The following is a 58,761-nucleotide window of genomic DNA, read 5'->3' as shown; positions in this document are numbered from 1 at the left end:
AAATGTTGTTCCCATTTAGAGGAAAATAAAAGATAAATCATGGCACTTATGAGTGGAGGCTTCAGAATGAGAGATTGTTTTGCAACCCTGAGTTCGACGTCCATTTTTATTTGCAGTCTTGCCAACAAACTGTACTGTGACAGTCCTGACAACTGTGTCCACACTTTGTAAATGTAATTGCGTCGAGTGTGTGTGTTTGTTTTCCTGAATGTGTACGTTTGTGTGTGTGTGTGTTGTGTGTGCCATGCCCTTCTAGTTCTCAACATCCAAAAGCCTCTGGTTTAAATTCTCACTCACAGTCAGTCAAGTTACAAGGCCCGGCGAACGCGGCGCCGTGCATTTCCCTCCGCGGCCCGCACACAAATGGTATGCAAAGGCCGCGCGCGCCCTTTTAGTTTTTCCATGCGTCGGGGGCCTTCACTGCCACCACACAGGCAAATGGCGACTTGCTCTCAGGGTTCATCGGGTCCTTTTTCAATCCCATAAAGAGCAAAGTCGCCAGGTTTGTATGTAAATTCAAGTGCCTTCTGCCCCATGCCACTTTGAATTTGGATTTGCATGATGTGGATCCTCTGGGTCTTTCGGATGCGGGACGCTCCAGCACAAAAACAAGACTTTTTTTGGGGAGGGGGGGGGGGTTGTTCATATTGTCATAGGTCAAATATCTTTAGATACAGATCATATTTATGTTCAGTTATCGGTCCATATGATCAGAATCATTAGATCGTGAAACTAGGAGAGCTTACTACTCTTTGCGCGGTGGCCATTTTGACAGGTCACAGTCGAAGTGTAAATGTTTCAATGAACGACGGCCGAGTTTCGCCTCCTCAGCTTCAGGCTGGGGACTCGTTCACACGCCGTCCGTGAACCGAGCACAACCCGTAATTCAGCAGCACTTCAGTCAAACGTGTCAAAATGGCCACTGAGCAATTCTGTCACGTTTCAGATTCTCACTTTAAGAACGAAAAACAAGATTAATGTGAACATTATGGTAAAAATATTTATCAGGCGTGTAACTGATGTACTCGTTTCATTTTTTTTTTTCTAATAACAAATCACTATTTAAATAAAGTTCCTGTACTCTCAAAAGAAACTGCTCATGTGCATTTTTGTCAGGTGTTATCTCTTTGACCTTGATGCGACATGCAGGTGATTTCTTTTCTTTTGTTTGTTTTTGTTTTGCTGTGGAAGCAAAACACGCTCAGGTGTTTCCACTCAGTGTGCTTCATTAACTGCAGCTGCAGAGCAACGTTAGCCTCCATGTGGAGACGTTTGTATGTAAGTCCATTTTCACTCTTTTAGCCGTGCTTTTATCAATTTCTAGGCACTTTAGCCGCTTTAGTAAAATCTCTACTGTGCAGAGGCCAAATCAGCTGACCTTCATTATAGATCATTAATGTAACGCCTCCTATTTCACATATCACAGTATGACTCAGTATGTTTGCACACACACTTTTCATAACTCTCACACAAAGAAAGAACAATAAACACACAATATAGAGCTTGTTTAATGAGAATGTACATGAATTAGGGCTGGATGATGAATAGTTTTCATTTAAAATCACTATTTGAGACAGTGCAGTTAGCAAATTGCAATTTATTGTTCTATGAGCTTTTCAACTAAAATTTAAAAAAAAATCTATTGCGTACACACTGGACTTTTTTAATTAATTATTTTTTTTCATCAAATTGCCTAGGAAAAAAAGGACATAAGCCACTATATTGCATATTCTTATACCCTCATACTGTATGTTTAAACATAGTAATGGAAAAAAGCAGCCAAAATGATCTGTGTTCTAAGGGTTAATGCACTTTTTGATGTACTTTTTAAATTTGTCCTCACCTGCTGCTTACAGGCTGCTGTTTGAAAATGTGGCACATATGAGTTTGTAATTAAATAGTCCTGTCCTAGACCTTTAAAATTATAAAAAAAAAAACACAGACACAAAGTCAATTCATCACCATTTTAATAGTGTTTTAAAGTTGTTAATCACTAGAGTCAGGTCCTCCCTATTGAACATTCAATGCACTAATACAGCTCACGCCAACATGTCTTCCATTTCCTGTTCAACTGTGTATTAAAAGTGAGGTGAAGTCAAAGGCTACAGTACAGCGTGTGGTGGAACGGTACAGTCCGCAAGCCATAGGACCAAAAACAAACAAACAAAAATAAAAATGAGCCTAAAAAACAGCAAATGATGTCGAAGGTCTTCTCATCTTTCAACACGTTACAGTATAAAACATTTATAAAAGAGCAAACTCTGAGCTAAGTCACAATTAGTAAAGCAGAGACACGGACACGCTCAGCTGACGTCGTTGAACATCTACAAGGAAAAAAAAACCCGCAGCCTTATCTGTTTCCTACTTGTGTCGTTTTCATCCTTTCTGGCCGATGTTAAGATTCCAAATGTCACTGTCATCAAAAGAACCAGAGAAACAGATAATATAATAGCTTACTCGGATGTTCTTTGTTCCCAGGTTGTTGTTGTTGTTGTTGTTGTTGTTGTTGTTGTTGTTGTTTTTTTAAGTTTCATGCCACACTTATATCTGGGTCATGTCGGTGAGCTCCAGCTCCAGCTCTCTCACGTACTGGCTGCAGTTGGGGTCGCCTCGCACAGTGGGGGCTGCAGGGATGGGTCGGCCGGTGTGGGGGTTCACGCACCAGCACTCGCCTCTCTGACCGTGCAGAGACATTTTGCACTGAAACACAAATAGTTATTTGTTTTTGTCAGAAAATAAAGCTCAAAAATATTTTTTCTCCCCCTCATTTCTTTGTTTAAACTAGTGGTTGTGACATTTTACCCACCTTTTAACCTTTTAACCACATGAGACACATTATGCCACCCACTTCCCCCATGCATCACCTGTTTGAGGTTATACTGCCCCCTCTTGTCACAGTTGGGGATGTGCAGGGCGTACAGGTCTTCCAGAGGACCTCGGTTATCTCTGAAGGGCATCTTAGATATCCGCTCCAGCACCTGGTCTAGCTCCTGCTGACACTGAGTCTTTAAGAAAAAGGAAGGCAATCATGTTTACAGTCATATCATGTGTGTGTGTGTGTGTGTGTGTGTGTGTGTGTGTGTGTGTGTGTGTGTGTGTGTGTGTGTGTGTGTGTGTGTGTGTCGAAGCAGCAAATTGCTGTCAATCTTGTCATTTAAGAACTTTTTACTAAAGTTCCACCATAAAATACAGGAAGTATATGCCATGAAATAAGAAATTATGAAAAAATCTGAATAAAATGGGACATTTCATCAGCACATATTACACTCTCATTGTTAACCCTTTAACACCAAGAACATAAAAGAGTCCTGTAAGTGCTTTTAATTAGTTGTTCTATGTGTTATTTGTTTGATTTTTGTCTGTTTTTGTGACTTATAGATTCATTTTGCATCATAAACACGTTTATATTGTGAACTATATATCAGTCCTTCCCCCATGCTGTGAAATGTCATCATGCAATATCATTAGGGAATATTATGATATAATTTTAAGACTAAATGTGTGGGGGTTTTTGCCTCCCCAAACTGTCCCATTGTTAATAGCCTTAAAATAATGATTTGGTCTTTACTGCATTGGAGCCTAGATTCATTTAAAGGGCACTGCTATGCTGTATGTGCCAGCACATTTTATTCAAATAGGGAAACAAAAGAAATGGGCAAACAGCTGCTGCACCAGAGGGAGGCGACACTGCACCTTTTAAAAGAAGCTGCCCAGTACATACCTGCACTGCTTTCATAGCCATGACATTTCTTTAAGTCATTTTTTTGTTTTTTTTTTAAAGTGCAAGAATCAATCAGTTTACAGACAAACTAACAAGTAATCAGCAAAATAGTGTGCAGTCTGTTATGAGAGCTAAAATGTTAAGTTCCATTACAAATGTGGATGAGTTGTTATATTTGCACTTTATCTGACAAATGATTTTCTTACATACATTTTTTTAAATTCTCCTTTAGACGATTCATTGATATTTGACCATCTTATTTTGATAGTTCTTTTTAATACTTTATCAACCGCTCTACAAATTAAAGTATTATTTTCATGATGGTTGTTGTAATGACATTCAACTCCTTGTTTATTGCTCCAGTGTGTAAAATGGAGGTGAGATTATTATTTGAAAATAAAATAATTATAATAATGTTTTTATAAATAAATAATTGTTATTTATCACTACATAAAGAGTTTTTTTATATATTTATATCAAGAGTTGGATCAGCTATGGAGGCTGCTATTTTTAACCACCATGTTTTTATAGTAATCCATATTGGACAAACTAAATATCTTTTGAGTTTTAATGCTAACTGAAGGCTTCATAGATTGTCTAGCACACAGCTGCAATACGCAACTTCACCTTAAATTGTGTGATAACTGATTATGGAAGAAAAAGGAGCAATAACACATATTTCCCTGTTGAAATTGAGCTCCACTCATGCCTCACCTGCTTTGGTCGAGTCGGTTTTACCTCCTCCACCTTGTTGGTCTTCATCTTGGTCTTCATCTCCTGCCTATGTTGGCGTACAGCGCTCTCCTTGGGTCCCAGCCACGCCGCCTCTTTGCTCGGCTTGCGAACGACCGGGATTTCGCTCACCCCCTGCTCAGGCAGCGGCTCCACAGCCTCACCTGCACAGAGAGAAGATCCCACATTTTTACCACATATATACGACTAAGTTCTCCATAGAAGCTGGATTTTTGGCAGGAGAGGACTTCTGTTCTTGTTCAAGGACACTTCAGCTTTTGAAAGCACTTAACCTGTGACTTTCAGGGGGCCTCTCTCAGCACTGAGCCTCCGCTGCCCTGCTGCCGTCACTTTGGTAATGGATTGGGCTTTTTAGAGGCTGGAAGTGGAGCGAGATAAGCGCTGATCATTTTTCAGAGTGACAGACACATTGTACCGCTGGGCTAAAAGGAGGTTTGAGGAAAAGTACAGGGGTGAACTTGGACCGTGAAGGTGCAGGAGAATTTTTTTTGATAAACTACACAGATAATAAGTAAATAGAGAATGATTCATAGCCTAAATACCAGCTTTGCTTTTCTGATTAGAGGCAGGTGAATTACTCAATCAAGCCAAGTATTATTCATGCAAATGTACACATTTTTTGTTCTCAGAAACTTGATAAATGTTGCTAAGCAGAGCCGTTGCAATGGCGTAGGCAAACAAGACGATAGCCTCGGGCCCTGACTTTGAACTTTTGTCCATTGGGGCCCCAAATGGACAGCTAATAGATCCACAAAAGCGACACCAGTATCATCGGGATACCACGTAAAGTTGACCCCCACTAGCTTCTTGTCCGAGTCAAGAGTCTGTGCTACATGGCATATCTCTTGCTATTATTTGCTATTACTTTACTGATAACTGAGTGTTGGTTGTGTGGTATTGTTCTGCATAACATTTATGTTTTATTTCTGTTGATATATGTAAATATATAAATTTATTAGGGGGGGTTCAGAGAGGGCGCCCAGAGACCCAAGACACAGTTGTGCTGCTAAGTCACTGATTGTATTTTTATTTCATCCAAAAGTTGATTTGTTTTATTTTTACATTGTTTTGTGCTCAGTTATTTGTATAAAAAACTTAAAATGATTTGATCAAAAACGCACTAATTGACCATCGGCTGCTCTGATTTCTAAACAAGGAAAAACTTAAAGTCCATGTTGTAACTGTTTAGCAACTTTCTGTTCATGAAATAATGCTTTAACTAAACTTAGCACAAAAAAGTAAGGACATTGATTATTTCTTTGTTGTAATAATGCTTCTTGGCAATACAACTCATACCGTTCGAAAGCTTGTTTATTTCCCTTTCTAATGGTGCCACATTTGTAAGGAACCTGCATATGTGGCTTGAGCAGCAGAGTTGAGTCTGTGGGTTGAGCATTGTTTCAACAAAGAAATAATCAACCAAACACAAATTTCACACTTAACTAATTTTGTAGGCGATAGACATGTGGAAAAAATATTTTAATTCATTACAATCCATGATTATATTCACCTGAACAAAAACTATCGTTGTTGCCAAAGCATTTCACAGTTACATTTTGATACTAATGATTATTTTCATTATCGAGTAATCTGCTTATTATTTCTAGGAAATGATGAGTTGTGTTGGCCGTAAAAGTCAGAAATGTTGTAAAGTGTTGCTCAAACTTTCATAAAAACAACATATATTCACATTTAAGTAGCTGAAATGTTACACAGCTGGTTTTTATGTTGTAAAAGTAACCACTTAAACCGAATAATCCACTACCAAAGTACTCTATAGTTAAGTTTGTTATCAATTATTTCAGCCCTGATTTAAAAAAAAATGTCATTTTGATTTGAAAACAAATGAACTGAACTTACATTGATATGCCTTTATTTTAATCCAGCTCACTTTTTGTGTGAGTACAATACTTGGTTCACTATGGTGAGAGTGGAGTGAGCTATGATGTGTCCAGACCAGCACTGAGGTGAGTCACTTTTTCATACAGTGAAGAAACCACATGCTTGTGGTCTGAGGGAAAAGTTGGAACTTTCGTCACAGGCAGGTTTCCACGGCTGCCTTTTGCCCCCAATTACGTGATTCAAGTGGCATTAAAAAGTGTTAATAAATGAACACAGCAGTTGATATCAACTTTGCAACTATTAGTCTTGGTCTTTCTAATGTATTTTCATGGGATTTTTAGTTATATACTGTAGGGTTTATGTTAGCTCTTGTTTTATTTTCTGCATCTAATCCATCGTACTTCCTGTTTTACTTTGTGGCATTTCCTTTCCTTTTTTTGTTCTCCCTAATTAGCCACACCCGTTCCTGATTGTTTTCACCTGTGTCTCGTTATCTCACATCCAGCTCCTCTTCTCCGTTAACTGACAAGGCCATTTTGACAAGTTTTAGCAGAGGAGGCGCAGGAATTACTGATCACTGAACAAAGGCTTAGTTCAGTTCATGTTAGTCAGGACAGCAAGTGTGCCAGTGAAGCGGCATGCACCCGTAACCTAAGGCTTGCTAAATGGAACTCAGCCATCAGTAATTTGATTGTTTTAACCCTGCAGTTTTCCTAATGTGATGTGACCTATCAAAATGGCTGCAGAGAGCGCATTGGTAAGTGTGGCAGCATCATATTTCTCTGTGTACAACTCCACTTTTTTTATTACCTTATAAACATTTGCCTTCACTTTCTACACTTCTGTTCAAAGAAGCTGTTTTAGACCAAAAACAAACCTTGTCTCTTAGCAAACAGTCCACGACATTTTGGATTTCTATAGTTAAAGGTGCAGTAGATAACATTTAATTTTTTGTTGTTTGGGGGGTGGGGTTAGCCTTTGCTACTTTTCCATGAGCCGCTTTTTGCTTTTTGAAGCTTACAACCAATTCAATGGTATGTGGCTTTGCTAAACCTGATGCATTCATCAAAAAGAGAAATGAGAAAATGGCAAAAAGAGTGAATAGATTTGTGAAAGTGTATTTACCGCCTTTCTGGTATTCACAGGCCACCGTAGGTACCTCACACGCTTGGGAAAGAATGGGTGAGGAGGGGTCCTCTCTTAATCGCAATGTGCAGTTTTGCCATTAGATGTCACTAAATCTTACACACTGACCGGGGTACCTACTATATTTTTTATGGCTCAATTTTGTCCATAATAACCTTTCAGCATAATATGATCTGATGTACAACCATAGACTTCAGCACCTCCTCTAAACTCCCACTACTACAACTACATCGAGACACAACCACCAACAATTAAGAATGCCTTTCATTAGTTAAAAATGTATGGAATAAACAATAAGAAATTCAGATTTCTTATCAGTGGCAAAAAAAAAATCCATCATCTCTTCTCATAAAACAAAAAAAAACAAAAAAACTAAAGATAGACTGAAGCCATCTGTGTTGTTTCTGACAACAGAACATAGTCTGGAGTTCACGGAGGAGTGGAAGAGGAGTGTCACGCCAAACCAACATGACTTAAGGTGAAAAAACACAAATCAAAATGATGTAAAATTCCATAAAAAACAACGGGACCACATCTCGCCTCAGTTGAGCGGCTGAGAATATCGTTTCAGACGTGCTGAAAGGCCTTTTTTTTATTGACACAAAGTTTTTTCCGCAGGAAAGTTTGTGTTTCACCTATGCACGGCTTCACTTGACACCTGAAGGAAAAGAAGGGGAAACAAGCAGAGACAGTAGAGAAGGTCGGACAGTGGGTAGTTCACAGTTATGCAACGGTCAAGCTGTAATGTGCAGACTTGTGGAAAGGCATTTGTAATCCAGAGAATGAAAGCAAGAGTGTGTGTGTTAGAGGAGAGGGATTGTCTGCGCTCTGCAAGAGGTCAATTTGACACCCGCTTATAGAATATGATTACAAAAGGCCTAAGAGAGAGAACGGGAGAAGGGAAATTCCAAAAAAAGAAGCAAAAACAAGGAGCTGGTGCCTTCTGCCATCAGATGGATGAGGTGTTGTTGGACTTGAGTTCCCACCTGCTCCAACCGTGTTCTCTCCGTTTCTGCCTTTGATGACTGAGATTCTCCAAAAAAAAGGGGGGCAAAAGTCAACTGAAATCAGTTGTGTGCGTGTGTGTGTGTGTGTGCGTGCGCCCGCTCGTGCAAGTTGTGTAGATAAACACATACAGGACTATTGGCAGCAGGGGTGACTTTTGTTTTGTTGGATTACATAATCCGTGCAAGCCATCACACTCTCTCTGAAGGAACCTGAGACGATCGCTCCAGAGTCAGAGCTGCGCGATTAATCACAAAAGAATTCAAATTGCCATACAACCAAGTGCAATATTTAAGAAGCTTAAAAAACGATTAATAGTACCAACTATGAGCCATATCACAGACACGTAACATCTTGCAAAATGATTGCAGTGTGATTATTTAAACATATTGTGCAGGTCAAGTTGTTTCCATTAACTGTTAAGTCTACTAATTCTATGCCATTTGTTTTTGTTACTTTTATTTATTAAAGACTCTTATCTTCATTTTTTTAAACTGCATTTGGATCAACTGAACTTTTTATCGATTATTTTGTCGAATAATTGAGTAATTGGTCCATAAAATGGGTGGATAAGTGTTAGTGATGTGTAATGATGAGAATCAGAGTGCAACAGAAAGTCAGCGGGGAGCACAACTCGGTTATATTAGCCAAGATGTGCAAGTTAGGTGGTCAGACTTGGAGTCAAGGATAAGACGTAACAACATAAGAATACACTAGTCAGCAGAGGGCACTGTGCGTATAACTGTAGGTCAACAATGGCAGACGCCAGTCACAGGTGGAGTGAGACATCGCAGCAGAAGAACAGTGATATAGTGCGACACAGATGCAGAGGACTGACATTAGTGTTTTCTAATACTGTTAACGCAGGGACGATACTTGGGAGTCATAAACAGAGTTAAATATAAATGTAGCACACAGCAATTACTTCTATTGTGTGATGTAGAACGTTTCAAAAGCTTTAAGGCCGTTTGAATTTCAAAATAAGAGCACAAAAAAGGGAAGATATTATTATTAAATGTTTCCATTGTTTTGGTGAACACTGATCAAGACATCGTCGGTTAGGTTATAAAGAGGTGAATGTGAGAATAAATATAGATTATAAAGAAGTGATTGTAGATAAATACTTCCGGTTGAAAAAGTGTTGATTACATGATAACATTATTTTAAGTTGAATGTTTTTGATTGATTTTGAAATGGCAAGGAGATGAGTAGACTGAACTGAAGCAGTGTGATTACATCTCCATGTGTGTTATAGGTGTATGCAATAAAGGCAAAGTTTAAAAAAATATATGAAGCAAAGAGAGAGTAAATATTTACTTTTAAGAAGCAGAAAAATCAGCCCACTTTAGACCGTTCAAACTTGTGCAAGCCAATTTAAGCTGTTTCAAAGACATCATTTTCCAAAACTGTAACAAATATTCCTCTCCCACAAAGAAGAAATAAACAGCCCACAAAATGACTCGGCTAAAATGCTGTTGCAGATTTTTTTTTTTTGGCATTTCCACAGTCTGTACATAGCTATCTGTCCAATATCCGATCCTTTAAGGGGGCACTAGGCTCCTGCAGTACAAGCCATCCCACAGCGGTGGGCTGTGGATCAGCAGAATCAACAGAGCAGCAGGCCGACTGTCCAGTCTACTGCTCGAATTAATCCCCACACAATGGCCCCCGAGAGCCTTTCTTTCTATTTCTGATCCACGCTGAATTCCCAGATGGCACGTAAGCCAAGAGTGTCATGTCTGATCGTCTGAATTCTGGTCAGCTGAGCAAACGGCAGACTTCAGCCAAGTCGTGAAGAATGCACGCCATGGGCTGAAAAAGTTCCATCATGTTTCCGCGGATTGTTTGGCTGTCAGGCAAAACTCGTTGGTGTGATGTCTTTCTTATAGTTTTACAGCTGGTTGGACTTTCAGTCATTTTCTTAGCTTTAAATGTGTGGTTTATGATGAGCTTTGAATGGTGGAGTTGACCACACATATATATTTAATTTTGGCGAAAGTGGAAACAGCAACCAAATGAATGTAAATTGCCGTTTGTGGTGGTCTCTCTTTCTTTTTTTTTCTAGTTGAACAGTTTAAATGTAAATTGCATTTGAGATCGTAGAGCCTTTTAAGCATCAAGCAACACTTCAATAACTTTCGTCGCCTTAAAGACCTTAAAAAGAGCTTGATACGGTATTTATGATCATATCGTGATTATGTGAACTCAAGTTTAGCAGTTTCACACAGGCTGGAAATGTACTAGTGTAGGTGTAGCGGAAAAACAAGTGATCAACGATTGGAACCAAAGATTGGAACCAAAGATTCACAACCTCAACAGATGTAAAACTGACACCTACTGTCAAAGGCCACAGAAATATGAATTTCAGATAAACAACTCATCACAAACGGCATCAGAGGCTGGTGGTTCCGGCTATTTGGACCCAGTTCAGGCTCCGGTTCTCAATTCTGTTCCCTGAGTGCACACAATAACAACATCGAAAAAGACTTTTCTGGATTTCTTGGACTCTTGGTAAATAAGAGGAGAAGTCAGCCAAACCCAAACTATGCCTCTTCACTTTTTCCCCATTTTGTACACACACACACACACACACACACACACAAACACACACAGACAAATGAAAACCCTAGGCTGGCGTATCAAAAGCACACAACCTCACTGCTAAACCCTGAGCACAGTTCCATTTTTCTCCCAGATATTAGTCTCAATCTCTAAATACAAAGTGCATTCAACTGGAAATGACCTTGAGAACAAACAGTCATCCTTTTATCCAACTCTAATCAAGAGTTGAAAAGAGCCTTCAAATGACTTTGAAAACATTTCTTTCACCTTTTTCAATTATAAATAAGTTATTTTTGCACACACACCAATATTAGTCACAGTGAATTTGACCTCCCGTCCTTATCACGCACCAGTAGTGAACACATGCACAAGCCCGTGGACAGTGGTCAGCACTTATCTCTGGGGGGATTGGGTGTCTTGCTCAGCTCAGGGACAACCCAGCCCTTGACCCATTTTAGGATTTTAACTGGCGACCCTCCGGTTACAAGCCCTATTCCATGCCTCTTGGCCATGAGCTGCCCATAAACCTTATACTTCACTAAAACAAGAAAATAACTCACATTTAAATATCTACCATAACTTCATGAAGCCAAAACTTGGTTCTTCATGTTTTGAATTGGATCATATCAATGTTTATTGTTGATTTATTGGAGGGGGATCACTTTTGTGAAAAGAGAACTTGAGCCGTGTTTCACTTTGTAAGAGAATTGTGGATCTTTTCTGTAAAAAACAAAAAGTGAACGTGTTGAGGGTTTGGAGAAATGGAGCCACGGTTTCTGGAAATGTGTTCAAAACGTTTGGAGGGAAAAACTGTAACTGCAGGAATGTAGTAATAGGTAAAAATGAAAGGGAGAAAAGCACATCTCTCCAACATAACACGCTTCAGAAACTGTGAAACAGGTCAACTGCCACTTAAGAAATGTTCTTAAAAGGCACTCCGCCGAATAGCTGCAGTCCATCATCCATTACAAGGCCTTGTGGGACTGTTTTCCTAGAAACACAAATTCGGCAGAGTGCAGATGTGTTTACCTTCCAGGCTTTCTGGCTCACAGGAGTCATCTACAAGCGCTGCTTTGGACAGGCTCTGGCACGTATATGCACACACATACTGTGACATCCAAGACCGAACAACTCGCTCACTACCGGCACCACTGGGTGAACTCTGGGGCGACTGTTCCAGACCTGAACTAGGACATGAGCCGAGGCATGCTGGGACACATTGGACGTGTGGGGCATTGCACGCAGCTATGCTGAAAATTAGTCTGAAAAGAAACATTCAGACTCCCCTCTGCGTAACAACTCTTCAGCTCAATTTATTGTCTCATTAATAACAAAATAGATATTTCTATCCCCGTCACCATGACGTATAGAAATAAATATACAATAAATATACATAAACATAATTGCAATAACATAAATAATTGCATTATCATGTTAAATAACACTGTCAGTGTGATGGAATTGCAAATTAGTATCTGATTACAAATTGTTAGTATCGATTTGTATCTGAGAGAATCAATTAAATAAAACATACATGCATAAGAGTAGACATACACTAACAAGATTATATTTGTATTCTTTTCTACATTTAATTAAGGTGTATAAAATATTGTGATTCATGTATCAAACATATATTATATCTAATGACAGGTTAACCTATTCAAAATAACATTACGTGGCAATAAAACATTATATAATGGAAAATTTGCTAGTGCTTTATATTGTAAATTGGGGCACAGTGGTGTGGCATCATTTGTATCATCATGTAAAAAAAGCTTTGGGAAACACTGCTCTGTACCTGCTGAAGACAAAAGTGGCATTTAACTAAGTATAGTATAATTGGCACACAGTTTACCATGTTTCCTTCGAGACGGATAAAATAAATCTCGATGAATCTTGCCCGTCTCTTGACAAAATTCCCTTCATCCGCGTCCCCTCTACTCTCACTTCAGACAGTGTTTGTATTCTCTTCATTCACCCTTGACCATAGAGGAAGGCAGGAAGTTATTCTGGGTCCAGATAGGCACGAGGTGGTTCTTGGCACAGCTACATATGAAGTTGACGTCTGGGGGGGGGGAAGATGGCACAAATGTCCCTGTTTTTGGAAAAGCCTTGGGCGGGTCAGTGTGGGGATTATCTCCGAGCTATTTCAGTCCTGCGGGCTCCGTCTGGACAGACACCCCCGCAGGTACACAGGAATGCCCCTTCTTAGCTAATAATGTTATATCAGCAGCCAGATGGCATGAGAGGATTTTTTTAACCCCTCCTTGTACTTTCCACCTCATTTTTCCTTTTATAACAGTTACCGAGGCAACAAACATTATTATTGTGAACATACAAACCTCCCTTTGGAATGGGTTCAGTTTATGTACTGCAGATTTTTCTAAACTCAGGTTGGAGTCTAGCTACCAAATATGCAATCTGGACTTTGATAGTCAAAACACTTAAAGGTCCAGTTTGTCACATTCATACACAGTTGTATTCATAAAAAACATATGCTACCTTTATGTATGTTTGCATAAATGTATAATCACTTAAAAACATAAATGCACAAATGTTACTACAGCCTTGAGATACCCAAATGTGACGCAGTTGGGATGAAGATCAGCACTTCCAAATCATAATTCAGGCCATAATTCTCAGCCGGAAAAGTGTGAATTACCCACCACTTGGTCATGAGCTTTGGGTAATTTCCGAAACAACAAGATTGTGAATCCACGTGGCCAAAATGAGTTTCCCCCACAGAGTGGCAGGGCTCGGTCTTATATACTACTATACCCTCAAACCGGCACCCAACACCCCGACTCCGCTGCCTAACGGACTTTTCAGCTGTCCGAGGGAGATGAAGCATCGTTCTATTCTATTCTTTGGTCGGAATGCGCCCTATGCCCTGCGTTCAGACTTGTAAGTCACCCGATGGTGATGTGGGGATACTACAGGACACTGACGAGCGAGTATACCAGGGTACGCGACGACATCCTGGAAGGATTATATGTCTCTGGACTTGGGTGGGTGAATAAACTCTGTAAAATAATTACCAATCACCAACATGCTGCAATTCGGTGCCTCCAAAACCATACCAAGTCAAAATGAAGCCACAAAAGAGCCAGTGCATTCTATCCAATCACCACACATACAAAAAGCTCAGTGGGTTCATTTCCCCCCATTTCAATAACACAACACTGTTTGCTTAGTTTAACTTTGATTTCCCTGTATTATTATTACACACGTTTTGAGCACAATCGTATGATTGGGGTTCAAATTCGAACAATAAAATGTGTGTCCACCTCACATTTTGTGATTCACTCGTCAACATACTTTGCTGTAACCTCTTATCTCTCAGTCTCTTGTATAATTGTTCCAGGGTTCAAAGGAATAGTGGCGCTAACCTTTGACCCTTCAGACATTAGTAGACGAAAGATTGCAGTGAGTGCAGCTCAGGATGATCCGGATCAAATCAATTTTTCTTCTGTAAACATTGGCTAATGTATGTGACATTTCTTTGGTGTGTATTGGGCTGTAAAAAAACCACTCCGTCAGACAGGTCTGATAGTATTGCTTGACAGAGCCTGTTCCATCGTTTCTGTTCACAAAGGCCGAACAGAGACACAAAAAGAAACGCACTGCGGCTTTAAAAGTCACTGACACTCCATCCATTAATTCTACCTCTTCATTAAATGGTAGTCCCCTCTAATTTAAAGATTTATTTCAGGAGGAAAGGAGATGTCGCGACAGTAGGATCTCAATCCTTCAGATTATCCTGTTAGTCTTTTTTTCCCTGCTGTGTATCTAAGAAGAATTTATTGCAGGGAATCAAATCAGTGGATTCTCAACCTCGGCCAAACAAAAGCAGGAGCCTGACAAGAGCCTGTTATGTTCCACCAGCAGTCACTTTATCATGTTTTTTTTTCAAGCAAAGAAGAGTATAAACAGTGATGAATTGTGAAGGTGATAAATGCAGTGAATTATGAACAAGGTTCTGCGCCTTCTCAGCCTCACTTTGATTTCCTGTCTTTTTTTTTTCCTCGTGTCCCTGAGAAAGCAGTGTACTCCCTGTCTTTGTCAGAAATCACTCTTCCTTCTGCGGTAGCGAGGCTTTTATCCAAAACTACTCCGCAGTCAGAGCCCATTTCTAAGCTTTCACTGTTTTTTGGGGAGGGGGGGGGTTTGGACGCACGTCGCTGCATCTCAAACCTTTCAGCTTGCAAAAGCCTGGCCCACACCCGAGGGGGTAAAAGAAAAAAGAAAAATCAACCTTCAAATTTCCTCCTTGCAGGCAAACCTTTACATGATGCATACACAAACGTGCCTCTCTTGTTTTGCTCTTACGTAACAATCCATGTCTGTTTGATTACTTGTCTGTTATTGTTTGCGGAAGGCTGGAGAGACAGACTCGAGGTTGCGTAAAAAGTGGAAGTAAGTCATGATCGTGGGCTGATTATTGAATCATTCATGTGTCTTGAGGCGTTCTCTGACCTTTTGTCAGCACGCTGCGAGAACAGAACGGCTCTGAACGCCGTCTCCGGTAGTTTCTATGTTCCAGGGCTTCGGTGCCAAAATAAACACGTGTCAGTCTGGAGGTAAACTTTGACAAAGCGTGGATTTGGGACTGAGTAAGAAATCAACACTGTTCGTGACTAGTGCTGCTCGACTTTCTCACTGACTGGAGTGTGTTTGAAAACCGGCCAGTTAATGAGGCTGTGTGCTTCGCTGCTCCACTGTCACCTTTCTTTGTTTTAAAACCAAAACCACATCCTTCCACGTCCAACTAATTTTCCAGACAGTCACTCACTGTCAACAATTACTCCCGGTCAAAGCCTAAAGTCCACCTTTTCCAATCAATGTGACATTCTTGCTGCTGCTGTCTCTCTCTCTCTGTCCGTCTGTCTCACGCAGCCCCCTGTGGAAATGTCAACATCAATACTGTGATGTTTTTCTGTATCCATCGCAGAGAATCAGTGCAACTTCTGGGAATTTTGCAGGACACTACCTTGGCTTTCTGTTATACTGCGTGTTTCGAGAGAGGCCGATTCTGTTTTTGGAGGAGGGTGGAAAGAGTGGGAAAGACTGTAGGGGCCAGATGTGTTCAGATCATAGCTGAGGTTAACTTGTTCCTTTTGTTTTCTCACATCCACCCCCTTGTGCACACCAGGATGCCTCGCAACACTTTGAAACAGGTCTGTGCAGCACAGAGTTTGACAGGAGTGTAAGAATGCATCACGCTTGGGAAAAGTGCTGACTGCACAAACTTCTACAGCGTTGAAGGATTGTGATTTTTGTCACATATATAACCTTTTTAAGTCAGGCTTCACTTCCATGTTTGCTGTGTCATTCATTTAAAACGAGATGAAGTGGTGCCACGTGAGATATTGTCGTAAAATTAAAGCTGCAGTGTGTACATTTTCTGTTGTTGTTACTGTTATTCTGCCTCTTTGTGAAGAGAAATGGGATCACATCATATACATATGCTGCATCCTCCATCTTAAAACAGGCTCGGTCAAGCAATACTATCAGACCTCAGTGAGAAAGTCATCAACCCAGCTGAATGACTGGGTTTTTGAGCAGTACAATTCACTGGTGAAACCATTCTGTTTGATTGGCAACTTGGTGTAGAGCAAAAAAAACAATGAAAAACAGGACAATTAAATCACAATCAGTTGTGTGATTCTGATTAGTGAGTTGTTTCCTAGTGTTGGGCAGTAACATGTTAATCTGCATATATAACTGTACTCAGTAGCCAGCAGTTACTTGACTAATTACAATTACTTTAAGTAAAGTAAACGCTGAATTATTGTGAACGGTCAACAGTAAAAGTTGTGGAAGACGGGCAGCCATATTTACTATTCTGCAGCGGATTTGGAGTAGAGCCACAACTAACCTTATTTTTTTTATATTCAAATAATCCGTCAATTGTTTTCTCTATTAATCGATTAATCGTTTGTTCCGTAAAATGTAAGAAAAAGTTGAACAATGATGGTCAGTGTTTCCCAGTCATCGGAATGACGGCGTTCTCAAACGTCTTGTTTTGTCCACATACCAAAACGATTCAGTTTTTAATGATTTCTTTGTTATACGGAGCAAAGGAACCGGAATATTAATGTACACATTTAAGAACCTGAAAAATCAGAGAGCTTGCTTTACATATAGAGAGGAAAAAAACACTCAAATCAATTAAAATAGTAAGGATTAATTGTTGCAGCTCCAATTCAGTTCCCCCCTATAATAGTGGTACACCTCTTTTAGATTATTCTTACAAACATACTATGGTATTATGACGTGTAAGTTATCACTTATAACACAAGGATATAACAAAATAGCAAGGAGCAATACACTACAGTAACTTGCCCAACACTGGCTAGTTGAAGAATGTATAAACTCTTTGAATATATCATACAATAGAGAGTAAAGTAAGGGTCACTGTAGACCTTCATGACCATGCAATATTCCTCAGCCTGCAGTCTAGACACCCTCATTAAAAATTGATAGAGGGAGAAAAACCGGTTTCCAGTAAAGTGACTGACCGCTGGTTTGCTCCCGGTGCTCCAGGCTGGGGGTGCTGGTCTCGGTGTCCACTTTGCGCCGGCACTGGCCCTGGCCCTGCACCAGTTGCTCCAGGGGAAGCTCCGAGTCGGGCGTCGGGTAGCAGCGCAGAGCGCTGGCGCACCTCGGGGTGTACACGCCGCATGTCTCGCCCTCTTGCCGGGCGCACACGGGGCAGCACCCGCAGCCCGGCTCACGCACGATCTCGTCGCAGGTCTCGGTGAGCTTCGGGCACAGCGCCTGTCGCTCCGCGGTGCAGCCCGGGCAGCGGAACACCATCTCGGCCAGGGAGGCGACGGCGAGACACGCGGAGAGGATGAGAAAGCTGCAGCCCACGTACGACCGCATTGTTGCAGGCTGGAGGTTTTAGGTTATTGTCGTGGGGAGATGGTAGTCATGAACATAAGTGAAAAAAGGGGAAGAAATGTGAAAGCGAACAGGTGAAGCCGGAGGCTGAGAACTCTGCTGGGTCCTACAAATTCCCAGGTTTGCTCTCTTGGACCACAAACTCTATGATGGGAAAATGAATTAAAGTCACTTTTTTTGGCTCTATTGTAGCAAATTGTGTTCGAGGAAATTACCCACAGCTCCTTATTTTCTGCTTCAGAAAGGACGCAGAGTGAGAACCTTTAAAAGGTTAATGTCTATCCCCCTCTTATCTTCACCTTTATCACAATTCAACTCGATTAAGATTAAAGGTGGCTCCAATAATCAACTGGGATATTTTTCCTTCTTTTTTTTCATAATCAGGATCAGTGATTATTTAAAATGAATCATCTGATTTGTACTTGTATGTAGGTTTACACGTTTAGTCCATAAAACTTAATGAAAGACACAAATAATCTTCTTTTTTTTACATTAAGCAATTTTTGGACTATTTTGTTATTACTAAACTGTTACATTTTAACAGATAAATGGAAGAAAAAAAATTTAGACCAGCCATATCAACCCAAAACTCTCCATGTCCATATTAACAGCCTGACTGCATATCGTAGAGCTTAAGTGTTGATGGTGACCTTTAAACCTTATTTTAACAGAAAATAAGGTACTGCTCATATGTCCTCATATAAAAGTCCAGTTAAATTAAATCCATCGGCTTGGGATAAAATATTAGTAATGCTCACAACGTTGCCTCTGAAGGGACATTTCTAGAAGTAGTTGACGTTAACAGACTTGTGCACTTTATTTCTTTTTTTATTATTATTTTAAAGGTCTAGTGTGGAACATTTAGGAGGGGTTCATTGATAAGTATATTTGTATAATAACCATATTAGTTGGCTTAGAATAAGACATTTTTATATGTACTCAGGGTAAGGGCTTTGCTTTAGCCGCCATGCTGCAAAGGGCATACTGCAAAAATGACATAAACCAACACAACAGAGTCGTGAAAGAGTGTTTACATCCTTTCTGGTACGCTAAGGCCACCGTAGTTCCCTGACCCACTTGAGGAAACTGAGAGTCGAGCGTAGTTTCCTTCATTTGTTGCTGTCTCTCTGCAGTGTCGCCATTAGACGCCACACACAAAGCCATGTTTTTGATCCCTATGTTTCATATTAACGGTACATTAACTGGTGCATGTTGCAGCTGAATGTCCCTCGCCTCATCCTTCCCGTCCAAGTGTGTTGGAGAACCTATGTAGCCCTAACTAAAAAAGTTAGTCCATTGTGTTCAGAATGGCGGCCTCCACAGAACAAGTGAATATTACACACTGGACCTTTTAAGTATAGCTTAGTTTTTAGGTATTATTTATTAACAAAAAATATAAAAGGACATGAAACCTGAGTTTGTACAGCACAGTGAGTCGTAGTCCTTGAGCTGGAAGACTCTGCATTACGATACATACCGTGTCCTGTTTGTTTCAATCAACACAGCCTTGCCCCCAGCTCCCAGAATTCATAAATAAACAAACAAAGTAAAGGACTATGTGCCGAGCATTCCTCACATGGAAAGACCTCCCCTGCTGTGGCTGACATGTCCATTGACACTCAATTAAAAGTCACCAGCTGCTACCAATTTATATGGCTGTGTACAGTAAACGCCACAGTGAACCTACTGTATGGACTGTATGTTTCCTATCGATTGGTGAGGCCGAGCCTTCAGGTGCCAAGCCCGTCCAACCCCGTCCAGTGTGGTAAGCTAATCGGTGTTTATCCAAGGGCCCAGAAATAGAAGCGGCGTGTGTAACCTTACTCCGCAGATATAAATGCAGATTGTTTTGTTTTGCGGGTGACACCTGATTTAATACTATTTGGCGCTATTCACGATCGTCCTCCTGGCTCAGCTTACGGGTGCAGGGAGGGAGAAAGGGCACATTTGAAGCTGTCTCGTTTCTAAGGGGTGTGAGTCAGAAAGATGCCCAGAGGGCTGTTTGCATATAGAACCTCATATGTCATTTCATGAAACCATGGATGGAAAAGCAGCACGGGAGAAAGCCTGGCATTTTATAAATATGAGCCTGGGGTTGAGGATTTGTGTCTGGGACGGCCACTAGCTAATTAGGCCTAACAGGCCACAGTATCTGCCCATGTGTGCAAAGTAATCCCCACCAAGGTCAGTTACTTAAATTCCATCCCATGGAATTGTTAAGCAAACACAAACTCTGGATAAACTCCACATTGATAGAGGAAGGCATGGGATCAGTGATGGGCCGAGGACACATCCAGCACATGTGCCACAGCACAGAGAGAGTTCTGTGTGCAAGAGGTCAAATCCTTAATTACAGTACAGTACAGTACGTCCCCCAAAACTCCCCGTGTCCTTGTACCAATATCACAACACCTCATTTTATCCCATATTTAGCATTATTTTTTCTGGTGCAAATCAACACATGGACATGGATTTTGTTAACAAAATAAGGTCATTTAAGGTGATTACGAACAATTTTTACTCCTTTTAATGAAACATCCATAGTAGATATGCACATTGGTATTAGATTACAAGATAGAAGACGTTTGGCCTTATACTATTATCACAGCACCTCGTTTTAACACATATTTAGAATTTCTATGGAGTGAGTGAATGCATGCACATGGATTTGTAAACAAATAAGTGCTTATGAACAACTATTACTTGATTTAATCAGCAATGACTGAACACAGATTTAACATATAATGAATGAGTCAGTATAACAATGATGTAATTAAGCACATTCGTATTAGATTACAGTTAATAAGTGGGTAGATATCCTCATACCAATACTATAACATTCATTTTAACCCATTTTTCGAAGCATGGGGCCAAATGAACACATGAAAATTAATGTGTAAACACACTGAGATCATTTTAGGTGCTTATAAACAATTATTTCTTACATTTGTTAAGCATGTACAAGGATTTGATAATTAACCACTTAGTGTAACATGATGTCATGTAATTATAGTATTAGATCACATACTAATAGATACAGTATATATATATATGTATATATGTGTGTGTGTGTGTGTATATATATATATATATAGAAACTTCATATCACTCCATTTTATCCTTTCTAAGGCAAATCAGTATTGGATTACATGATGACTAGATTGGTAGGAAGGCACTTGTGTCCTCATACCAATATAAGACTTCATTTTCATCCCCAGTTAAGCTTTTTTATGGAGTATAGTGTCAAATGAACACATAAATGTGAATTTGTAAATGAAATAAGGTCCGTATTAAGCATCAATAACAAATAATTAGACAGTAGTAATAGATTACATAATAGATAGATAGGTAGATCAATGCTTAGTTATTGTATTGTCATTGTCAACAACAAAACTGCACATGTATGTCTCAGTGAGAGAGGTTCAGTGGTTCAGAGGTTCAGCAGTGCATCGAGGGCCTTAGAGGAAAAGCTGTGTTGTAATCTATTTGTTTTTGTGTGCATGACCTTATGCCTGCCTGAGGGGAGAGTGGTAAACACGGAGGGTGAAGGGTCACTCCCGACGGTTAGAATAATAAAGCTTTTATTAAGCATTTATTAACTATATTTGCGCAAATAAATCACAGGTGGGACTGAATGTGTGTGTGTGTGTGTTCAGAATGGTTGCTGAACGAGTTTTGAGCAGTTAGGACTCATTTGGATGTGTCATGTAAATATAAGCGTCAATGAGGGATTGGCGTGTATGAAACACTTTAAATAGAAACATGCTCGATTTCACTCAGCCCAAAATAAAAGCATGGAATGAGCCAAATATTTTGGTTTTAATCTACGCGGTGGTGATGCAAACCGTTAACTATGCAATTAATCCTTGCACTTCATCCAGCTAACTCTGAGCTGCTCGGCCTCACAGCAGGCTTTCAGAAAGACTGATGCAACACAAAATCCTACTTTATTTTGTGCAATTATTTCAAAGCTGTCCCTAAATTAAAAATACAGATTCCTAAGCAGACTTAAATACGGCACTTATGGATGGAAACGAGCGTGTAAATACATCCTTGTGGTAATTTTTCAGTCTTTGATAAAGAATGTGTGCACTGCTCAGTCTTTGGTTTTGATTATACTTAATTAAGGCTCCGTTTGTTAGAAATTCTGATTGGATAAGTAGGGGCATTGAGTAAGGGGGTTGGAAAAGTCATTTATCATCTGATTACCAGGCCTGAAGTAATACAGGTCATGCATACAGCAGCTAAACAGCTCAATTATGTATTTGTTCCAGAACTAAAAATGTTGCAAATTTCTAAAAAAAAAAGGATTGTTGAAAACATGGCACGCTTTTGGGGAATTTGAGTTTCAGTGATGCATATGAACAATAATCACCATAAAAGCAGCTGAGACGTTTACTTTTGATTTCGGATGTCGTACTCCTTGCGAAGGAGGTCCTGAAAAAGTCAGAAAAATGTCAAAAATAGCCTTCATGAACAAAACTTTCTCCCCTCTGCATCTCTCTGAATGGAAATGTTTACCAAATTACAGTACATAGATCCTTACATGGGAAAGTTTGCATCACAAGTCCCAAATGGAAAAAATGCTTATGTGTGCATGTGTGTGTTTTTTTTTATGTGTGTGTTTGTTTGCTACCTAGCAACGAGTGATGGGCAAATTAGGAAAGTTCCTGCTTTATTTGCTCATGCAAATGTTGAAGTGTCTGTTATGGAACTGCAATGTTATGTATTCCCCAATGAATCCAATTAAGCAGTTATACCTTTACTGATGTCAGTATTACACGATTGTAGACCCCTGTCCCTGTTACGATATTGAGATCTTGACAGCAAGCCAAATCAAATTCAGAAGTAGTTTGTTTTGCTTTTGGCTCAGAAAACAGTACAGTTTCCACAGCTGTGCACAAATAACACTGGCACTCCTCAGCCAACCATCTGCCAAGCTCTGTTTTTACACTGATGCCATGACTCGGACATGGGATGACCAACATCTGCCCAGCAGGCAGATATTGTATGGTGTGAATCTCCGTTGGTAAGTTTGACAGCTGATATCTATTAAAACCCTCTGGCACCACAAGCACCGTCCTCACTGCACAATTCTAAAAACTGTGAAGAACAAAAGGTGAAGTCTTGAAACTTCAAAAGGGCCATGCATGACAGTTTTGAAATATTGAGTCTGGATTCATGGATGGATCTTTGTTCTTGTGTTTCCTTCCAGCTAAAGATCTTGTATCATACATAGATTAGTGATTGTGGTGCGTTTCTATTAGTTGGGAAAGACTTACTAGAGGTTCGTTTTCACAATCATGCACAAAGGCCTGCATGTGTCCATTTGTGTGTCCTGCACTTTTGACTCCTTACTAAAGTGCGCCACTTAGTGGCTTCCTGCAGTACCACCAACCTATAATGGGAAAAAAAAGAGCATCATTGAAATTAATCAATTTCGAGGAACTTTATTTGTCCCCGAGTGGCAATTTGATAAAGTAAAAAATAATAATAATAATTTAAAAAAATCTTAACCTTATTGGGTAGATGTGCAATTTATGAGTGTTAATTTTTGGTCTGCTGGGGCCACCGTAGCAGCTCTGTGCCGCTGTCATGTGATGTCAAAAATGTCAACATCACCGTGCGTGCACTGCACTATGACACCAACTATTTGCTGCTGACAGTTGTTTTTCTTCATTCACAAAAATATTTAGCTTCATTCTTTCATTTCCTTAGTGGTAACTTGATGTTCGGCATCTTTTTTCGTGGCTGTCTCTGCAAAGGTATGTCGTTTTATCATAGCTTAGCTTAGCTACCAGGAAGTTGTTTTGCTAGTTACTATTAGCGGAGATAACGTTGGCTGCCTGCAGGCTACAGTAATAGAGTTTTAAATGTTCAGTAACGCCACGTGCACTATCTTAATAACTGTTTTTACAGCAGTTAGACGAAGCACTACTGGAAATGTGTGTTGACATGTAGTTTTGCTAACGCAGAGCTTTGTGTGAAACGTTGCAGGATGGCAGTATCTCACAGCGGCCAGTCCTCCCTTGTACACAGCTTAGCCAGACTGCTCCGAAATAATGGTAATGTTCCACTTTCTGTACCTTCAAGTGAATAACATACATAAACGTGTGAAAGCTGGGTCCTCTCATAAATAATGACGTGCTTCTGTCCTGACTCCTGGGCATTCCGTGCGGTCAAGCCAGCCTACGCTACAGAATGTGTGTTAAAGCAGACACAAAGGACGAAAACAGTGTTTACAGTCTTAACACAGTTTCAGTTTATCAATGAAATACTGTCTAACTAACACTAAAGCACTAAACTGTGGGAATTTTGAGAAGAGTTCAGCTCAACCTTCACTAATAATCTAGGAAATTAACTATTTTAAAATATTAAAAGATCCTTAAAAAAGTTCTCATTCTGAATACTGAATAAATTTCACTGTTTCAAGCAATTTTAATTCTCGTTATATTTCTATCGTAGAGTGGTTCATCACTTTTCAAGGAATTCATATTTTACATTAGCAAATGGTGGATATCGTATATATGCAATTATAGCTGTAAACATCTTAGAAACTGTACAGTTTAACCACTTCAAACTGGAAATGAACACATGGAAAATGTGTTAAAGATGTAAACATCCGTATGTGCACATATTTTGAAGTGTAGGCTAGCTTGATTGTTTTTACACTGTTACAGGCTCATTTGACTACAGTCAAATTTCTAATATAAATTGTATAGTATAAAATAAATTGTGATTCATTTTATTTATTTTTTTACTGACTGGAAAGGCATACCTTAGAGTAGTTTGATCATGTAATGTATGTTCATTCTTGTTGGAGTTAAATATAACCTTGCGTATATTCCTTGGATTTTAACTGTGTTGTCTTTTCAACGCTCCAGGTGACTTGGTGCTGGACGGCAGCAGCACGCTGACCTTGCCAGCCTCCAGCTTGCAGCACCTCACCAGGCTGTTTGAACAGTATTTGCTGTCCAGGAGCCAGCAGCATGGCTTCCTGGCGCTGCCTTCCCACCCTGCTGACACTGCTTCCCTGCTGCAGCTGCAGTTTCTGTTTGACATTTTGCAGAAGACTGTCTCACTCAAGGTGGGCTTTTGACAACAGGTCAGCTGTTCTGTATTGGTCAGAATGTCTCACGGAATCTGTTGGAGGAGGAGGCCTTAATAAACTCTCCAGTCCAAGAACAAAATCCCCAAAAATGTCTTTCATCACCTTCAGTCTCTTAAAATCTGTTTGTATTACGGAGGCATGAATTAGTGATGTTGTTTAGAGCATGTTATGTATTAATTATTATTGTGAAAATGTAAATATCTGGCCTCAGTGTATCACTAATTGAATCTGATCAGTCAGGACAAGGATCTATTGCTGTATCATTGTGTTTTCCTCTTCTCTGAGTCCTTTCTCATTTTATCTTTGAGGTGTGTTTGTTCGGCAGGTATGAACCTTGGGTGACTTAATATGTCAATTTTCTCTTTCAGCTCATCAACCCTCCAGATTTGAGACTTCAGTCTATGGTGAAAATCTTCCCGTTCAAGTCACTGAAGTGTTTGGAGGTATAAAACACTTTTATCACGGCTCATTGGTCACATCTCTATGTACTGATTCTTCAATACTCATTCCTGAATGATACTTTCCTTCCATACCAATCTAATGAAATTGGTCGGCTAGATCAAGTTGTTCTTGACGTCCAGCCCTAATGACCACAAATTGTGTTTCTTCTTCTCCCTCCGCCTCACCAGCTCAAGCGAATCCCCCCACACTGTCTAGAGGGACTCAGAGGAGTTTACTCCCAGTTAGAGGTGTTCACCTGCTCAAAGAGCCTGTGCTCCCTGGAGGTACTGCCATGTACTGTCAGCTGCACTGCATTTACTTTATGGCAGCAAAAGTCAAACGTGTGTTTGTCTGGTTTGCTTTCTAGGAGCTGCTTTCTCTATGTGGAGGAGACCTGAGCTCTGCACTGCCTTGGCTTGAACTACATACCCTGAACTTCAGCTACAACTCAATCACCTGCCTTGACCAGTCAATTGTGAGACACACACATGCACAGGCATGCTCCATTAGTGGCTTATTAGCTGACTTTGTCGTCCTCTGACTCCAGCTTTCTCTGCTCTGTCTTTTGTAGAGCTTACTGAATGTCCTTAAATCTCTGGATCTTAGCCATAACAAGATCCAAGAATGTGCTGAATTTCTAAAGGTATGCTTGGTACCACAGGTTGTGAAAATGTAATTTAATTGACATTTTATGCTTGTTTTTATCCATTCTTCTGCCCTTTTGGCCTTTCTTTTATTACCACGTTGCTTTCTTCCAGCCCCTGAGTGAGCTGGAACACTTGAACCTTGGCTACAATTGCCTGCAGAGGGCGCCAATGCTGGCCCTGAGTGCCAGGACCAAACTGCTCACACTCATCCTCAGGAACAATGAACTTGAGACTATAAATGGTAACTAATGTTATGGCTTTTTTTTAGACAATCAGGGCCTAGTCAGATCTGATAGTCTGATATTATAGTCTTTCTGATAGAAATATTCAAAAGAAGAAAGAAAAACAGGATGGTAATCACTCCCACTGTTGCATCCTTCCATTTCTCTTACATGTTGTTTGTCTTGACAGAAGGAACATTAAACCTATAGCTGCTTATTTATTTTGTTTAAAGGAAGAAACACATCAGACTGAAATTTGATATTTTAGCTGAAGGTTCCCGTTGGCTTTATTGTTTGTATGTCTCACCCAAATTGTGTTTCTCTCTATAATTAAACAGGTGTAGAGCAGTTGTCTTCACTCCAGCACTTAGACCTCGCCTACAACCTCCTGTTAGAGCACTCTCAGCTGGCTCCTCTCTCCTTGCTGCACTGCCTCAACACAGTATGAAATCACTTGTTTTATCCTCTAAATTCCCACTGTCGTAATGGGTGCAATGATGTCACATGCTTCATGTGTGTGCTGGAAAATTTCTTTTTTTTTCTTCTTGCAGCTTCATCTGGAAGGCAACCCACTGTACTTCCAGAAACTGCACCGCACCTGCACCGTCAGACATCTCTCCCCAAAGGCTGCCAATCTTAGTGTGAGTAACGGTTCTAGTTGAAGATTTAAGCAGATTGTAGTCTTTAGTCTTATTAGATTGGAAAAACATCAATCTGAGTCAATGGTGATAATTGACTGAGAAACAAGGCATGTCATTGTTGTCATGCTTTGTTTTAGTTTTGCTGCATAACTAATGTTTTGGTTTCTTTCCAGCTGAAACTCGATGGTATCCAACTTTCGTCGTACGAGATATCAGTAAGTTTTTCACTCCTTGTATGGCCAAGCTCACTTGTTCACCTCTAAAATGGCAACTACACACATGTACATAATCGTTTAATCTGTCAATTGTTTACTCAATTTGGTTAGTTTGGTAATGTTGAAAAATGTTGATCAGTGTTTCCCAAACCTTGAAATAATGATGTTCTCAAACATCTTTTTTTGTCCACAAAAATATTCAGTGTTAATGATTTTTTGTTATATGCAAAATAACCTGAAAATATTCACATTTAAGAAGCTAAAAACTCAGAACTTGTTAAGATTATTCATATAAAACACATAAACTTATAAATTATTCATCTAAATAGTTAGGGATATCAATTAATGATGAATTATCTGTTGCAGCCCTAATGGCAACTCACAAATCTCATTCACCTCTAGATCATGTATCAGTTTTTTTGACCCCCTGTGATTTGAGCTTAAGGACATGCTCCCTCCCACTGTTTATTTTCTCATATTAGAGTGTGGTACTCGTAATATAATGACCTATTTATTCCAAAACACGCAGCCTCAGTATTGATATCTTTCTGTCTGAGTCTCTGAATTTGATATTGGAAAACAAGAACACCTGATACCATCCAAAAATCCCAAATATCACTTTTCACTCGGTAGAGTCTATAAAAAATGTAAATAAAGAGCAGCTACAGCATTTTAACTGGGTCATGTTGTGAGGTGTTCATTGACATGGGAGCAGAATCATTTTGTTACACAGTTGGATCGTTACTGATCGTTGCTGTAGTGGCTAGGTGGTAAATGCATGTGCACAAAATGTGTTGTTTAGAGGTTAGTAGTTTAAAAGATGTAAAATCGGTATTGAGCCCATTCTACAGTTCAAACTTTGTTTTGCAGGTGCTGCCTAAACCAGGTCAGTTAATTGTCCAGGCCCAGAAGTCTCTACCAGCTGCCATGCCACCAGAACGGGGAACCCAAGAAGTGTCTAGTGGAGCCGGGGAGCTCACTGACAGCCTGTCAGTTGGCGGCGCGGCGGTCTCAAGCTTTCGCAAAAAGAAATCCAGGGTAAGAAATCTGCCCCAGGGTGTATAAAGATGCGTGTTACTTGTTAAGTTTAATCAATGAAAGCTGTGATATCATTTTGTTTTAATTGTGTTCCAGAGTAAGGTCAAAGTGCGCAAGGCCAGCATATCGGAGCCCAGTGATACAGATTACGTGCCTCGACAGCTTTCCGCCTCACAGAGTAGGTTTTCAATTAACTTTTACCCAAGTTTTCCACTTGTAGCTTTAAGTGTTTGCATGTAAACATGTTCCTCCTCTTCTAGGTCTTGTTCTTCCTCACCAGGAGGAGATTGAGCGGATGTCCAGCTTCAGAGAGCAGCTCGGGGAGGATTGGCTGAGGTACCATCACCATTTAGATGGAGGTTCCCCCTCTGTGACAACTGTCATCGCAAACCAGTTTAACTCTCAACATCAAAATCTCCACAACGGCTTCAGTACTTCCACCCCACGTCCGTCTGCCAGTGCGCCATCCCTGGTCGTCCCTGTGGTTCTCCCCCCTCCACTTCTCTCGTCTGAGACCATGCTGAGTACTTCTGACGTGGATGGAGACCAGGATACAGAGTCCACGCTACAGTGGCCCATTGAGAGCACTCAGCATATGGAGTCCACTTTGGAGGACAGCACGGTTGACGGTCAGATTAGTCAGGGAGTTGCAAGCTCTCTTGGGCCAAGTCCAGATTCCCAGAGGTCAGCACGAACAGGAAGTGGAGACACTAAGGAGGAAGAAGAAGAGGACTTGGGAGGTAGGACTCGCCAGTTTTTTTGTTCATCAAAATTCAGGTTTTACCTCCCCAGTGTGTAATTTGTATGAATTTAAATCATCTAAATAGAAATAGATAGAAATTGAGTCAAACAGAAGATGCCAGAAGAAATCTTAAGTAATAGAGTATTCTAGAACATCATTAAATGGGCCTCTTGAATCACCTGAACTATTTTTTAACCCTTTTCTTCACTGATTTAGTGTTTGGAAGCGAAGAAAAAAAATACAAACATAAACACGATATAAACAAAAACAATGTAACATGGCAAAAAGAAGAAATACCAAATAAGACCAATAAACCAGGCCAGAAAAGCAGATCAGAACAAGAAAAAAAGCAATTCAGGTGTGGAAGGTCAATGCATTAAACACAGTTGCTGCATTGATTTATATTTGATTTTATCTATTTACATTCGTATTTCTGGCATGAACTCACCCGAAATAGTGGACATCTAGATACTTTAAACAAGGTAAAGGATAAGCGATTACTCAATTACACTTATACGTTTAAATAGACCCTGCACATCCTTTTTTAAGACAAACTGTTTTTGTTCTCCATTTTTCTCTCTGACCTTCTTTCTTTCTTTTTTTACCTCAGTGGACCTGTGTCACCCACTTCTTGTGGGGGTCCTGTCTGAAAAAGAGGAGGAAGACAGCAGCGACAGCGGTGAGGAGAAAGACAGGAGGAGAAGTGAGGTGTTTCTGCGTGTCAAACAGGGTCTGGTGCTGGAGGTGGACATGCAGCGTGGTCAGGAGAGATGCCGCCTGGAGCTGAACAGCCTGGCCCGGGTGGAGACCACCGAGGCTGCGTGGAATCGTTTAGTAAGAGCTTGAAAGGAATATGAAGAGAAAGAAAACTAATGTATGGTTCATGATATGAGTAAGAAAGTTGGAAAGCAGATTTTAGATTAATTTTTCTCCTTTCACTTGGTATTAAACCTGCGTTTTCAAACATTTTGCATCTTCATATTGTTGCCACTAATTTTCCAATAAATATTTGAACCATAGTAAATCTCCTCTTCTGTCTTTGGGTAAGGACACGGAAGAGATGCTTCCAGCTGTGGAGCTGCATTTCGACTACATCAGCAGGGAGAAGAGGAGGCGGCGCTATGTTCTACTGGATGATCACCCAGATCAGGCACTACAGGTTAACAACACACACACACACTGTGTGCAAAGGTCACACATAGACCTTTAGAAGAAGAGCCCTCATTTAACGAACATGAAAATAGAAATAGGAAAGCTTTCATATAGTGTTTAAAAAACTTGTGTAGATTGTCTTAATTGGTAATTAGAGGAGAAACAAGTGGATAGTTTAAGTTAATACATTTTTAACAATGAGGTTTATGTTTTTGTTTAACTCATTGAGTTTAAAACTCTCCTTTACAGCAGTGGCAGCAGTACATACAGGTTATGTCACGGATGCAACCAATTCAATCATACACCAAACTCAAGTGCAATGTGAAAATAATAAAACATACATAAAAATCTACTTAAAATAATATACTCAGCAGTTTATCAGTAAGATAAATTAAAGTGACTTCAGGTGAAACATCTAAAGCCAATCATGGTGGAGCCAACTCTGTTGCTGTGGCATGTTTTTCCATGTCATGAATCATACTCACTGTGTTCATGATGTAAGCACAGAGGTTGCACACCTTACTCTTAAACAACAGATTATATCTCTGATCCTTTTCATTGAGAGTTGCTCCTTGTGTCTTTAACACTGTGTAAATATCTTCTGTACCAGCTTTACTGTACCTCATTTTTAATGATGTCTCCTTATATTGTGCAACATCATCTCAGTGCCAAACGACACATTAAGTAACTCTGATTCTAATATGTGAAGAGCTTTTTTCAGTGTTCATCACCCTGCAGATGTGATGAGCTTGCTGTTATGTTACTGTTTTCTTCTGACTAGGCTCTAACTGTTGTGCTGACTCGCGTGGTGGAGGAAAACCAGCGGCGAGACTCCGAGCTCCGCCCCAGCTGCATTCAACTGCAGTGTCTCCGCTGCAGGTCAGAGTTTGTGCTTCAGCATCCGGGCAGCGAGGAGGAGGGTGGAGAGATGTTGCGGCGGAGGGGGTCTGCGATGCTGCCAGAGAGCGGGGACAAGCTGGAGGGGGAGGAGCTGATTGTGGCAGAACATGATGGTGGCGGCAAAGGTGAGAGTGACAAAAGATGCAGTGCATTTGGAGAATTATTCTCTCTTTTCTCCATATTCAGTTTGTATTTGTTTTATACAAGGACAATACCGAGCAATCAGCATACAAACTGCAAGTATTCAATTCAGAATAGTTTTTTGTTGCCAAGTACATTTACGCATATAAAGAATTGTGCTTGAAGTTTTAGTGCATTTAAATAGAATAAGATACAATTAGAAAATAAAAATAATAACCATAAAATATAAAAAATGTATACAGTAACACAAAGACAAAATATTTACATAAGGTGCAGTGGGTTAAAAGGAATTATTGTCATTATTTTATAATATAGGTTTGCGTTAATGTGACGCATACATGTCACATTACATGTGTTAATATTAATATAATGTTGGCTGTATTGTCGGCTGGCTGTTCATGAGACTGACAGCAGGTCATGGAGAGATGTTAGGTTGCAGCCAATCACCTTTTCTGCAGAACGGATGATGCGCTGCAGCATACCAGACTGTGGTGGAGGAGGTGAGGATGGACTCAATGATGGCAGTGTCGAAGTGCAATCACCGTTGTGTATGGTTGTGGACAATAGAAAAGATGCTGTCAGCCCTGCCTCCAACACTCTGCAACTAATGTTAAAGGGATGTTTTTTTGAAGTTTGGTTGTATGTAGTATTGCCACCAGCCTTATCAAAGCACAAAGCCAAGCACAATCTATGCTTGCTAAAGAATATGCACCAAAGTCCGTAGAGAAAATCAGCAATTTTACAATCAAGGCACACAGGAGTTGCTGATCCACTGCTGCCTCGTGTTGTTTCCAATGTGTTCTCTTGTGATTTCGGTGTTTGAAATCCTTTGTTCGGATTTAACTCAGTGACACAAACGTACCCGATGAGGCAGTAGCAGACCAGTAAGTCCTGTGTCCCTGTGAGCAACAAAATGCTTATTTTCTCTATGGAATTTGGTGTGGGGAGAAAATGGCTTACAAACCTGAGTTTCCTGCCAGAAAAGGCCGTCTAATGGTGAGGTAAAATGGCAAACATATTCTTATGATATCATAGACTTAAGCACGCTTAGATTTTATCATATGAGCCTTTTGTTAATTGACTGAAATCTGTTTTTAATTCTGTCCCTCCTGGCAGCCGTTTAATCAGGAGAGCGAATGTCCACGTCTCAGGCTGGTTCACGGAAACGGTATCTTTCTCTGCGAAGTTAATACCTCATACAACCACACTTTTAAAAACTCAACTATCCCTGTAGGCATCCTCACAGCTTTCATAGTTAAAATGGACACAGTCACGGTCAAACAAATTCAGCTTTCGCATGAAAACACTTGCTCAAGCAATGTGGTGATTGGTTTAGTTTATACCGTGTGTGGATCTGTCATCCTCGGATGTCAAAGTATCACACACCATGGCCTTGAATCTGAAAAACCTCCTTGTGATTCATCCCCTCAAACTGAGTCACACACAGTTTCAGAATGAGTCACGATCAGCTCCACATCTTTAAAAAATGAAGCACAAGATGGTAAGACCTTAAAAAATGATCACTTTATTGCTATCAACAGCTGGCTTTGTGGCCGAACACTGAAGATAAGAAGGAAAATACACAAAAAAAGGTCAAACAGTTCACCAGTAGAGTTCACTCTGAAGATGTTTATCATTTGACGTCAAAGCATTTCTTCTCAGTCTGGCTCCCATTGATAGTCTGTGCACAGGACTGTGGATTTTCCCAAAACAAAACTTTGCTTTCCACTGGACTTGAGTGAAACATCCCGTGAGTTGTCTCTTTTATTGCCAAGCTGCCCATTTTGCTCAGTTCCCGTCTCTATAATCAACAGGAGACAGATAATACCCCTCGCCCTCGCAGACACTTCCCAGCAATTCGTCCAAATCTGACATTTGGACGCGCTGAGGCACGCACAGGCAGCGTGCAGGCTTTGTTCGACACATGTTTTAGGGATGTCTTGGAGTAATGCTGTGTTTTGTTGGTGTGCTAAGTCTGCTGCTCTGTGGATGTTTCTGGCAACAAATGCCCTTTTCATTAGCGCGTGTCTGAACTTCGACATTGTTTGTCTGTAGGTTACAGAAATACATGCCCCGCAGGAAGAGAAAAATGTGGTGTCTCGCACATATGATACTTGTTAGGAATTAAAGGGGCCATGTTTTCATGCGTTACGGGTCATTTGGCTGTCATCAATCAGCTCTCGAGATGTTGAATGGATGTGGTCGCCAGTAGACAGTATACTTTAAATCAGAAGAGTTCTACATAAATTAGGAATCACTTTTAATAAAGTAATAACTCGTCTACTTTTATTAAAACTGGCATCTAACTCTTCATAGCATGAAAATAAAAGTTTGAACAAAACACAGCTTAAGACTGGGCGTTGAAAAGCCATTATTATCCAACTATGTATCATGCTTTAAGGGCTGGTTCAGTGTTTTAAAGTGTGGTTGTCTGAAGTATTGACACATTATCATCACTGTCTTCACCAATGGCACACTTGCTTTCATGGGATAATATGGCTGCCAGCAGGGACAGACAAGAAATACACATTTAGTCACTGAACAGAATGGTCACCTATTAAGATCTATGCCACTTTTTAATGCCATTAAATGGCCTTTTCTGGGGGCTTCCGGTCATGGCGGCATGCTGATGAGACGCGTGTAAGACTGCTCTGCTACTCAAATCCTTAAAATCCTTTCTAAAAGCAAAATTCGTATGAATCAAACGGCCCGACAACTACACCAGTACTAAAAAATAATACCGATGCCACCTAAGAAGACGAATCGTGGCCAGATACATCAATCCAGCCTGACCAACTTTGCAACGTCAACCGCTAAAGATAAACTAACTGCTAGCAACATGAATCCTACCGCGGACACTGGCGCCACCACTAGCGTTGACTGCCAGAAGCAGTCGGAGGCGGATATTACTACCAACGAGGAGTCCGGTACCACTTTGACAACTATACTAACGGCTATTAATAACATGAAGTCTGAGTTCTCATCCAAATTTGATGGTATCCTCACTGCCATCGAAAATGTGAAGAAGGACTTGACAGACTGCTCACGAAGAGTCACACAGGCAGAGGCGAGGATTTCGACAACAGAAGATGATACAACTGAGCTACAAGAGAAGGTGAAAAATCTAGAGAGGAAAAATAAAGACCTCGAAGAGAAAGTACTGGACCTGGAGACCCGGTCACGTCGCTCCAATGTAAGGCTTGTTAATTTACCTGAGGGCGCAGAAGGTGTAGACACCTGTGGCTTCCTGGAGAGCTGGATACCGGAGGCGCTGGAGCTGACTCCGCTCCGGGGGACAATCACGGTGGAAAGAGCACACAGGCTTGGACCAAAACGACAACATGGGTCTAATTCTGCATCGAGGACCCTTATAATGAAGTTCTTGAATTATAAGGATAAGGAAGCGGTGATGAGAGCGGCCAGGGCAAAACGGCAGATCCTCTACAAAAACCAGCCGGTGAGATTCTACAATGACATGACAGCGGAGACGCACAAGAAGATGAAGGAGTTTGAGGAGGCGAGGCGACAACTACGATCACTTGGGCTCCGGTACGGCATGATCCCTCCGGCTCGGCTTATAGTGACCTACAACGATCGCTCCCACATCTTCAACAACGCAGACGAAGCCGAACATTTTATTAAGAAAATCCAGTCGGATAAGGAACAGAACTGAGGTACTGAGGAGTAGAGGACCATAAGACATGCAAATTAAGTCGCTGTTGATACATTACTCTGTTATCCTGTATTTGTAGAGACAGAAGTGGAGGGCAAAGTTAAAATTGTTTAATTTGATACACTGTTCTGAGTACCCTCCCTCACCTGTCTATCGATAAGAAACGATTTATTTAATATATATTACTTAATTCAGGAGACCACATATAGGTATGTTTTTCATTTGTTGGGTTGCTCTAAAACAATTATCTGAATGATAGTAGCAGAGCAGTTAGGTATATTCAGTTTCTCTTTTTTTTTTTTCCTCTTAAATTATTTTGACTATTATTATTATTATGCATCAGCATGGTTATACTGTTCCTCACATTGTGTGGACCAGCTTTTTGCTTTCTGGAGGTCCAATATTTGAAGGGGGTGGGGGGGCACCTGGAGGAATGACTCTCAGGTGTATGTTAATGGCCAGGGGAAAGTATTTCGTTCTTGGTTCCTTTCCCTCTGTATTTGGGCTGAAATTACTTAAAATGTTGGGGAAACTCAAAGTCATTTATCTCAATGTCTGTTGAACTAAAGGTTAAAATTACATCCTGGAATTGCAGAGGGCTACAAAAAACAAAAAAGGTCAAACAAGTTATGAACAGGATTAAAGTATTACAATCTAACATAGTATTTCTTCAAGAAACTCACTTAACACTTGGAGATGAGCTCAAAGTGAGGAGGAGGTGGAAAGGAAACATTTTGTCAGCCCCCTTCACCTCTCAGGCAAGGGGTGTCATGATCTTGGTTCATGATTCTATTCCTTTACAGATTCACAAAGTTATTAGGGACAAGGCAGGACGGTACCTGATTATTCAAGGGAAAATTCTCAGGGAACAATTAATTCTGGTAAATATTTATGCCCCAAATACAGATGAGCCAAAATTTTTCCAAGACTTATTTCTAATTATTGCTTCTTTACCTGGTGCTTGTATTATGGCGGGCGACTTCAATTGTACATTAGACCCTTGGAAAGACAAAAGTTCAGGAATGGATCGATCACATTCGGGAAGCAGGAGTGTCATTCATTATTTCATGAAAGAAATGAATTTGATCGATGTGTGGAGGGAAGACAATCCCAATGATAAAAAATACTCATGCTTTTCTAGTACACATCAGTCATATTCCCGTATAGACTTCTTCCTGATTTCAGCAATACTAAAATGTAAAATTAAGAAGGTTTCCTATGATGCAATACTCCTGTCAGACCATGCCCCAAACTCTTTAATCTACTGTGATCCCAAATTGACTTGTGATCGTCCTAAATGGAGATTTAAAACGAAATGGCTTGCGGATACAGGCTTTGTTACCTTTCTTGACGAACAGATTAAATTCTATTTTGAAACAAATACAACAGAGACCTCAGGAAGTATCAGATGGGAAGCATTTAAGGCATTTATTAGAGGACAAATAATTAATATCACTAGCTCTAAAGCTAAGGAAACGTATAAGAAGACAAAATCACTAGAAACAAAAATAAAGAAATTAGAAGAAGAATACTATCAATCAGGATCTCAAGGTACTCACCAAGAACTACTTCTACTAAGAACGCAATATAATGAAATATCTTCAACAAAAGCTTTATCAGATCTACTACGACTTAAACAGACATTCTATGACCAAGGTGAAAAACCTGGCAGGGTGCTAGCATGGCGCATCAAGCAAATGCAGAATGAAAGGCTAATAACTTCATTGAAAAATGGTAATAATGAAACTATTGTGGACCCAATTGAAATAAATGAAACCTTCAAGAATTTTTTTGAAAATCTGTATAGCTCAGAAATAGGTTTAAATACTTTAGAACTAAATAATTTTTTGGATCATATTCATATTCCCAGAATATCAGAAGAAATTAAAGAAGAACTAGAAAAAGATATAACTTTAATGGAATTATCTGTTGCCATTGACAATATCAAAGGAGGGAAAACCCCAGGGCCAGATGGAATACCTATTGAAATTTATAAAATGTTTAAACATAGACTTATGCCACCACTATTAGAAATGTTCATGGAATCTTTTCGAAATGGAATTCTCCCAATATCCTTAAGAGGAGCTCTAATCACTTTGTTGCCAAAACCTGGCAAACCAAATAACAATTGTGAAAATTTTAGGCCAATCAGTCTTTTAAATGTGGATTTAAAAATTTTGAGTAAGATAATAGCCAGGAGACTTGAGAAAATTATTCCAAATATTATTGACAAAGATCAAAATGGCTTTGTAAAAAATAGGCAAGGCTTCTTTAATGTTAGGAGAATACTAAATATATTGTTTGAAGAAAAGGGGGCAGCAGATACAGCATTACTGTCATTAGACGCGGAAAAAGCGTTTGACAGAGTGGAATGGTCCTATCTATTTGAGATCCTTACACGTTTTGGTTTTGGAGAAAATTTTAATAAGTGGATAAAACTACTTTATACAGAACCATATGCTGAAATCATAACTAATCGTAACATATCCAGATCTTTTAAAATACAAAGAGGATGTAGGCAAGGAGATCCCTTATCTCCCTTGCTGTTTATAATGTCTATAGAACCACTGGCAATAGCTATACGAATGCACCAAAACATAACAGGCATATTAGTTGGGCAACAGGAGCACCGTCTAGCTCTATTTGTGGATGACATAATAATTTTTCTGAAAAAGATGGAAACATCCATTCCTGAATTATTAGAACTCATCAATATATTTGGAAAAATCTCAGGATATAAATTAAACAAATCCAAATCATCAATTATGTTTCTAAACCAACTAGAAAGTAAAAACCCTCCTAATGTAGCTACTCAATTTAAAATTGTGGATTGCTTCACATACTTGGGTATCCAAATTGTCCCAAAACTTAAACATATTATAGCATGTAATTATGAACCATTAATGCAAGAAATTTCAAAATCACTGGATAGGTGGACACATATACCAATATCACTAATAGGTAAAATAAATATCCTTAAAATGAATATACTGCCTAAACTGTTGTATCTGTTTCAAAATCTTCCACTTCCTCCTCCAAGTAACCTGTTCACTCAACTAAAAAGATTGTTTATCAGATTTTTGTGGAATAATAAACGTCCCCGAACACGACTATCACTACTGTACTTACCTTTTGACAGAGGGGGACTGAAATGTCCCAACCCACTCTGGTACTATTGGGCAGCACAACTGAGAACATTGCTATTCTACTTCACAGAAAGAGATGCTCCTTTCTGGAAAGAAATGGAGGAACTCCAGCTAAGTCTGCCCCTCCCTACATACCTATATTCAGCAAGCACTAAAATCCTTAAAAAGACTACAAAAAATCCTATTGTGAAAAACATGATTGTAGTGTGGCATCAAGTTAAAAAATATCTTAAAGAAACGTCCTCTCTCTCTGTCTTCAGCCCAATATGGAGGAATGACTCCTTCCCACCAGGAAAAGCAGACGGGGGATTTAAATCTTGGGTCATGAAGGGGCTGGGGAAAATAGGAGATCTGTACAATGTGCAAAAGGTGCTGATGTCATTTGAAGAAATAGTTGATAAATTTCATATACCCCGTAATCATTTTTTCAAATATCTACAGTTAAAAAATTTCATTAGAACACAACAAAATCAAACATTAGATATCCCTGAAATGTCTGTTATGGAGAAACTAATGAATACGAATTGTTTAGGGAGGGGTCTAATTTCCAAAATGTATAAATGTCTGGTGGATGGATGTACAGAAACATCTATGGGACGGCTGGGGGCATGGAGAGAGGATCTACAGGAAAACATCTCGGTGGTTGAGTGGGAAGAGGCTTGTGCTAAAGCACAATCAAGAACTACTAACACCCGCCTAAAATTACTGCAATATAATTGGTTGATGCGATCGTATATAACTCCAGAAAAGCTAAATAAATATAATAGTGCTATTCCTGATGTTTGTATCAAATGTGAGAGGGAAAAGGGGACTTTTTTCCATTGTATTTGGCAATGTACAGACATACAAAAATTCTGGCAAGAAGTAAAACAATATATTCAAAATATTTTACATATTCAACTACCTTTAATCCCACAGCTGTTTATATTAGGTTTGTACCCAGAGAATTTGAAAATAAAAAAAAATAAACGATTATTTATAGATTTGAGTATATTAATTGCAAAAAGAATAATAGCTCTATCCTGGAAAAATACCAGAAGACCAGGAATCAGCAGGTGGTTTACTGAGCTATCTACCACTCTGCCCTTAGAGAAAATCACCTTCACACTAAAACAACAAGAGCATCATTTCCATCACATCTGGGACCCTTTTATTTCTTATATATCACGAACAGATTTGCCACATGTGATGGAAGAACCTGGAGACGTGTGAACAGTGGCCCTCTGTAATATTCAATTATACAGTAATGTTTGTTGTTTTTTGTTGTTGTTTACGCCTATATAATGGACTATAACTATTTAGTTCCCCAACCAAAAATTGGAACAATTGGGATGGGATGGGGTGCGGTTGACATGTTTGTTCAATACATGTGATTGTATTTCTTTATGTTGTGAAAAACAATAAAAAGAATGTTGGCAAAAAAAAATGGCCTTTTCTGGCTGGAAACTGAAGTGTGTGATCTACTCACTCCCCCGCACCAAAGTCCATTAGGAAATTCAGTGGCTGCACATCATTTTGTGGCTTCGAAAGTTTGAAATCCTTTGTTTGGATATATTTTAGTGACACACACTTTGCAAATGAGGCAGCAGGAGATCAGTAGCTCCTGTATTCCTGACAGCTAAAATGCTCTATGGACTTTGGTGCTGCAAATTGAGAAATTCACACACTTTCTGGTGGTGACATGAAGTGGCAAACATACACTGAAGATGTCATAGACTTAAGCAGACATGGATTTTACGAGTTGAGCCTTTTGTGAAGTGTCTAAAATCTTTTTCTACTTCTGTCCCCATGCTAGTGTTTAAAGTTAGTGTTGAAAATGTATGATTGTCTATTACAATTATTGCAGGTCGTTCCTCCCTGCAGCTGTTAGACTGTACAACAAGCACTGCTCTCAGTAGACCACACATAATCAGGCTCCTTATTCCTCCCTACCACGTGCAATATACTGTAAATGTACTTAAGTTACTTTCGCATTGTTTAACCTTTGTTTATTTATACTCTAATTATCAAGTCCATACTGTGTATATTCCACAAACTGTCTGTAATGTACATTCTATATTGTAGTTTAACAAATTTTTTATGGACTTATTGTTAATATCTTTATATATTGTACTTTTTTTTGGGTAATGCATGATTATTATTTATTATTTATTATCTTTATCTTTACTGTCTTTGCTGCTGTAATAATGTAAATTTCCCCTTATCTTACAACACAATTGAGCTATATTATATGCATCTTTTTCCCTCAGGACACGGTCATATTTGCCCACAGTGTGGTAGTGATCATGTGGTCGAGAGGACTGGTCAACCAACACCCTACAGCAGTACGCCCATCAATTATTCACCATTACTTGAGAGTGAAGACGATCACCTACACATAAGCCAGAGCAGTCGCAGTGTCCACAAGGTCTATCTGCAGCTTATACACTCACTTTTCTCCACCACTGAAAAGCCACCGCGTATTTCTTTACACATTTTCTCCATAATCACAGGTGGACGGCGACACAGACGCCAGTGTCAGCAGCAGTCCCATCCTGGGCACTGGCAATGCCACTGAAGACCTGACCGCCTTCATCAGTGCCAAGGGGGGTTCTTTCTTTATTGGAGAAAGTCCTGGTGATACCTACAGCATCTCCTCCAGCCAAAAGTGCTACAGTAAAGAGGAGTTGGCCGGGAGTTACCACTACACAGCTATCGGTGCGACACCACCTCAAGTCCATGCCGTTCCTGTGGAAAGATCCACTCCAGAAGGTGGGTTTCTCCTCACTTTTTGTATTAAGGCTGCAAATAATGATCATTTCCTTCACCTAGGAGGTAATGTTTTTGGCAGTTTTTATCTATTTGTGAGCAGCATAACTCAAAAAAAATAAAGGGAGGATTTGGATGAGAATTTCTATGAAGGGTTTTGGTCCAAGGTAGAAATGATTAGATTTTGGTGGTGATATATATTTGGATTCAGGAGTGTATCAATACTGTGGGAAACTGAGCAACCTTGGCAGAGGTTTGTAAGACACGGCCAAGACAGAAAGCAGCACAAATAAAACAGGAAGTGGCAGAAGTAAGTCACAAACGCAAAACAAAACAAAAAAAGCAACCCTTGACAACAGTAGTAAAGGACAAGAAGTTGCGTCTGTATCTCAACTGAAATTATATATTTTTTTTAATTTATTTACTTAGTGGCTACATTTCCAATACAAAACATTAGAAAACACAAAAAAATGTAGGTACAACTACAATACGATACCATATTGTGATACAAAATATGATAAATGCAGTTCTAAAAATGCCATAACATGAATCAAAATGCTAAAAATTTACCTGACTTTGCAAAAACATGACCATGATATCATTCAAAATATTAAAAATGATGTGATAACTAATGTTTCGCTTACTAATTCCTTTCCATTTTCGAGAAAAGTGTGGAATAAGATGACCAGGGTAGCATCACAGCAGCGCTGCTTGTTTTTGTTTTCCCATAATAACCCACTAAATTTGGATTCCTGCTACATTTTTGGACTACTTGGAAACCGCTGATTTAGTGAATAAAATGTTGCAACCTACATAGAAGTCTTCAAGTTTGACCAACACTCCAAAACCCAAAGGATTTTAATTTATAGTGATATAAAAAAGCGTTTTAGAAGCTGGAACCAACAACCTGAAACAGTTAAAATGAAATTGAGATGTTGGCAAAGGGCAGCACTGTTTGTTGGAGGAAATCCCAAACAGCAGTAAAACACTGAATAAATGGTCTTTTACTACTTGAATCAAAACCTACATTTCATATGGGCATTGTAAAACACATCGACTGTGGCGTGTGGTACAAACTGTTTACGTCAGCTGCGTTGCTTTTCCTGAGGTTATAGTTGAGTCTTAATTGAAAGTGAACAGAGAAGGTGAGGAATTTGTGTGTCGTGTGGCACAGAAATAGTTCCAAGAGCTCCGCACCTCTGTAACAGCATCCGATCTCCCATCACATCTGTCTGCCAATTGCAGACGAACCACAAGGTAATAGACAGACAGATTGGAGTCATTACTGGATGAGATGGGAGAGGAATGGAAGCCTTAGACAGGGAAGGCTTGGGAGTCATAATAACAGCCTTCCTTGTCTTCTTTTTTATAATACTGTAGTTGTGATGCCAAAACCACATAATCCATCCTGAAACCACAGTCTCACACTGGAGACAAAGTTATACTCATCTTAAACCACCGACTAACACTGAGTATTAGTGATGCATTGCTCGGGATTTTTTTATTACCCGCACTAATCTGAGCTGCAAAAACGTTCCTTAATCTACGGCCTGACCACGACCCCAACCGTGACCCCTGCTTTAAATTCCTATTTCTGTTATAAACTAATCTGTTCTCTCATTAAACTATCATTCGAACTTATCTACATATAGTACCTTCTAGGGGCGCAGTGGTATATCAGTGGTAGAGCGAGTTGTCTTTCAAGCGGAAGCTCGTGGGTTCGATTTACTGCTGTGAAAGACACAGTGTAAAGCAGCTTTGAATGGTTTATAATAATTAAACCTAATTGGACGATACCAGCTGCCAATCATAATTTACAAAATTGACATGTGCTCCTGGAGAAGTCCTGAAACTAGTGTTTAAGACCATTAGCTCGTAAAGAAAATGACTTTAAATAAATCAAGTGACAAGTAGAAGCTCATTTTCCCGTAGGCTTCCATTCCCGTAGGTTTACTTGCTGCACTTACTTACTACACCATCTGCTGTGTCGAACCCGAAAAACGTCTGCATGCTGTTTTTCAGATGCTTTGGTGCTAGCTAGCTTGAGTCCCAAATGTATGTACAAAACAATACAACATCAGTGGGTTATTTTTTTTTGGCCTAGAAATCATTCACAGTGGATATAAGATGGAGCTTCCCTCAGGACGCCCTCTGCTGGACCATGCGGTAATTACTTCAGATGGTCAAATGCACCTCGAGGCTGCATCGTGTTAAACAGCCTCAGGGATGAAAGCTGTTAATAAATGGGGTGCATTAACATTTTGATGATGTGCACACGCATACATACTTTAGATAAAGCAGATTATTAACAGTGAGGACCCTACATCTGTGTGTGTGTGTGTGTGTGTGTGTTCATGGGAAGATGACTGAGATGAGGGGGACTGAACGAATAATAACAGCTTAGTATTTGGTTCAGTTCAGCCTAAACTCTAAACCACTGCCTCTGTGAGTTATTTATAACATAGTTGGAATGCTGCTTTTTCACTTTGTGACCTGACCCGCTTTCAACCTAAAAATATTTTCTCGAAAATCTAACCCACACACACGTCGCTCCTGAGTATAGTGTCTCTTCTTGGTGACACAGAGCACGCCGTTGTTGTGGAGCACAAGCTCGAAATCACTTCTGACGGTTCAAAGACCTTTTTTTTACGGTGTTCTCTGTTTACGCTGCTTTCAAATTAAAGACGCAGTTTGTCTTGACCTCTCCAGGGCAGCGCCTTGTCATTTTTCATCAGCTGTAACCATTCATTAGCATTTGAATAGCCTCCGGTTCTCTTCATTGGTGGGTTTATTGCTCTTAAATGCCTCTCTGCTTGAGGGCTGTTGGCTGATACTGCAGTCTGCTGGAGTAAAATCTGACGTAAGTTTCATAAAGTTTCACTTTGCTGCCAGTAAATTATGGCTTAACAGTCGATGTGCACTATCATTTGAGGACTTAGGGAAGTAGCTAAGACAATATTTTTTTTTTGTTTTTGTATTTTCGGCCTACTTCATTAAGATATGCTGTGCTTTTAGCTCACAGGTAATCTTCTTTGGTTTGGTTTTTACTTCTGAGCGTCTGTCCCCACGTGTCTGTAGATGCTGTGGACTTACTGTCTGAGGACTTTGAAGCGGTTGACCATCGACTCAAGCTTTTCCTGGATGTGGAGGTTTTTGAGGAAGAGGAGGAGCTTCACTCTTTCCTCAAGGTATGGAATAACATTGTGTGACATCATTTTTTACCCCCACTCGAATCCTGTTAAATTTAAAGGGGCTATATGTAGGAGTAGTCATGCAGTAGTTGTTGTTTTTTTAATGCCAATGAATTAACCAGTTTCAACATGACTTCAAGACATACGTTTGGTTCTTAACATGCTATTTAAAGAATACTGATAAACATAAAGCTGCTCTCCAAGAAGGGCTGCTACGATCATTCTAGTTAACAATTATTAATCAATTACTAAGTTAATTGTTTAATTCATTTATGAATTAATTGGTTTGAATGTTTTGCAAGTGGGTTGAAAAAGTGCGGAATTAGCATTGCAGTTTCAAGCTTCGGACCAAGTGTTACTGTAACAAAAAAGAATGAACGTATTTTTCGACCCAGAGGTTGGGAAACACAATTTTTCAAAAATACTACGCCTATTCTAGTAATACAAAGCTAAATGCAAATCAGTGAAGTATTCCATTAATGATTAAACTGCTGACAACATGTGCTCAGGGTTTTTTATAGTAATATATAAGAGGAGTGATGCTTACTATAGCCCTGGTGTGTCACTGAGCCATATTTTTTTATGGGCCTAAAAAAAAACCCTGAACAGAAGCTGGAGAGAAGGCATTTTCAGTCTTTTCTCCATAGTTTTAATATTTATCACATGTTTTCAGCCATTATTTTCTCACATTATGTAATGTGTGAAGAGGAGAAACTGTGTTTGCATTACAGATATTAAATGGAGCTACTATTAAAGGACGAAACCGTATAAATCCTGAACATAAACTCTTCATGACTGCCTTATCATTGCTCAAAATCAGCAGTGAAGCCTTTTTTACATGGCTGCGGTTTGCTCCCTAATGGCCCAAGGATTCTATCTTAATGGGTGGCGACAATTTTAGGACCTCGCGGTTTCATCTGTCGGCCAAGATGAACAAAGTCAGTAAATCCCCCAGGAGCCCATTGAACCTCACACTCGTCCTCCACCCCTCCCGCCTCCTGCTGTCACTCAACCTTCTCAGAAACCTCTTGCATATGCAGCTCGTCCCGGGAGCTTCTCACATCAGTGGGCGAGTGCTTTTCTCTGTTGGACACCTGGAAGGAGAGCGGAGAGCGGAAGAGGGCGGAGCAAACCGCAGCTGGGAACAGGAGGTCCCCGCTCCATTCATTTTAACTGTGTTTGTTTACACAGGGACGAAGGCCGCTCGCTGTCTCACATGTGCTGTTGTTCTGGAGGAAATGAAGCTAGATCCTTTTCCACATGTCTGAATATTAAACCTGTGAATAGAATATCGGGGGAAAGCTGGGGTCAAATGAGAATAGGGTCGCCAATGACAAAAATATACAGATACAGAAAGAAACAAATGATTTCATAATGCAAGAAATAACACAAATCAAAGGCAAAGGACTCTGTTTATGTTGATCATAAAATCATTTTAAATGCCTATTCATTTCACTGATGTGTGCTTTTAGATGTCAGCTGTCAAATTTGGCGAGCCTGGGGAGGTTCCGTCGCTGCTGGTGGTGTCAAACCAGCGGATCTATTTCCTGGAGATGACGTCAGAGATGCAGTAAGTAGAGCAGCTTCACAGGATTGCATGAGAGCATCTCAGCCAGCTTCTTGTTATGTTTTTTTAATATACTCCGCACAAATTCATTTAAAGTTCCTGAAGAGATTATTGAATGGAAAATGAGTAAACGCCCTTGAGTGCAGGGTGAGTCATCAAAATGAGCCAAAAAAAAAGGACAGATATGATAAATGATCCGTTGACTCAAGAACACGGAATAAAAAGTGAGAACATGTACTTTTCATTTCATGGGGCCTTAAAATTGAAGCTGCCTTCATAAAAGTTACTTGTAAATGTTGTCCCCCAGCAAGACAAGATGTGCTCTTTTTCCTTTCAGTTGTATGTGCAGCAGCTTAGATGAACAGCCAGTGGAGTGCGCCTCTCTTTCTCTGAACTGCCTGTCTCCTGTCATGGGCTAGAAACGATGCCTGGAGGATGTGCAGAAAAGCCTGTAATTGGAATTATTGACAATAATGCCAGAAATATTACCTATCTCATCTTTAATATTTTATGGTATTTGAAAAATAGCCAAAGGTTATACATGAGCACGCCCTGTATTTTCATGGTGAACATGTAAGATATTGACAAAGCATTATTATAATTTTCTCCAAAAAGAGTTTAATCGGGTCCTGCTGGTGTTGCGAGCGATTCAAAAGAGGGCACCACACTGCAGTTTGAAATAATGACTTGCTCCACACCCTGTATTAAAGATGCAGATAATATTGCAAAACCTGTGCAGGGTTTCTGGGTCACATCTTGAAAACACATTGACCTCAAAGTGTCTGTGTCTTTTCCCACCTCCTGCCAGTTCTAGCCCAGTTTGTGTGTTTTGTTTTGTTTTCTCGTCTCATTATGTCACATGAATGAAAACAAACTGGATTTCCTCCAGGTTTGCAGCCTCATGCTGTCACGCTTCCCCCTGTGACCTTACTCCAGAGTTGATCAAAAGTGACTGCTCTTGTTGTTTTGCACAGTGTGTGACCCTTTGTTTTTGAAATGAAAGTAAACCTTTAATTCCATTTCATTGTGACGCTGCATTTCTTTCCTGTTTAACACTTCACGCCTTTTCCTTCCAGCACAGGCCAGCTCTCTGACTGGCTGCAGAAGCGGGACAGCCACCCAATCGTGGAGCTCAGCTACCTGGAAGTGGGCTTGGGCTCCCAGTGCATCCACATGGAGTTCGGAAACGGGGGCATGGCCTACACTCTGCTCGTGAGGGACAGTTTGCGCTGCAAACGCTTCTTTGGCTTGTTGACAGGTAAAAACAAAACAAAACACAACCAAATAAGAGCAAAGTGGAAAATTCTATTAATGTATGGAAAAACACATAAAAGGAATCGGAGAGAGAAACCCATCGACTCGCTGGCTATGCTATTCTCACCACCACAAAATAAACCGTGAATCAAAATTTTTGAGAGGTTGTGGAGCACTGTTGAATCCCTGAGGCTTGTATTGAAACAGCATGTTCCACTCACAGGAACTGTGCCACAGACTGAGAAACCCAACCTTCTCCTCTTCTCTACCTAATACTATACCATATGTGTGCTATGTGACGCACATTTCTGCCCCGTTTCCCCCTCCGCGTTGGGTTCACACAGACTAGCGCACATCCTGCCCGGTCCAACTCGTCTGCGAGGCAGGAGCAGAGGCTGAGAGGAAAACCTTTTATTAGATGGGGGCTCCTGCGCGGGTAAGGAATGTCTGGAAAAATATGGAAAATTGATTTGACAATTTCCAGCCCCTTAAAACGTTTGGAGAAAACAGGAACTTGGCATGCATGGAAAAGTGTTTGTCGCTCAGCTCTCGTGCACAGTATTCCGAGCTTTTTTGTGATATTTTCTATCGTGATATCCCATAATTACTGGTTTATTATCAGCGTGCTACAGAAAGTTAGAATTTGAGCAGTAGAGCAGTGCAGATTTTTTGCTTTCACTCTCACGACAACATGATTATTATTAATCTAAGTGTGTGGAATAACTCTGCCTCGTATACACTTTTCTTTTCTCTTTGCTTTTTAAAGTTATTTGTCATGTTTGCTTCAAAATCTTTTATATACTGAGTTGAGCAGTATGAAAGCAGAGATACCTGTCATTTCATGGTAGTTGTGTCCTTAAATCATCTCATGTCATTTTAAAATCACCTCTACACTGATGTAGGAAAAGTTCTATAAAATCATTTAAATCTGAATCTGTATTCAAAGTAAATGAATGAACTGGAAACATGGGTTTTCCTTGAACTTGTCCTTCAAGCAATTATTTTTTCTTTGGGTGCCTTTCTCACTTTTTCCATCACATACTTTGCTTTTCATACTTTTGATCGCTATCCCTTTTTTGTCCCTTGTTCTCCTCCACCGCCACCCACTGTGTCTGTGAAGTCCGAGAGCCTTCCTCTGTCTCCTTCTCCGCTCATTTACTGTTGCGTTCCTCATGGCTGGAAATGATTCCAGATTTCTTTCAGCGAGCCCACAGGGCTTTGTCCAAAACAGAGCAGGCAAAGTGAAAAACACGCATGATAGTTTGGTGAAACCGTCAACGTGCGTCCTAAAGACAGATGCTTTCAAACCCGTGCCAAATCCTATACCTGCACATCAAGCATGCGATGCTTTCATTCCCTCTCCTCCTCCCCAATGAAGGACAATAACACGCTTTGTTTTCTGAAAGCCAAATTAACCACAAAGCAGCTGGTTTCACATTTTGTACGAACAAATACAGTGAAGTTTAACCATAACAAACTCCGCCTGTTGCCCAAGCTGGCTCCCATCACACGGACAAAAGTTGAAAACCACAACTGTAATGGAGGACGGAGGACGGAGGACTCGCTGGCTCAAAGAAAGAGAAAGGATGTGGTTATAACGTCTCTGGCGTTCTAAGCTCCTCGTTGTGAATGAGTCTGAAACATGTTTATTGAAACATGAGAAGTGACACATGACCGCTGTCATCTGCAGGCCAGAGGTACAAAAATATAGTCTTTGTGTCCCTTCATTGTTGTTTCCCCTCAGTTTTTTTTCAATATTACTCAATCAGTGTTATAGGAGATGATGGTCTGTAGTTTTCAGTATTGGAGCTGAAATGCACCTGTAGCTGTGGCCTTTGAAGTGTCGCTTTCACCTATTCAGTGGCTCAGTGTATGATTTCATGTGAAAACCATCAGGTGCACTGGCAGCCAAAGAGTCTGGCCCTGGAAACAGGAGTATGCAGGGATCCAGACATAGACCAGAACCCAGAGTCACAGTCTCCCCGTGTAAACTCGCTTTCTAACTCACACATCACCTTTCGCTGACTCACAACTTCACTCCTGGATGGCATCTCTGTTTCTCATCGGAGCACAGTGAAGTGTCCTGCCAGGAGTGTGGGAGGCTGCAGCTCCAGCCTGCTGATTAATCTGCCATATTTTTTCCAAAATAAAACAGAAAGTCGACATTTAATCCCTTTAAATGATCAAATATTACACTTTTGTTTTCTCTTTTAAAGGTCCAGTGTGTAAAATTTAAGAAAAAAAAACCCAAAACGTCTCACATTCACTCGCATGGAACAGTTAAGTTGTGTTTCCACTAGCATAGTACCTGGTAACTGAATGGTCTGAGTGCCGTCACGTCTGACACAAGAATCATTATTTAGCGACAGTACTGCTGATCGCAATTAACTGATTCTAATGATTCAGTTACACTGAAGACAACTGCTTTACAAGTCATTAGTTTGTGTGTCGCATGTAAAACGAGGTCACGGCAGTTTCATGCAGCCGTGCAGCGATGACTCCGCCCACGTTGAGTAGGTCATTTTTTTGTGGTGGAAATCCAACTCAAACCGTGCTGTGCCAAGGCGAGGCGAGCTGGGACCATAGTGGAAAAGGGCCATAATTCTCACACACTGGACCTTTAAAAGTGACAACAGGAAGAGGATGTTACCTTTTTCATGCGACCGCAACACTGTAGAATGATTTCCAGATTGCACACACTTTGAACAGATCAGTAATTAATATTCTAACAACCTCACAATGTTTTTTTAGAAAACAACAACGTTTCCAGTATCCACCACTGAGTGAAAGTCTCGGATTTCGTCGCTATTAGATACTAATTCCATCCAGAATGTATCGTCATTGTTGAAATAAACAATTGAAAAACAAAACACTAAATTTGTACAATTTCAACAGTTACTCAGGGAGTCGGCCTGAGCAAACTCTTAATGTGAAGCAATATCTGTTTGGTGCATGTTTATGACTCATTTTCCTTCTCATATGAGGCTGGTTATTCGACCGTGAATCATTTCTGGGTCCTTGTGTCCTCGATATGTGAGAATAAAAAAAAAAACACATTGTCATGAGAAAAGATGAAAAAAAAAAAGCCCAGCTTGTTTCACTTATTTGCTTATTCTTAGAAAAGATAGCTCCCATTAAAATCAGATTTTCAATGCAGATTTAATCAGGGGAAAAAGGTCCTTGTGTGACTTTGTCAGGCAATTTGAAGACCATTAAGAAGTAAATATGTCTAATGTTTGCTGGGGGAAAAAAAGAAAGGCACTTACTGAAACTAAAATGAAACTCTGTGGCCCTTTTGTTCTCGTGATCTGTGCCTAGTTTAACTACCTTCTGAGTGTGAGCTCCTAACCCACAGGTAGACAAAAATGTGTTTTAGATTAGATTAGACTAAGGATTGTAATCCTGCAGGGTTGATTCATGAACAGCAGAAACATATTCACTAACATACTCACTGATAAAATTCTAGGAAAACCTGTGTGTAACTGGAGAATTGACACTGAATAGCCTCCCTTTTCTTAAGAAAGGTGGAGATGAGGCCGGGATTGTTTTGTAATAATAATCTTATTTTCTCCGTCTTTAGTGTCCATTTAAATCTTTCAGCTTTCTTTTCTTTCTTTTTATTTTTGGAGTGCCATTCATTCATTCTATTCAGAGTTGACTGCTAAGCCACCTCGGTTATCCTCACCCTCCGTTTGCTGGTGTCACACTCGGTGACACGCCACTGTCCAAGACTGCGAGCGTGACCCAGCGCTTTGTGTCCCCGGCACATTTTCTCATCCGCTGATTTCTATGGGGCTGAAATTGTACACCTGCAACCAGAGAGCTGTTTGCTTTCTTATGACAGTCAGTGGAAGTAGAAGAATCAGTTTCAGACTTTTGTGTGTGAACCTCTTTGCCTGAATGTCTGGGTGTGACATTTTGAGGCTACTGTGTCTTCCCCCGCTTCTTTACAAGTTCAGGGGACGGGGCGTTGGCTTCCTGCCACTGCTGCAGAAGTCACATGGTGCACTTAATCGCCGCCTTCACCGCAACAGTTCACGCCTAAAGTCTTGAACTGTGACCACGTTTCATCCGTGAGCGACGCCTCCATTCAGCTTCCACACAGCTGTTCGCCTTCCCCAGCTGTTCCAAAGTGCTGCTCACATGTGATGCATCATTTTCTCCGTTTTATTTACATTATGTCATCATCAAAATAGTCTCATTTTTTAAAACTGCAGTAAAACATGTGTATTACAATTGAGGTTTAGGAATCATGAAGTGTTACTAACATGTGCTAAAAAGGTGTAGTGCATCATTTCTTTGGAAATTGTGAGAGGAAAAATTGACGTAAACCCAAACAGGGGATCAAAAATGACATTTTCCAAGCACAAAAATAAAAATCACTGGGGTTTCAACTTTTCAATTATTTTCATAATCGATTCATCTGTTGATTATTTTCTGGATTAATCAAGTAATCGTTTGATGAAAAAAATGTGTTTTTCAAACCTGAGAAAATGATGACGATCTCAAATGTCTTATTATGGCAACGAAACCAAAACTATCTGAGAATGTGTTTCAATTATTAAAAATACATTAAAAAAAGATGAATCGCTTGTAAAGTGAGTTGACGCTAATTTAGTAATCCATTAATAATCCATTAATCATTGCAGCCCTAATGTCGACAACCCACTTTAGACACAAAACAAGATATTCATGGAACTCATGAAATAGATAGCCCATATGGAAAGAATGGGAAAAGACGTTTATGTACTATAAAGGATGAAAACAGACTTTCACATCTCTCTCTCTCTCCCGTTTTATCCTCCTTTGTTGGTTTATGCATCAGGTTTGTGGGCGTATGGAGGCACAAGATGGCGGGCTCCATAAAGCAAGGCCCTTACTTACCTAAAGCACATATAAGAAAACCAGACAGTGTTTATTTTAGGGCGCACAAGTCGGATTGGATACTCGTAAAAGTTCTGTAGTTCTGTTTAGGTTGATGTTAAGTTTTCACACAAGGCTGTTTGAAGGCTCAAATTTGAAGATTCCCAATAACTTACAGTGGAGAGAGGAAAGCGAGTATTTAGCGTGTAAACCAGGCCGCAGAGCTGGAGTAGATGAAGATCCACCCTTATTTTATTATTTATTTATTAAGTATGTTTTCAGCAAGAAAAATTAAGTTGGAAAGTTGGATATGGCTGAAAAAATGCAAGTAGTTTCTACATTCTGCTCCATCGGTGGCTCAGCAAACAAACTTATGGGTAATATTTTGTTCAATTTCTGCAAAATAAAATCCATGTCTTAACCCCCAAAGACAGAGATTCAGTTGCTGTTTACATTCAATAAGTGACACAATGACATGACATAGTTATACCCACAAAAAACGGTTAGGAGTATACCATAGAACTTTGGATGATTAATATATGAGTAAAACTGACATAATAATATGAAAATTAAGCATGATTATTCAGGAAAGGGGCAGATTGTTCCATTGACCAATTTCTTTGGAAAGAGCCATCAGAAACGTCACCTGACTGCTGTGTCAATTTTTTCTTTTCTTTTTTCTTTTGTCACTTCTTCAAGGAATCGTGCGGGAGATGGCTCACAAATCGGACAGCATGCTGAATTCCATCTCCACGACGAGACTCAACCCTCAGCACCACCTCTGGTACGCGCGTCATTTGCTGTGATTTGTGAACATGACCCCTCGCATCGATCATGTGGACCAATAGGCGCAAGTTACAGGGAGCTTTGGCTGCTCCAGTTTTCTAACACAGCTTTACTTTATTACAATGAGTGTTTTCTTTTTTCCCCCCTTTCTAAATTAGCTGGTAAACCACATCTTAATTTCTAACACATGTCGTGCTACAAATCCTGAAAGCACGGGTATGATGTGGTGCATTTTATTAGCACCTCGTGCAGCTTCTTTTTTTTTTTTTCTTACACTTTTATGTGTATGTTTTTCTCTCTTTCACAAAAGACGGCGGCTTTCTCAAAATAATTGTTGTTTTAAATGTGCGGTGCTTTTTAAAGCGAGTTTACAAAGTGCTGTGACGGACGAGGTACCGAAATTGGGCTACAAATAGTTATAAAACATCATTTAAATTCAACTTTGCTTTTATTATCAATTTGTTTTCATACAACCAAATTAAAATGGCCACTCTATGTTGCAAAGAACACAGAACACTGAATGAATGAATAAATAAAATGAGATAAAAAATTAAGAGAAACAAGTGCAGATAATAAAAATCCATTACATCATCCGTCTTTGCCTATAAAACAAAAGTAAAAAAGTAAGAGCAAATAATAAAAGTTATCTTCAGAAAAATCGAGGGAGCAAAATAGCAAAACAAATTTAAAAGGGGCAAAACAAACACCCTTGGATTTATCTTGTGTTTCATTTACGGAAGCCCCCCCGCGTTAACCCAACCAGCCGAAGTCCAATTAGTGTCGGCTTTCCTGCAGCTCTAACCAGCAGCAGCCTCCGTCATGAAGAACAGATTAGTGTATCCAAGCATTAAATGTCACTAATACCTCAACACTGACACTGGCCAAAATAAAAACAAATCAGAGCGGCGCCTTCATGTGTCGCGAGGCTCCTAACCACAGTCTCACAGCTCACTACCAGTGGTTGCGCAACCCGAGTCCTGTTGGCTATTATTATGTCAATTATCCCCTTTGCCTCACAGTTTGCTGTGAAATTCACTGTGTGATGCCGAAGTGATTCCATGTGAGACGGCAGTGGCAGCGGCACCTGCCTCGCCGCAAAACCACCGCCCGCCAGCACTCTGTTATCTTTGTGGAGGCTCGGAGCAGATACTTCAGCAATTAGAGATTTGTCTGCGCGCGAGTGTGATAATATATATAATCCACGTAAACTGCTCTATACCACAACATCTGCAGTTAAAAGGACACATTTTCTAACTGGTGTGGCTCAAGTTTTACAGAATAGCACCCATTTCCACCAACCAGCCACTTTATTAGGTACAAGGGACTCCTGTGTTCAGAGATGGTCTCCTTCATATCGTTCTCTGTAACACCAGGATTGGTTGTGTGTGGAAAATCCCGCTAGTTCAGTAGTTCGACCAAAAGTCACTGTCATCCATTCCCATTAGTTCATTTGTTGAGGACTTCAGATATGAAAGAAAGGCAGATATGTTTCATTTATTCACTCCTGCGTGGCTTAGATTTAGTTAAATTGTCATTTAAAAATGATAATTGTGAATTCTAATAAAACAGTGCATTTGTATATAAATTATTTTTGACTGCAGCTGACTATATATTACATAAAATGCTTAAAAAATGTTTCTAAACAAATATTCATTGAGAGTGGATGGCTGTGGCCCTGTGATGGACTGGCGACCTATCCAGGGTGTACACTGCCTTTTTGCCCCTCCCCCCATTACCCTCATGTGGAGGATGAAGTGGTAGAAGATGAATGAATGCATGAATGCTATTTGAATTGCACTTACAGTACATTACAAAAAGCTCTTAAACTCTCCGTATGTTTACACAGTATCATCCTTATCATAATCTACAAACAATTAATCATTCCCTAGAGCATCAGAAAAAACCTTTTTTTGCATTTATCAGAATGAAACCTTTTCAGCACGAAAGCCTTTTTTTTGGAGAAAGTGTTTTTTATTCCTCACTGGGATGAGTAAAACTTATCCGGCTTAGTTTTTAAAAAAATAAAAAGACCTAGACATAAGATAAATTGTTAAAAGTAGGAATACATCATGTATGGCATTGTGGTATATCTGTAAAACTATTTTGTAACGTACAGTAAGTCAACTTTGTTTTCGACCTGTCCTGCACCTCAAAGAAAAACAAAGACAGTGTAATAATAGATAATACAGTTCTGTGTCAACACATTTTTTCTTCTTTATGTGTCAGGTCTCTCGTGTGCGATGACATCCAGGCAGACGTGGAGGACGGGCAGCTGCAGTTTTTCTACATCCTGGCTTTTATTTTGCAAGGTGACAACTCCTTTATCGCTCAGAGCCACGTCAGAGTTTTTTATTTATATATGTTCTTTTCGAGAACGTCGATAAGTACCTTTTATTGCAGCACACAGATGAGATTTCAAGAGCCAGCACATCGACTGCAATTGCTACTGAAGATGCGAAGATAAACGCTGGTTGGCGTCACTGTGTCCTCCCTTCTGAGATTTATGCTAAGTGTGGTTTGCGTGGCTGCATCAAAAGCGTACTGTACTTGATTATTGCGAAGCTCAGGTGAAATTCCGGGAAAGTATGCGAAAGGAAGGAAATAAGAATGAAAACCGTTTGATTTCCTCCTCGATAAAAGCAGGTTATTGCAGGAAGGGGGATATGGTGTTTGTGAGCAGCCGCCGACGTGAGGCGCCTACTGACCGGTTTTTAAACAACCCCGTGCTCTAAAATCAGGCACAACATCTCGAGTTTTTGACTGTACTGGCATGCGCAGGGATGCCTCCCTTCTCTGTGTACGTTCATAGCCAAGGTAGCTGCAGGCTACGCACAGCTGTGCACGTCTGAGGAATTTCAAGTTACGTGATTCCAGCGTGCCTGGATTTGCCTCTTTCCTCTTTTTTTCCTGATCTGAAATCTGACACTTGTGTCATCTTTGATTGTAGCAGAAAGCGCAGCGACCCGTCACTGTTTGACTATGAAGTCTCTGCTTGACATGAACCCTGTTTGTTAAAGCTCTGTTTTGTAAAAGCAGCATTACATTTTTCCCTCATGTTTCAAATTTTTTTATTTTTTTTCCCCTCAGAGGACATTTGGACACCACTGACTGTCCTGGCAACGCGGGAAACCCTCTATCTTCTCAAAGAGGATCACCAGTGGACAAAAAGCGCCAACGTCTCCACGGAGAACGGAAGTGCAGAACCGTGCAGTGGAAACTTTGCCATATTAGAAACTCTGCCAATCAGCTGTGTGAGCTCGGTCCACCTGTGGCCTTCAGATCAACGCAGACTAGATATCAAGCTTTATGACGAGGTTGGTATTCATTTGCCCAGGAAATGACAAGAAAGACGTCGTTTATTTACAAAAACACTGACAGGGCCTCTAGGATTCAATCTTTTTCTTTTTGTTCTTTGAACAAAGTTTTCCAGTTTACTAGTTTTCCATAAACACAGCATCATTTCAAGTCTTCATACACACAAGAACCCCCAAAATGTCGAAAATCTTGCTGGGGTCTCACGGAGTGTAACACTTGCTTAATCTCTGTTCTCCAACACTCCAACACACACTGTGACCACATCGCTTGAAAGTCACCCTGAATTTGTGTAGTCTAATCCCGGCATTAGCCTTTTCTTTCAATTGGCAACATGTTTCAACCAACTCCTTTTGCTAGCACACTGCTGATTTCTGTGGAGCTGATCATCATCACGGCAATGGCTAGATTCATTTAAATGATGCACTACAGCTTTAAGAGAACAGGAATCAAACTGCACCTCTCAGTCATGGACAAACTGGCAATGGTTATATGCCATGGTGTCTTATTCCTCCATGTTGAACCGTGAGCTAATGCTAACAGACCAAATTTAAACAATCAAAAGCATGACTTCAGTCTTTTCCCCAGTCCTGGCGTTTGAGTCTTCTTCTCCATGCTGTTTTGCTTTAAAAGCAGACCGGGATGTTTGTATCATCCCTTCGCACCTTTTTCTTAATCTTGTGAGTGTTTCTGCAGCCAGGTTTGTGTGTTGACGTGTCCCTCATGTGCTAGAAGTGTTCATTTGTCTTTTACGCCATGAGCCGAATGCAGGTTGTTGACATAATGTGTGAGAACATTTTCTGTCGCAGCTGTGATGACATTTTTAAACATTTTCCCAAACACTTTCTTATTCCTATTTTTCGGATGTTGTTTTCTTGGAACAAAACTTAATTATAATGTTTTGGGCTTTTTTTTTTTTTTTTTCACCTCTGGCAGACTGTGAAACAGGAGAAGACGTGGTGTGTGCGCTCGGAGAGCGAGGAGCACCTCCAGGGTCTGCTGGCCTGGGTCAGAGCACAGTGGGAGGCCATGTTCGGAGTCAAGCTTCACACAAGTCTGCAAGAGGAAGCTGCGGGTCCGGGGAGAGCTTCAGAAGGAGAATAAAGTCAGAGACTGTGTGTGTGGTTGTGAGTGTGTGTATGACTGGGTGTTTTGTGAGCTTAATTTGCACTGGGAATTTGGTTCGTGAGCAAGAGCAAAGGTGTCTTTGTGCTCTTCACAATCCACACTCAGTATCTTACTGTCTTTGTCTTCTGGCTGCTTCTATACTACTACATTTTTGCGTTAAAAAAAAAAGAGATACATTCTACTTTAGCTATACCTGCCATCGACATTAACCTGGTATTTTAGACGTAGACCATGTGAAAAATGGACACAGTCCTTGGAAATTTGCAGTTTGATTCGTTTCGAACTGGAAGTTAACAGATATTTTCTGATAAATGTGAAAATATTAATATAATGTTGTATTGATGAAGACCTGAAACTAGCAGTTGAGACCGCTAACTCCTCAGGAAAATGTTTACGGAAGTGAGAATTAGAAGCTTTGATTTTCTCAAAGACGTTCACGGAATGAAGCAGAGTCGCCCCCTAGTGGCTAACTACTACGTCCATCATACTTTTCAGTCCTGACAGTCACAACTAATGGTGCACTCAAGTTGTGGTTGGAATTTTGAAATTTCAGAGTAAGATTTCCACCTTGAAACATTGGAGTCGTGTCATAAACCATGGGATTTTAAGATGGCTGCTGTTAGCAGAAATAGTAAAAACACCCTGCGACTTTTACTGTTACTTGCACTTTTGTCGTATTTGTTTCACATTAAGTCAGTCGTATTTTTATACATGGACACGTTGCTACGCTGTTCATGTGGACGAAATACCATGCAGTGTTTTTTTCCAACTTTTCAACTGGAACCAGTTATTACCAGTTACCGGGACGCACTATAAATCTTATGTCCGATGTTACTTTTGAAAAAACTCGAGGCTGCGTTTTAGACAAGCAAAAAAACGCAGACTTTTGGAAACGATGACGCAGTTTCCCCACATTCACTTCCTGTTTGGGTCTTATCAGCTTTCAGTTTCACGTCAGAAAAGAAAATCCTACTTGGTACTCTTCTTCTTTGTGGTTTCTTGGTAGTAATACTCTCTGAAACGAAGCTTCCCGTTTAGACCAGCACACACATGCCCAGTGTACATGAATGGTCAGCTTTATTGAGGCCTCCAATTGGACCTGCATGGTTTTCTAAGAGTCCACAATGGGGGAAAACTAAACATCTTTTGAGTTTTGGCGTTAACTGGAGGCTACGCACCTTTAAATAAAAATATAGTAGTATGGATGTAGCCAGTTAAAGAGCCTTCAGTAGCAGTATAGTCATCCAGATATCATCTCATTGAGCTTCTCAAAATGTAGGCCTTGTTTCTTTTTCGTAGCCGCCATGTTTGTCATTAAAATGCACCTTAATCAAGCTGATAGAGAGCAGGTGTGTGAACCCGAGAGAAGATGAAATGATGTGTTTAATGCTGGGCCTTAAATATGTCACCACTCCCTCCCTCCCTCCCTCCCTCCCTCACTCCCTCCTTCTCATGCCGAGTGCACTGAGTTGGGTTGTCACCGGCTCAGCACGGGGCCAGACCTCAGAGGAGGAGGGGTCACCATCGAGGGTCACTTCACGCACTCTCCCCATATTAGGGTCTTGTGATGTGCGTCTGGCGAGAAGCCGAAAGCATGAGAGTTGTTACGTTTTTAAATCCAAGTGTGATTAAAAAGAAATATCTTGTGTGTCCACTCAGTTTGTATAGTATATTAGTTTCAGATGTGAGACAAGAACCACTGTGATGTGTAACTTCATTGTTTTCATTGTTTTCTTGTCATTACAGGAACAAAAAAAGTCTTTATTTTTCTATAAATGTAAAAGGGAAAAAAAAAACACCTGGTGTACGATGTGAATAATTCATTAGAATAAGTCATTGTGTTGTTGAGAGACAAACCATCAGTGTTTGTTTGGCGTTTACGCAACTGAGCGACACCACAGATTCTCCT

At 40.2% G+C, this 58,761-nt stretch overlaps 2 protein-coding genes across 2 annotated transcripts; one reads left to right on the top strand and one right to left on the bottom strand.

Moving 5' to 3' along the window:
* Positions 1-1,950: 1,950 nt before the first annotated feature.
* On the bottom strand, positions 1,951-18,074 carry igfbp2a (insulin-like growth factor binding protein 2a). Its single transcript, XM_044049950.1, has 4 exons — positions 17,551-18,074; positions 4,436-4,617; positions 2,865-3,005; positions 1,951-2,700 (listed from the first exon to the last, which is right to left on the bottom strand). The coding sequence occupies exons 1-4, from the start codon at positions 17,915-17,917 to the stop codon at positions 2,542-2,544; spliced, it is 849 nt and encodes a 282-aa protein (XP_043905885.1). The 5' UTR covers positions 17,918-18,074; the 3' UTR covers positions 1,951-2,541.
* Positions 18,075-23,530: 5,456 nt separating this feature from the next.
* LOC122760830 (serine/threonine kinase 11 interacting protein) lies at positions 23,531-58,506 on the top strand. Its single transcript, XM_044016011.1, has 26 exons — positions 23,531-23,700; positions 23,933-24,000; positions 24,820-25,022; positions 25,415-25,489; positions 25,676-25,771; positions 25,855-25,962; positions 26,059-26,130; positions 26,246-26,375; positions 26,694-26,797; positions 26,907-26,996; positions 27,170-27,211; positions 28,082-28,249; positions 28,346-28,427; positions 28,510-28,989; positions 29,602-29,825; positions 30,040-30,150; positions 30,925-31,168; positions 40,253-40,410; positions 40,496-40,754; positions 43,830-43,939; positions 45,415-45,512; positions 46,586-46,767; positions 52,326-52,410; positions 54,639-54,721; positions 55,500-55,726; positions 56,661-58,506. Exons 2-26 carry the CDS (start codon positions 23,934-23,936, stop codon positions 56,826-56,828), a joined length of 3,666 nt encoding a protein of 1,221 aa, XP_043871946.1. The 5' UTR covers positions 23,531-23,700; position 23,933; the 3' UTR covers positions 56,829-58,506.
* Positions 58,507-58,761: the final 255 nt, after the last annotated feature.

This window comes from Solea senegalensis, linkage group LG2, assembly GCF_019176455.1.
Source record: "Solea senegalensis isolate Sse05_10M linkage group LG2, IFAPA_SoseM_1, whole genome shotgun sequence".
In the NCBI taxonomy this organism is placed as follows: Eukaryota; Metazoa; Chordata; class Actinopteri; order Pleuronectiformes; family Soleidae; genus Solea; species Solea senegalensis.
The sequence above is the reverse complement of the archived record's forward strand: the minus strand, read 5'-3'. Positions and strand labels throughout refer to the sequence as shown.

Excerpts from the sequence above, each read along its gene's own strand:
- igfbp2a (XM_044049950.1), bottom strand. The coding sequence starts at position 17,917 with ATGCGGTCGTACGTGGGCTGCAGCTTTCTCATCCTCTCCGCGTGTCTC. Across the intron at positions 4,618-17,550 it reads GCACCGGGAGCAAACCAGCG|GTGAGGCTGTGGAGCCGCTG; the intron begins GTCAGTCACTTT and ends CTCTCTGTGCAG. Across the intron at positions 3,006-4,435 it reads AACCGACTCGACCAAAGCAG|ACTCAGTGTCAGCAGGAGCT; the intron begins GTGAGGCATGAG and ends TTTTTCTTAAAG.
- LOC122760830 (XM_044016011.1), top strand. The coding sequence starts at position 23,934 with ATGGCAGTATCTCACAGCGGCCAGTCCTCCCTTGTACACAGCTTAGCC. Across the intron at positions 25,772-25,854 it reads AGAGCCTGTGCTCCCTGGAG|GAGCTGCTTTCTCTATGTGG; the intron begins GTACTGCCATGT and ends TTTGCTTTCTAG. Across the intron at positions 28,990-29,601 it reads AGAAGAAGAGGACTTGGGAG|TGGACCTGTGTCACCCACTT; the intron begins GTAGGACTCGCC and ends TTTTTACCTCAG.